This window comes from Phragmites australis, chromosome 15, assembly GCF_958298935.1.
Source record: "Phragmites australis chromosome 15, lpPhrAust1.1, whole genome shotgun sequence".
In the NCBI taxonomy this organism is placed as follows: domain Eukaryota; kingdom Viridiplantae; phylum Streptophyta; class Magnoliopsida; order Poales; family Poaceae; genus Phragmites; species Phragmites australis.
Window position 1 is genome coordinate 27,773,435 of NC_084935.1, and position 59,883 is coordinate 27,833,317.

Here is a 59,883-nt window from a genome sequence, read left to right on the forward strand (position 1 = left end):
GATTCTGTAGGACCAGACTTTTGAGGAGGTTGAGCAATCCGTTGTTGAAGGCAAGTGTCCTTAATCACATTGAACCTATTGTAGAAAAGTGTGTCTTTTACTTTCTAATTGCATGCTTTGTCAATATGAATCCAATGTTTGGGTTTATTAATACTTTCCATGATTATCCTTATCGTCGGTGTTGTAGTTTGGGTGTCAGGGGCAGAAATATTTAGTTGTGTTGTCAAGTCGGGTGGGATAAATGTTAATCTGATTAATGGTCTATGCAACATGAACCAGTTTGGGTAATCGTCTATGCAACATGAACTAGTTTGGGTAATCTTTTGTAGCAACATGGACCATAGAGATCTAGGCATGTTAAGTTGGTTTGGTTGGTATGGCTGTTGTGTGCATATTGGGTGATGTGCAAGTACCTACTTTAGATCCTAAAAACCGATTTGTGGAGCATGTAACTAGGCTAAACAGTGCAACCACGAGGCTTATATGGGTACGACCTGACCAATTAATTAGATGTCCTCCTTATTCTATACGCATCATTTGTCTGTTGAGTGACACAATATGGGGCTCTACAGCGGATGGAATCCCTGTTAGCGGTGAAACCTTAGTGGATGCATATGGATTTAGAGGCGTTTTGTAAAGGTCTTGTAATGAGACCCCGGCTCTACACCTCGAAAGTGTGAAGCAAAACGGGAATCATGACTCGTGAGTAAAGTATGTAACCTCTACAGATTATAAAATTGATCGATCAAACATGCTCATGGTCAAAAGCGGGCTTGGACTTCTTCATGATTAGTGGGGATCTTGGATGGTTGGTTTTGGGTAGTCGGGTGGTGGTACCTCGATGAGTTGGTAGCCAGATATGGAATATCCGATGAGTTTGGTATTCGGATGGAATCCGATGAGCTGTTCCTTTAATGTTGGTGTCGTTACACATAGTAAATAAGATTGCAAAGTCCTTTTTGAGTCCTAGATTAGGATGGCATAGATGCAGTAGACCTGAGTCAAGCCTTTCTTGCCTTAAGCCTTCATATCATATTTTTCCACACTTGCTGAGTACTCTATGTACTCACGCTTGCTTTCTCTTAACCTATTGTTGCTGCTCAGAAGGAGAAGAATTTGAGGATCTCCTGGATGATGGAGCTGAGTTCTAGGTGGATGAAGACTTCAACCCAGAGATGATGTTCTATGCTGACGTTCCCCCGGACAACGTCGTTGGATGAATGGAAGACCCGCTACTGCTGGAAGTTATCTTAGTATTTTCTTTAAGACCTATAGATCATTTGTAATGAATTCTATCGTTATGTAATGACACTGTAATGATTTCACTTATGATATCACCACATGTATGGAAATTGATCCTGGCATACATGTAAAATGCATCTGGTTTGTTCTTTTGAAACCAGGTGTGACAGAAGTGGTATCAGAGCCGTGTTGACCGTAGGACGCAAGCCTAGCTACAAATGGTCATTATTAAGGACATATCTCTATCAAAAACTAATTTCTGAAAATATTTTACTCTATCAGTGTCATTTTTGCCCTCCTTTTCTTTTGTTGTTATTTATAAAATCTTTGTAAAATGGTTACCGACTCCTCTCTCTCTTTCGAAATTTTAGATGGCCCGCACGAAGTAGATGCCCCGCAAGCAGGTTAGAGGCTTCGTTCCTACTAGAGCTCCCGCAGAGTTTCACTCTTTTGGACTTCAGGCGGGGGAGTTTCCTCGTAAGCTTTGGACGATTCTCGAGGGTTTGGGCTACCAGGAGGCCCCGATATACAAAGAAATCAGGACCCCGCTCAGCAACCACGGTTATGCTTCGATGGTGGAGGTGATCATCTTTGAGAAGCACCCGAGCGACAACAGCCACAAGGTGCACAGGATCCACTCGGCCCTTGCCTCGAGAGAGACCTTCGCAACTGGGATCTATGATGCAGCTCGTCAGGAACTTTCAGTTCTCTACGCAGAGTACCGCGACACTATCCAGACTACGTAGTATAGCTTCTACCCGTAGCATAGGAGTAGCAGCTTGGATGTCACATTTGCCACCACCAACAAGGAGGGTGACATCAGACTGGTGGAGCAGGTTCGCCTCACCAACACCTTGACTCGGGAGCTGGACAGAGCCCTTGACGAGCTAGACGACGTGCACATGAGGAATGCAAATAATGTTGGCGCTAACAGGGACAACACTAAAGGCAACAACCCTAATGCTCACCCCCAGGATGACAACCATGACGTGTTTCCCTCATGGAACAGGCGGACCAACCGAACCCAGTGGACGTAATGTAGATGATGACCACATAGACTCAGATTCTGTAGGGACTGATGCAGGTCGTGGCAAGACTTCAACAGGCACCCCCAGCTTATCAGGCACCGCCACCACACATACAACCGCAGAACAATCTAAAGGACATCCTGAGCACCAAGCCACCTACTTTTGCACAGGCAGTCGAACCAATGGATGCTGATGATTAGCTCAAGACAATTGATAGCAAATTGCAGATCTCTCAGTGCACAGGCAGGGAAAGAGTCATCTTCGCTTCTCACCAGTTTGTAGGACCAACTTCAGATTGGTGGGTAGCTTACACTGCAGCCCATGACGAATCCCAAGAGATCACCTGGAGAGAATTCAAGGACAGTTTCTGCAAGCACCACGTGCCAGCAGGGGAAGTGAAATTGAAACGGAAGGAGTTTCTTAGATTAAAATAAGGTCCCATATCAGTGCGTGAATACCTTACCATATTCATGCAGCTATCCCGCTATGCCCCCGGAGATGTGGACACTGATGAGAAAAAACAAGACTATTTCTCAGAAGGGTTGAACTATGGACTTCAGTATTCCCTGTATCCCTGTATCCGTATCGGACCGATACCAATACCCGTATCCGTATCGGTGCTGCATAGAAGTATGCAAGCTTACGAAGAATCCAAACTACTAAACACTAATGTCCTTTTGAATACTGAGCATGTCATAAATCATAATCTCAGATGAAATTGTAAACTAGCTTATCATGCTCTTTTCCTTTTAATTGCATCTGTTAGCATCATGGCATTCTACAGCATGTTCTTTCAACACACTAGGCTAAAAACAGGCTTGTTGTATTGGAAAATCCCAGGCCATCCAAGCTAGACAGCTGAAACAAAACCAATTCAAAAAGAATCCAGAACAGTGTCAGCATTTGAACAGGAGATGTTTTCGCATTCACAGTTATAGCTTGTTAGGAACTTTTGGGAGACAATGTTCTAACTAAAGATTCTGGTAGGGTTCTATTTAAAAGTTCAGTCACCAATGCACAATTTTAGATACTGATTAAAGGTTAATATCTCACAGTTAACTGAAGAGGCCATATCTAAATTAGAGCATCACAATCACCGATTGTAAATTTGCCTCATTACACAGCACTGTAATATCAAAAGCGTAACTCTATAGACATTGCACTACCAATCAAATTTGTCTCATGTACTACCCAGCAACACAATTTTGCAAACAACACACTGAGCCCTGTAATTTTTTAATTTCAATGCAAGAATGAGACAATAATATTCAATGAAAACATCAACATACATTGAATACAGGTAACCTCATCATGATCCGAGATAGCATAAAAATAATTAATATTTGTTCAGTATTTCCAATGCAAGAAGTGAGACAGTAAACCCTACAGTTCCAATGCAAGCACCACATCGAGCCCCGTAATTTCAATGCAAGAAGTATCACATCAGTCCCTATAGTTTCAATGAAAAGAAGTAACATACATCAAGAACATGTAACCTCATCATGCTCAGAGATCACATAAGAGTATCAAAATTTCTTCAGTAAATTGGATACCACGTCCATCAATTACGCGCAGAACAGCCTTATGTCCCCAAAAAGGGAACAAAAAATTAACCTCAGGAAGTATGAACCAAATACCCAGCCCACCAACTGTTACTCAATCTTCTCAGAAAACGCTTCTTCCTTCTTCCCCTCGCCGTCCGCCGCCGCCGGGGAGGAAGCTGCCGCTTTCTCAGAAACGTTTTCTTCTTTCTTCTCCTCACCGGCGTCGTTGGCTGCTGCTGCGGCGGCGGCAGCCTCGGCGCGGTCGGCGACGGCCTGCTCGGCCTGCAGCACGGGCGCGTAGTAGTCAGCGTGCGCGTCCATGCACTTCTTGAGGTTGGCAGTGGCCTGGTAGCAGCGCTCGACCATGTCGGAATCCTCCTTCTGCGCCGCCTCCACGCACTCCTCCCACGCCACGAAGGCGTCCTTGCAGCCCCCGGCCTTCATGAACAGGCAGAACCCGCACTCCCCTTCCTCCTCCTCCGCCTCCGCTCCTGGCGCGGCTGCTTCCGGGACCGGTTCTTGCGGCGCCTCTTCTTGCCCGGCCGCGGCCGCCTCGCTGGATGTGGAGGACTCTTGCGCGAGGTGCGACTGAGCGGCGGGCTCGGCAGACGCCATTACCGTCGGTGCGATCTGCGCCGATAGCGAGGTGTCGGTGGGGTTCGGGAGCTGCGCTTGGCCGCGGCGGTGCTTCTTTTGAGTGAGTAGCGGTGCCGCTTGGGGAGGAAGAAGAAGACGGCGTCCCGCCGCCGCGGAAGGAACACGTCGAGTTGGTGTTGATCCCCGAGAGGGGCTGATTCCTTGTGGGCCGTGGGCTCTAGGCCCAACGGCCCAATAGGCAGCGGATAAGGAGAAATTTATCGGCGGCGAGAGGCTGCCCCACCTCACTCGCCAGCTCCGACGCCTTGCTTCTCCCGCCTCCTCCCCGGCCATGGCCGCCGTCGCCGCCACCTTTCGCTCTCTGCTCCAGCCCGCGGCTAATGGTGTCCCCGTACCGCTTCCTAGCGTCCGCTTCCAGAGCCTGCAGCGCCACCGTGTCGGCCTCCACCTCTTCGCGTCCCCTCGAGGCCGCTCCATTCTGCCTCCACCCTCCGCCGCTGCCGGCGAAGCCTTCTCTTCCGACGGAGAAGATTACGCTAACGAAGACGAGGAGTACTTTGAAGAAGAGGACGATCCGGAAGAGGAGGTCGAGGCCCCGCGCGCGTACTCTTCTCCGAGAAGCCAGCCGCCGCGCGGCCAAGAGCCCGGCCGGCTCTTCGTCGGTAACCTGCCCTACTCCTTTACCTCGGACGAGCTCTCCCAGGCCTTCTCCGAGGCCGGAAGGGTCGACGACGCGCAGGCACGCGCACCAAACCAATCAAAATCCTCTCTTCGTTCACTTACCTGGTCCATCGTCCATGGACCAATTCCTGAACAGCATCATGGCTGATGGCTCCCATCCCTGCAGATAATCTATGACAAGGTCACCAACCGAAGCCGCGGCTTCGCCTTCGTCACCATGGCCACCGCCGAGGAGGCCGCCAAGGGCATCCAGATGTTCGATGGCGCCGTAAGTTCCACACCAATTGGACCAATTCTTCTTCAATTCACAGAATTGGGGTCTTGCTCATGCCCATGAATGTGTATGTGCTGACATGATCTTGGCATGTGTCTCGATGAAGCTGCTGGGAGGGAGGACGGCAAGGGTCAACTACCCGGAGGTGCCGCGGGGCGGGGCGAGCAAATCGGTCACAATGGGTGGCCGCAGGCGTGACGATGGCACGCACAAGATTTACGCCGGCAACTTGGGGTGGGGAGTGCGTGCCGACGTGCTGAGGGCGGTGTTCGAGGGGCAGCCTGGCTTGCTTGACGCCAGGGTCATCTTCGAGCGTGAGACCAGCCGGTCCAGGGGCTTCGGCTTCGTCTCTTTCAGGACTGCAGAGGACGCACAGGCGGCATTGGAGGCTTTGGATGGAGTGGTATGTTCTGTCTTGATCTAGGACAATGTTGTTCAGTGCCCGCTGCATCACCTTATCCGATTAGCAAATGTCAATTCATACAGCTACTTAAAATTGAATTATGAAACGCAGCAACAGGACAACTTAAAATTGAATTTTCATGGTATTTTGCGCACACATGGGAGTCATACTGATGGCATGTGCTAAGTGTTAGCCAATGACTGGTAACATGGAAGTGTTAAGCAATGATTGGACTGGACTGGACTGGACAATGCATATGCTAGATGTACTTGATCCAACTATCGAAGTAGCTTGTAAATTGTGATTTCGTGATCATGTTTAGTTTTACTTGAGAGTACCTTCTAAGTTCACAAATCATGCTCAGATCACCCTGGCAAAGCAGTGGTTAACATGGTTATGGAATGGTAATGCAGGAGCTGGAAGGGAGGCCACTTCGACTTAGCCTGGCGGAACAAAACCCACCAGCTGGTTCTCCGCCTAGTGGGGTGCAGGCACAGCAGGAAGAAACTGCTTCAGACACATCTGATACGGAGACGGAAGCAGCCAACAGTTCAGAATCATCTGAAGCAGATTTGGAAGAGAGCAACTTACAGACAACAGCAGCATCTTAGTGACTTAGAGCCAGGAGTTATATGATGTCCTGTACTGATTCACAAATTCAGCCATTCCAATCCAAGTTGTATCGGTTTGAGTGAAAATTTTGACACAAGTGATGCTAAAGTGAGGATTCAGCTATAGATATTAGAATATGTTACATATCTGGATACTGCAATTATTGTGTAATGTATTCTGCAAAAATATGTTGATCTAAAGTGCAACCGTGTAGCCCTTTGCTTCCTGTAAAATGATTCAGTTCAAATGTTTCGTTCTATTTAGTGTTGGATGAACTCATGCACTGTATCCATTAGACCTTTATTGATATGAGATGTATTAGTTATCTCAATTGTTAAAGAAAAACTGATACCTGTTATGGTTTCAGCTCCTTTTTTATGCAAATTTAGTTCACAAAGAAATACTGTTTGAAAATGATGGCCATAAGCCCAAAAATTGGGATGTGCACGGTGAGAATGTGCCTAACTTGCATGGACATTTGTAAAGACGTGAAGATATGTCACATGGCGATGTGCATGGTGAGAATGTGCCTAACTTGCATGGACATTTGTAAAGACGTGAACATATGTCACATGGCGATTTGGCGATGGTTGAAGAATAACAATTTAACACACCAAAAAGAATTCATACATAGTCACCAAAAAGATTTCATATATGTCACATGGCAAGTTGGAACGTGAAGCCAAATACCAATCACATGAAACATTTCAAAAATTCGTTCCCTCTTTCCATCAGCTATTCTGGACAGCAGTACCACTCTCAAGCTGTGCATCCGCAGAAGCATCAAGATCCTGCGGGAAGAAGATCCTGCAAGGTAGGCAGATCTATTAACCACATCATTTGAGACACCACAGAGCTGGAGATAGTAGTATTAGGAAAATAACCTCTAACATTAAGAAAACCTATCAGCGTAGACGAGTATTTTATGCTCTCGTATACATAACCATAATGGGGCAAGGCTTATTTCTTTTTAGTGACATCCAGTGAGATCATCTCAGCATGAGACACAGTTTACCTGCATGTGTTGTGGTAGATAGTTTTACTTAAACCTTCTATGTCGGTGATTCCTTTACATCCAGCCACTACCTCAAGGACTTGCCTGAAATTGATAATTGTCTAGTTACAAGAATTTTTCAGAGGCAAAAGTGATGTCCATACATAAATATGTATAAAAGACAAGGCTGATGAATTCAACTTGCAGTCCAACGACAGTTGGATAGTCATGACAATGAAATGCTTTGAGAATTATAAGGAAGCAGCAAAAAAAGAAAAAAAAGAAGAAGAATAAATTTGCTTTTGCATCTCGGAGCACGAGGCTAATGAAATAGGTTTCATATCACTGAATTAACAATGCTCAGAAGTCAGAACTTCATTGATCAAGAGAGAATTCCAAATTTCCATTTAAAGGCAAGTTTACTTCTTTAATGTTTTTACAGAGACGAGCATAAGTTTTGGCTGGTCTCTTTAGAAAAAAAAAGGGAATGGGGTACAAGGTGCATGAGTAGCAAATAATCCCTACACGTGTTGAAGTGCATTTCTCAGTTGAAACTCGGGAACCGGTCTAAATACTAACTGAATCAGGAAACTTGGAGTTAATGAAAATCATGCAAAGCTGTCTTGACTTACCTGACTAAACAAGGCTCATTGCGATTTTTTACTGTTGAATCTGGCTCATACTTTTCTTTCTTTTTGGATGGCCAGACCGATTTTACAAACTGGATTCCAGCATGAGTATTTCTGATCTCACAATATGGAGAATCTGTCTCTATCATTAACCTCCCTACAGGAATGCCTCGTAGAACCTCAAGATTTTCAGTAGTCTTCAGAGAGCAGCCATTGATACCTGCAGAGGTGGTCCATATATGTTTATGATTTATCTGACCTTATTCAGAGTAATGAAAGAACAGAATACAAAATGCTGCTGCTGCTTTGGTCATTGTCCAAATTGAAAATTTTCAACATATAACTACTAGTAATAAAGTGTTTAAATAACTCCAGTTGTATAGTTGTCATGTTACATCACATGCAGGTTTGTAATGTTATGAGGAGATGACCTATATGCATCTTCTCGAAAGAAAGGAGCTTGTCACGATCTTCGGCCGTGCCAGTGAAGGAATGTGTAACCCCACCAGGGAATCTGCCATAGAGAAATTCAGCTCTCAGACATATAGGGAATACCTGTGCAAATTACAAGTGAACTAAGAAAGGGGGGCATCTACAACAAACAGTCTACTTTCGGCAGGTTCAGTACAAATTCTGGATCTAACATTTGAGAAGTGTACCCAGCATTGCTTCATATCAAGAAAAGCATTAATCTCTATTGAATTATGGAACACCTGTACATATTCCGTGACATGATTTCACAGAAGTCTTCCCCGGCAGCCCGCATGTGAAGAAACATTGGCAATTTTACTGATTCAGCCAATTCAAATTGTTTCTCAAAGTACCTAAGATGAAACAAATAACTCAGAAAACGTGTAGAATAACTGTTTGTTTGTTTGCTTATGTGAACAAAACGGCATACTTCTTCTGTACATCTGCAGGACAGAAGTGAAGCCTATCATAATCCAAACCACATTCACCAACGGCCACAACCTGCAGAAATTGAATTTGACATATAAGGTTGCAAGCTTCAAGTCCAAAATAACAGCATAGAGTGAAATAACTACTGAATGGCTTGCTAGTTGCTACACAATCACATATTCATATTTATAAACTTAAAGATTTAATCAAACATGTTTGCAGGGAAAAACTGTTGAACTGTGGATTGTTATGCACATCATTCACATTCCATACTTCATAAGCACTGGTCCAGGTAAGGATATTTTTGCACTTGGGTTCATTCATATTTTCGGATGTGAAAAGAAGTACAAATATCTCATATACCAAACATTGGCTAATTAGAATTGCGTCTTCAAAATTGTAACACTCCTAAGGCATATAAGCAACTAAAATATTTTTTCCCGCCAGTTGTCTCTTGCCTGCTCATGAATTCAACAGGCAGTTCAAAAGGTTAACCTATTTGGGAATCTCCAGATCTATGCTTATTTTCAACTCCCCGAAGCATTTCGTCGCTTGCTACGCCCTTCCTCGTCTCTGGGTGCCTAGGTATCCACCGCAAGCCTTTCCTCTTTTGAACCTTGCCATTAACGTTAAGGCTATGCCATCCTAAGGAGCTACTAAATGGAAGGATCTCATCAACATCCATGAATGTGAAATCATAGATCGAACTGCCGAATTGGCAAAATTCGTTGAACAATTAGTGAGAACAGTTATTCATATAGTGTTTTTGTTTAAGTAAGAATCAATGAAAACATTCAGTGGCTCCAATTCCGAGCAGGACAGCGGAATTGTCCCCTACTGAACACTGTTGGTAATCAAAGAAGCAAGTTAATAAAAGGTTGGAAAAAAGTGACAGTCAGAACAGGATTTGCCTGTTATTCTGCTGGGAAACGGTGCCATGCAAACACAAACCTTGCCTTTCTCAATCCCCTCCTTGGCCAGAGCCAGCAGTGCCTGAAAATGCCCTTCCGGGTCTCCACTCTCCTCAAACTCCTAACCATCCAAAAGGCAATAGATCGCAAACAAGAACAACAAATGCACAATTGCACAGACCAATCTCAAACTGCCATTTTCCATAAAAAGAAATCTCAAAATGCCAGCTATGAAACACCGTCCACCATTACCCCACATCTGGTCGGGTGCACGCCCACCGTGCAGAACAGCCTCCCTGCATTGCACAAACATGAGAAAACTTCTCAGCCACGTAACATCGAACACCTCATAGGCACCAACAACCACACCGGTTAATGAACCACATCGTCGCAGCTGAGGTTACCATCGGTCTCGGCGATCTCCAGCGCCTCCCTGGACTCCTTGAGCGACCCTCCTGTAACCTGCAGTCGCAGCAAACCAAGAACACAAGAAATTACCATGAAACCAAGGCAAGAAGGGGACAGCGAAATGGAAGCCGGGGAGGGGGGGGGGGGTATACGATGATACGATCAACGCCGGCTGCCCACGCGCGGGCGAGGACTGCTGGAATGTCGGCGGCGTGGCACTGCTTGCTGTGGTAGATGCCCTTGAACATACCATCTTCACAGCAGTAGCAGCAAACGTCGCGGCACAGGACACACGGAGGATGCAAGAATCAGCCAACCACTTACGCGCTAAGTAGGAAGCGAAACACAAATTTGGAGGATGTGGTGGAAGAATTAGCTACCGGTGAAGTTGACCGCGATGTCTGGTGGGTGGCCGCCGCGACGGAGACGGAGAAGAGAGGAGGACAGCACAAAGACAGAGGGTCAGTCCGGATAAGAGCGACAAGGGGAGGGAGAGTGGAGAAAGGTGCGGAGAGGGAGGGAGCACTTGCCGATGAGCTTGACGGCGGTGGACGCCATCGCCGCGGCGCGCGAGGAAGCTGGTACCTGGAGATGGAGCCTGAGCCTGACCTGAAGGTAGGGCTGTCGACGAGGCTAGAGCTTTTCATTTTATACCCCTGTGAGCCACATGTGTATATATCATACAATTTTAAAGTTACACTATTAAACTTTTGGTTAGACAGTGAGATTAAAAAAATAAATTTGGTTAAAGTGAGTGGACATTGATTATTCGAGTCGTTAGAGTTAGTCAAACTTTTAATGACCTAGTTAAGTTTGAATTTGACAGACTCACAAGCTTATAGCTAAATTTAAATTTGACTGAGTAAGGTTTCAAGCTAAGCTTAAATTAAATCCATAACAAATAGAGTTCCTTTTTTTTAAGGAACAAATAGAGTTCCAGTAGCTCGCTTCCTTGAGCTTTTGCAATTTCGCATGTGAGGCTCCAAGCGAAGGAGTTTTTTTTTTTATATTTTCTAACTTAAAAAATTAAATACATAGCTTTCGGATAAAAAATTTTATAGGAATAGACACCTACCGTCCTCTGAAAGGGCTGCAGCCTTTTGAGAGAGTGGTAAGGATATCACGGTGACAAACACAGACCTTACCGCCCTTTAAAGGACGGTTAGGTACTGTTCCTGTGGCGAACAGTACTCAGCACTCAATTTTCTCTTCCAATCTCCTCTATTTAAAATAGTATTCTTCTGTTACTCCAAAAATTTTAAATTTTTTTTACATGTTCCATAATCCATATGCAACCTATTTTAATTAGGTTCACTTAAAAATCATGTGTATAATTTAAACTAAAATTCTCTAAAAAAGGGTACTTTTATAACTTCTAGAAATTGTTAGGGCATCAAATAAATTCTCAAAAATCTAGAACAATTCACTAATATTCTTCTTATACGATGGATTAATTTCTAAAATTATTTTCAGCCCTAGGTTTTTATATGTTTGAATTCAAATAGAGTTAAAAGAAGAATATCGTATGAAATTATAAAAATACATATAAATAGAGCATTATAGAGGAACTCACTTTTTCACCATATAACCTAGGGCTAAAAATAATTTTAGAAATCAGTACATCATATAAGAAGAATATTAGTGAATTTTTCTAGATTTTTGAGAATTTATTTGATGCCCCTAATAATTTCTAGAAGTTATAAAAGTACCTTTTTTAGAGAATTTTAGTTTAAATTATACACATGATTTTTAAGTGCATCTAATTAAAATGGGTTGCACATGGATTATGAAATATGTATAAATTTTTTTAAATTTTTTGGAGAAACAGAAGACCATTATTTTGAATAGAGGAGATGAAAAAAGAAAATTAAGCGTTGAGTACTGTTCATAGCTGGAACAATATTAACCGCCCTCTCAGGTGGGCTGCAAGAGCTAACTGCCCTTTGAGAGGATGGTAAGACCTGTGCTTATCATTGTGGCATCCTTACCACCCTTTAAAAGTGATGTAGTTCTTTGAGAGGGCGGTAGGCGTTTATTACTGTAATTTTTTTTCATCCGAGAACTATTTATTTAAATTTTTAAGTTAGAAAATATATTAAAAAAAACTCCCAAGCGAAGCATCCACTTGAGCTGCAATGAGCTCAATACGGCCCAACTTGAGCTAGTGGGCCTAATTAGCCTCCAACTAAATCAACTAATGGAAATGGACCGTTGGTTAAAAAAAAGTTATTTAGATTCATGCCATTATAAATATTACAATTTTAAAATATATTATTATAAATCTAGTATTTGAAAAACATGCCATTACAAATCTCTTGAAAATTATATCCATGCTATCACCATTACAAATCAGGCACATTTTGTAATGGCATGAATTAAAATTTTAGGAGGTTCGTAATAACATTGATCCAATTTTTAGGAGATTTGTAATGATATTGATCTAATTTTAAGAGACTTATAATGACGTGTATTCAAATACCGGATTTATAATGACATATTTCAAAACCGTAATTTTTGTAATTACATAAATCTAAATAATTCTTTTTTAAAACTCCAGTACAACACGTAGACTCGAACACACGCACTGACATATACACCACCAACCTTTGAGTTATGAAGCCCCTTCTATCCCCATCACCCCTCCAAATGTGTGTGTATATATATACTTAGAGGGATGTATAATTTCCAAGGGAACTAGACTGTATAGGGTTGGGAGGCATGGGAAGCAGATGTCATGGCGTTCCTGTGAATGTTATTGCAGCGATCCCGACTCTAGCTAGCACCATTCTTTGGGAAGGTAGAAATTTATGTTTCCAATGTGACGTCAGCGCACAAACATGCAATTTGGATCAGTAGCCACAATCCCGAGTAGTCCCCGGGCTGCTGTTCGGTCTTCAAAATCCACAGCTGCAAGATCTTTGATCAGAAAAGAAGAACTTTGATACTAGGTCGATCCTATAGAATATATTCGATCTTGTGCTGATTTGAAAAAATCTCAATTTTAGCTGCCCTCCCTTTGTTTCTTTTTCAGCCTTAGTGCTATGTACCATGCATTTGTTTTTTGCGACTGCACTTTTGAGATTTTACCGACAAACTTCACTTTTCAGATAGAATAAACATTCGGGTTCGATAGTTTTCTTCTAAACGAAAAAGAACTTCTGAATGTGCACAAGTAGTTGCGATTTAACGCCACATGTTTAGCAGACAAGAGGAAAGGCAAGGTCATGACTTGAACGCCTTAACGACCCTTCTCATAATGGAAGCAGCTATATCTCATCATGCTGTCAACTGTAGTTAACATCATAAAAAAGGCATTTCATCTTACTTTTTATCTTCCTCTTGAGCACTATAATAACCTCATTTGGCACAGCTTATTGTTGTCTTTTACTTCTCAAAAGTCATAAGCTGAAACAACATAATTCTGAAAAGTTGGCTTGTAATGAAATGAACTAAAAGCTGGTAAGCTGGATGAGATTGGTTTTTCTGGCTTTTGGTGGGTTGAGAATTAAAAAAATTTCGTAAAACCCAACAACTAAAAGTCAAAAGTGATAAACATCTTTCAGCAAAAACCGTTTTTCAGCCAAAACATATAAGTTTTAGCTGTGCCAAATAAGACCAATGTGTAAAAAGAAACAGTACTATTGCGATGGAGTTTTTTCCTGAAAAGCACCATCACCTTTCTGCCTGTTCTACAGCCTATTCAGTATCTGCAACTTGTGTCCGGTTACAAACAATGATACGGTCGACGCTGGTGACCCACATACACGTGAGGACGGCGAGAATGTTGGCGGGGGTGGCACTGCTTGCATGGCAGATGCTTTAAGTCTTCGAACGTATATTGTATGTATCGATTAATTCATCTAAAAATATAAATTAATAAGAAAAGATATACAATTTATTTATATTTCAATACCATCTTCACAGTAGTAGCAACAAACAACACGTCATAGGTCACATGAAAAAAAGGCAATAACCAACCCATCACTTGTATGCTAAGCAAGTGGCCCGCATGCAACTTATGTCCAATTACAAACAATGATACAGTCGACGCCAGTGGTCCACATGCAGGCGAGGACAGCGGGGATGTTGGTGGGGGTGGCACTGCTTGCGTGGCAAATGCTTTGAGTCTTCGAACATATATTATATATATATATATATATATATATATATTAATTCATCTAAAAGTCTGAACTAATAAGGAAAGATATATAATTTATTTATATTTTAATACCATCTTTGCAGTAGTAGCAACAAATAACATGTCATAGGTCACATGAAAAAAAAGGCAAGAACCAACCGATCACTTGTATGCTAAGCATGAACCGAAACACGGAATGGGAGGATGTTGCAGAAGCATGAGTTACTGGTGAAGTTGACGGTGATATCTGGTGTGTTGGCCGCCGTGCCGGAAACAGAGAAGAAGGTTGGAGGAGGAAGAGGAGGGCAGGGCAAAGACAGAGGTTTAATACGGCTAAGAGAATAGGGGCTAGGGAGGGGAGGATGGAGGAGGTGCGGAGAGGGAGCTAGCTAAGGGCTTGCTGATGAACTTGATGGTGTCAACGTCGTGGCGGGGGAGGAGGCCTGAGATAGTAGGATGCAAATTGGTAAATCTAAGGGTATTTATTGATATTTTTTTAGTTGAACTAATAATATTTTTTAATTGAGCAAAATTTTATAAAATTACTGTAATTGATTGAATTAAGGCTATATTTGTTTCAACTTACAATTGCTTGATTGTGATTCACAATCTGCAAGCTCAAATAATCAGTTTATTTTAGCCTGCAATTGCTAGATTGTGATTCACAATCTGCAAGCTGAAATAATAGATCACGATTCAGCTTGTAACAATATAGCCCCAGATTATAATAATTCAATAATTCAGATTTTATCAGCTTCTGCAGATTGTACAATCTACCTTCTAATAATCTAACTTCTTATAATTCAGAATCTATAAACTATTTTTCATACTTTGCAGCTAAACAAATAGATCTAAAGAGAATCGAGATGGAGATGGAGATAAGTCTTGGAGTTTTCTTGCTTGTGTCTACGTGAGGCTCCGAGCTTCAACTTGGGCTGGACTGAAACCAAGCCCTACCCGGCCCAAGCTCAACAACAAACGTTCTTTAGTTTGTTGGTTTTATTTGGCCAGAATGCTTCTTTTTTTGGATAGGCTAGAATAGTAACCTTACTACCTCCATGGCGAAGAAGCGTTATTTTGGAATGTGTAGTCAAAACATTTCAAATTTTACTATTAATATTTTCTTATTTCTATTTACTATATTTACTAGGGCACCCACAGTTCGACACTATAGTTACTGGAATTTGGAAAGAAATTACTCATTACCGAAGAGATTCTACTGAACGCTAGCTTTTGGTTCAGTAAAATCGCAATGTTTCTTCACCTAGGATGTAAAATAGTGCTACTATTTTATGAATATATAATAGTTCAAGTAAATGGTCATTGTAAGTTTCTTTGATAAGGAGCAAGTGTCGTTTTGGAAGAACAGATGCGAGGAGGTGTGTATGGGTGTGAGTGTGATATATGTGCGTGAGTGCATAATCTTATTTATGCATGCCCTACATCGGTGTGTGTAAGAGCATCTCCAACCGGATCCTTTTCTCATTCCTTACCCTATTATTTAGCAAAAAAACACTCAAATCCTTCTCCAACCGGTCCCTCAACCGAACCCCTATTTTTGAGGACCCCCTTCTTCATATCGTTCGATCCTCAGATGTAGGGGCTCCCTATCCGTCAACGAACGCGTCTTCCCGCCGCCACGGACATCTCCTTCGCGCCACCGCAGGTTCGTTCCCCTCCCCATTGCTCTTCCGTTTTGTTCCCGGATGTGTGAGAGAGAGGGGCGGTAGAGGAGGAGACTATACCGAAGGTCACCGCTGGCCCCGGATCCCACGCTCCCTGGCTGTCCGAGCGCAGCGCCCTCCCGCGTCGCCCGAGCGCAGCGCCCTCCCGCGTCGCCCGAGCGCAGCGCCCTCCCGCGTCGCCCGAGCGCAGCGCCCTCCCGCGTCGCCGGTGCGCTCGCGCTTGCACGGCCGAGCGCCCGCCTACTCGCTTCATCGCTGCCGCCACAAGGAACTCGCGCCCAAATCGACGTAGCCCTTGGCCGAATCGAGCTCTGCCGCCGCTCCAATCAAAGTCGTGCCACCCAAATCGAGCTTTGCCGCCTCCCAAATCGAGCTCTTGCTGCCCAAATTGAGGTCGTCCACCGCCCAAATCAACTCAGCGGTCGATTTCACCCGCCGCCAGCCCAAGTTCGTACGGTGCAGACTCGATTTGGCTTACCACCGGCTTGATTTCGTTGGGGGCGTCACTAGCAGGGGAGGAGGACACATCCAGGCTGCCGTATTGTCTTTCACAGCTCAGCTCACTTGGATCGAGCTTTCTTGGATAGAGCTGAGCTCACTTGGATGAAGCTCCAGGCTGCTGTATTGTCTCTCACAGAAATGAAGGGGGAAGAAGGTAGCTGAGCTAGCAAGCTTTTCTAGCCGTAGAACCAAACACACACGCCCTTTCTTGCCCAGCTAGACAAAGAGATGATCCGGCCGGCCACTGTGATGCTCAATTTAATTGTAGAAATTTTACAATACTAGAAATTAGGTAACTGTATATTTTACAATGCTAGAAATTAGTATCATGGTTCAATTTGTGTTATGCATGTGCAGGTTACAACAATGGATGGTTTTTTGGAATTGATGAGTGAGCAAAATATTGAAGACAATGGACCATATTGGGATGATAGTCAATTTGTAAGCCCACATGAGGAGCAACAACTGTCACATGTAGAAGCTGGTGCATCCCAAAAAGCAAAAAAGGCCAGATCAAAAAATTTCAGTGTAAAAGAAGACAACATGTTGGTGTCGGCATGGCTAGAAGTTAGTTTGGATGCTATACAAGGGAATGAACAATCCCGTGCTACGTATTGGCAAAGAATTACTGATTATTTTCACGAGCACAAGGACTTTGCATCTGATCGGAATTCCAATTCTCTCCAGCACCGTTGGTCTGTCATACTAGAAGGTGTTAACCGGTTTTGTGGATGTTATGTCCAGATTCAAAACAGGAGGCAAAGCGGGGTGACAGAACAAGATAAGGTATAATGTTCTCTTCTTTATTTGATTGTCATTTCATATGGTGGTGCAAGTCTAATAAGGTGTATTTACATGTGTAGGTAATGCATGCATGTGAATTGTATAAGTCAAAAGATCCGAAGGGCAGATCGTTCGGATTGTTGCATTGTTGGAATATCTTGCAGCACGAGCAAAAGTGGAAGGATACGTGTATCCAGAAAAAACAGAAAACATCCACCACTGGAAGTCCGTCGTCCACTCCTGGGACCAACGAGAGTCATCTAGGGGATGATGGGGAGGGTCATACTTCAGAGCCCGTGGTTAGGCCAGGAGGTAGGAAGGCGGAGAAAGAGCGACAGCGGCGAGGTAAAAATCTTGTCTCTCCTGGAGATAATCTTTACATGGAAGCATTGGAAAACATGTGGGCTAAGAAGAAAGAGGCAGAAGCCTTGAAAGAGGTTGCAAAAAAAGAGCGCTATGATGAAAGACTTGCACTTGAGAAGAAAAGGATTGAACTGAAGGAACAAGATATTGAGTTAAGGAGAAGGATTGAAGATGATAAGGTGATGAATATGGATCTTACTGGTATGAGTGAGCGACAACGACAATACTATACGAGCTTGCAGGATGAGATCATCGCTCGGCGGTTTGGCACAGGCTCGGGTTGAGCTACTTTATGTATGGAACTTTAAGTATTTTGTTGGCACTTTAAGTATGTTGTATGAACTTTAAGAATTTTGTTTGCATTTTAAGTATGTTGTATGAACTTTAAGTGTGTTGTACGAAATCTATGTTAGTTGTATGGACTATCTATGTTAGTTGTATGCACTTGTAGTGTTGTTGTGTGATGAAAAAGCTACATACATTACCATACGTTATTACAACTGCATACATAGTTAAAAACGTTACATGATAGGTACTGAGTACATTATTACAAGTGTAGACATAATTAAAATAGTACATGATAGGTATCGACTATATTGGTACAACTACATACACTACACCCCTCCATATTTTTCCCACAGGTGCTCGACTAGATCATCACGAAGCTGTGAGTGAGTTTCCCTGTTAGTAATGGCTTGATGAGTTTGAAGAAACGCTTGCAGTTCAGCCGTAGGACGATGGGAAACTGTCACAACTTCTCCCATCTCATCAAAATGGTGGTCACCTTCTGCATCTCGCTCATCTTCAACGATCATATTATGCATGATGATACAAGCTGTCATGATTTGTCCTAGTGTGTCTTGATCCCAAAATCTTGCTGGCCCACGAACAATGGCAAAACGAGCTTGCAGAACTCCAAATGCTCGTTCCACCTCCTTCCTCATTGCTGCTTGTACTTTCGTAAAATATTTCCTCTTATTCCCTTGTGGAGATGGTATTGGCTTAACAAATGTGGCCCATTGAGGATATATGCCATCTGCAAGGTAATACCCCATTGTATAATTATGACTATTGATGGTGTAGTTCACTTTTGGAGCGTGCCCTTCAGCTAGCTTTGCAAATAGATGAGAACGGTGAAGAACATTAATATCATTGTGAGATCCTGGTAAACCAAAGAAGGCATGCCAAATCCAAAGATCATGTGAAGCAACGGCTTCTAGAATAATGGTGGGTTCGTGCACATGGCCGGTAAACTGACCTTGCCATGCTGCAGGGCAATTCTTCCACTTCCAATGCATGCAATCTATGCTTCCAAGCATACCGGGAAAGCCATTTTGCTCTCCAATTGCAAGTAATCTAGCTGTATCATTATTATTTGGGGATCTCAGGTACTCATCACCGAAGACTTCAATAATAGCTTTCACAAACCTTTTAAGACTCTCTATAGCAGTACTTTCTCCAATCCGAATATAATCATCAATAGCATCTGCTGCTAATCCATAAGTTAGCATCCTAAATGATGCGGTTATCTTCTGCAAAGGAGATAACCCAAGACGTCCGTTTCTATCTCTTTTCTGCACAAAATAATTATCATGTTGTTCCACAGCTTGCAGTATGCGAAGAAAAAGAGAACGGGCCATTCTAAACCTGAAGAAAGTAATAAGAATCAGCCGAACCCAAGAGGATGAACAAAAATGACGAACAAACAAAAATAGACCATTTACAAACCTGCGATGAAAGAAAGTTGGACCGTAGGTAGGATCATCTGAAAAGTAGTCTTCGTATAGCCTCCAATGCCCAGCTTCTCTGTTGCGGTTGATATACTGACGTCCAGGCACGGAACCGCCAGGTCGTGCAGCATTCATAAGCGCATATTGAGTGTGTGCTTGGTGTAGTGTAGCAAGAATGAGTTCGTCGTCATCATCCTCTGACGACGACGATGAATCTAAGAGAAAACGATGACTCATTTCGATCAGAGAAGGAACTACAAGGGAGTGGGACTTGTGAATGGCACCAGGGGACTGGCTGGGTATATGTAGAGTTAGAATTAGCCGTTACAAAAAAAGTAGCCGTTAGAAAAAAAAGCCGTTGGAAAAAAATAGCCGTTGGAAAAATAGCCGTTGAAAAAAAAAAGCGGTTGAAAAAAATAGCCGTTGGAAAACAATCGTTACAAATATAGCCGTTAGAATTAATTTGGTAGTTACAGAATAGTATTAAAATATAGGTGAGTGAAATATAGGAGGTCAAATTTAAGGGACCGGTTGGAGTTCACAGAGAAATAAGGGGTCAGTCTGGATAGGGAGAACCCCTATATGAAGATATAAGGGGTTAAATATAAGGACTCGGTTGGAGATGCTCTAAGTGTGGTACATCTGCGTGAGTGCTTGTGTACGTCCGATCTTGTACCAAAAAAAGTTTGTTTAAGGTTTGAAGAAATTGCTTGTGTCAGAGGGTTGATGATCCAAGCTCCCACTTCGAGCCCAAGCCTGGCCCGGATAGAGCTCAACTTGAGCTAGTGGGCCTAAATAGCCTTCCAAGGACCGAGTGGGTTTTGAAATTTGATTGAACCTGGACTGAATGCCAATTTCTAGTCAGAATCTTTCCATCTCCTCCAATTAGTGCAACCTGGCGAGTACAATGCAATGGACTTGGTTACCTATCCAATCATAAATATATCACCAACCTTCGAGTTACAACATATTTTTATAGGAAAATAGGAGAGACATGGAACCCATTATTCTCAATGGAACTAGACAGACTTATATGCATCAACACGAGTGTATAGGGTTGGGAGGCATGGGAAAGAGATGGTTCATGGTCCCTATGATCACTGGCACATCGATGCTGTTATGTGTGAGGACTCTAAATAGCATTAGTCTTGAGGGAACAAGAAATATACAGTACCAGCACATTTTCAGCACAATGCCACTCTATGCAGCGCCAATTGGCTAGTGTCCTGGCACGTGTCGGGCCGCTAAAACTGTATGTGTTTAGCTAACTGGCCTTGAACTGACCATCTATGCCACATATCTGAGCTTCCATACTCTTGCAAGGTTAGCTTGGCTGGCCGGAATTGGGAGACACGCACTCTAAACGCCCGTGTTGAGATCTAAGGGGCACCACACCACCATCGTAGGCCCTTTGCTGCGATTCCGTGCATCTTCTTGAGAAGTCACAGCAAGCTGGAAGGTATTCAGGCAAGAAAAGCTAGCTTCGAAACAGAACGGTCCTTGGGAATTCTGTTGATGATTTGAACTAGTAGGTGCAGAGACATTGCGATTGGGGACATAGTTGCCAGCATAATTTTTAGTCCTCCTTGGCATTTAGCCTTACTGCTATATGTACCGTGTTGCATTTTTGAGATCTAAATAAAATTTTTCAGGTAGGCTAGTTCTTGCCATTTAAGATCGCGTGTTTAGCAAAGAAGAGGAAGGGAAGGCCATGACTTAAACGCCTTAACGATCCTTCTCCAATGACAAAGCAAGCAGTTCGGTGGTTATATTTTAATGGTATAGTAGTGGCACAGCCTTTATACCCATTCTTTGCACTATTTCCTATCCGATAATTTGTGTTTGGAGAAAAGTTTACTGGAATAAGAAAGATTACTGAGAAAAAGATGCTGATTGCTCATCTAACTGAGGTTCCTTTCCATTAAAAAACTGGTGATCTTGGCCTTTCATTGTTCACCAGTAGCCAACCGGATACAAGCAGTGAGATTTGTTTTCAGTGTTACATGTTTACCCATTTTTCTACTTAATTGTATGCTGCTCAATTGACCACATTTTACTCGTACTTTTTGATCCTCCACTTAACATATCACCTACCCTTATGCACAAGCTATGGGAACCTTTTACTTCTTCAGTTCGTCTTATCCTACTTGGTGGTGGTACATAAGTATCTGGATGTGCAGGTGAAGGGATTGACAAGGGACGATGTACAACTAAAATTTATCAGACCCTGCAGTTATCTCATTTCTTGAGGGAGCTAGCCAGATGTCGATACTTGGGTACTAACTGTTTAGAATGGCTTGATCAAAATGTCTGGCAGCTTTAGAGAAAATCGAAACTCGTATTGCCTTGTGTGTGTTGCAACTCACAATTGCTGAGGTTGGGAGGTCTCAGGAAAAGATTTTCAGACACATGAACGACAATATGATTAGCAGACAGGCTGCAGTCTGAGCAAGCTCTCTTTCATCATCTAGATACAAGTAAACAATGAGAAAAGCACTAACCTAGGCAATTTCGGCAGCCCCTTCAGCTGTAACTGAGGACGACAGGGACAAGTTTTTGAGGAAGCAATTATTTTACTGTTTTATTTGTGCAGAAGAAAAACATAGAAATGTTTGTATGCACTGAAAGGGTGACAGTTAAATTGACCATTACTTGCTTACCCTATAAAATTTGATCATCCAATGCCATTGCTTAACTCTGCCAAGGAAATGGTGTGGCGAATTCGTTAGGAGTCAACAGCAATCTTCGCATGGTGGTTATAGCGAGTTAAGCTTAATTATAAGAGGGGAGCATTGTTGGCATTACATACCAGAGTACTGGTGTACGACATGAGCAGGCACAAATGCCCGGTCCTAACTGATAAGAGGTGCGATGAGTAGATTGAATTTTCTTGCATTTAACAAAGATGCATACAAACATTGTTAATAGCGCCGATGTGTTTCATTCAGATTTTTGAAAGAACCGGGCAAGCTAGAGCTCGAGCCGAGGATATATTATAAAGAAGAAGTTAGAGTTGACCTAGTTTTTAGGGAAAACCAGGCCTGAAACCCTAAACGGGTGCACAGTTTCAGAGAGAAAAACCGGCACAAAGACCCCAAGACGACAAAACAAACTCCGATTGACAGACGACACCAAACTCAAAAAGACACAGCCGGATAGACGACGAAGCCTAACCCAACTCAACTCGCGCACTAACAGCTAATTCAGTCGGCGGAGCTTTGCTCCCACACTGCAACTCAAAACTCTAAAAGGTCGGTGGAGCCCTGCTCTCACGCCGCACCTCCTCACTCGGTCGACGGAGCTCAGTTCTCACATCGCACCTCAACACACGAATTAAGCTGACAGTGCGTCGCTTCGGAGGAGCGCGCATTGGACCAACACTGCTGACGAGAGGCGCCAATCAAGAGGAGTCGACGACAAGCGAAGAACGTAGGGGTCAACCTACAAAAGAAAAGCAAAGGACCCTAGGTAGCCGAAGAGTGCGGAGGGGAGCTTCTAGGCGACGCCTTCAAGAAGAAAGTGATCGCACCGTCGCCCGTCCAGAAGCCCGAGCAGGGTTTTCACCCAAGGAAACGGAGAAGGGGAAGACACCACGAGATCGCCTCCAGGGAGGGAATAGCGCCCGCGAGCGTCACCGACCTCAGCCCCCCCGGCAAGAACCTAAGCAGGGCAAGAACCGACCTCATTCAGATCAATGGTCTTTATTCGAAACTTTAAAAAATAATCAAATTTGGCTTTTATCTTGGCTTTGATCCACGCGAACTCCTTCGACTCCTTATGCTTGTCAGTCCATATTTCTGCGCAGCTGGCATTACAACGATTATGTACCTCACAACGATCATCTTCGATGCTCTTGCAAGGTGATCTATGCCTGAGTTGGGCGTGCCACGACGATCACTCTGAACACCCATGTTAAGGCATGTGCAATTTGGATCTGCAGGGTACTCAGCATCCCTAGTAGTCCCCTAGCTGGTGTATTAAGGTCCATTAACAGGTTCATCTATACGATGGCACGCGTATAGATAAGGCTTTAGATTAAGAATCCATAACGACAACGATATCTGTACTTATTAGTATTGAATAGAAATACAACAGAACATGTCATTGAAAAATGGAATCAACTCATCTTCATTACTGATCACAAATGCGACTCACCTACTCTTCTGTCCAAGCTATCAGTTACCACCCATTTGTGTTTCTCTTCTTGTCCTCCTCTGTGGTTTATAAGAGGCTGAAGATCAGGGATCAGTGACAGGTACATCAAGGGTGCAAACTCAGGCAGCCATCCCTTGAAGGAGCTACCTGGGTCGATGTTGATGATAGTTGTACATAGTCACCTGCTATTCAGGCTTGGTTTTGGTTGGCTTGCAAGTTTTGACTGGACTTGGAAGGAAGTGTTGTGACAACTTTGTGGGATTGGGAAGCATCAGGGAATTAGCTTACAGGTTGGAAGAGAGGCTTGGTTTGGAACTGTGAGCATACATTGACGGATGGAGGTTTGGTGTGCTATTGGGCCACTCTGAGATGAGGAAACATGATTAGCCTTCCTTTTAGAACGAGATGGTTTACAATTTGTTTTTGTTTTTGGGACTCGATTTAGAATATTAGAGATCAAAATGACTCGCTATCTGATCTCCCAATCATAGAAAAAAATGAAATTGCATTTTTTTCCTTTTAGGAAATAAAATGGAATTGTTTACTCTTGTTCTTGACTTCTTATTCCTGACTCCTGAGTTGTCAAAAATAGATAGAACAAGCAAACATATGTGTGATGGCAAGAAGCAGAGCACGTTCACGTTCCACTCGGCCCTCTGGTGTAGACGTGGCCCTCGATGCCATTGAGCTGCCCAGAGCCTTTTTTCCTCTTCTCTTCACATCAAGGCGCCAACCTAACCATAGTAGATCATCTTCAATCATCAAGCGAGCAATTGTCCTTCACATGCTACCATCATTTAGTATTTCTCTCCCCTGTCCTCCCAATATATACAAATGTCACAATGCAGACGAGAGAAGGCATATTGGCCGGAAACTAAGCCATCTGTCTTCAGGGAGACACATGAATATATGCATTGATGCTTGTGGACTAGTGAGATGCTTGCCATTCGAGTTTATCCAATGTAGATATGATAGGTGGCATGTCTACAAATATTTAGGATTGAAAGGTATCAGGGAAAGGGATGTTATTGTTCATAGTTTCAAGACCATCGCGGGCCGGGATTGGACAGACGCTTGTGCATCCAAGTAACCTTTGGAGGTACGGTGGAGCTGTTGATTGAGCATGTTCAGTACTTCAGTTCACTCTAGCCGATTCACACTCTTTTTCTTCTCACCTTGAAATTCGTAACATCCACATACCCCCTTTCTTCTAGAAGTTTAACGAATTCTTGAAAGCCCAATGCATGCTAGATTGACATGGTACTAAAAATAGATATATCCAAAGAAGAACTGTTATTTCTCTCTTCTACATATCACAATTTGCAAGTTGGCATCAGCAGTGATGGCCCATGTTTAAAAGAGTTATCACTCCATTAATTAGACTACTATTGGCTTTGTTGATGTGGCTACCCCAATGTTTCTTTGTAATGGTCATAATTAACATTTTACCAGAGTGATTTTGTCCTTAGTTAAATCTTACATGCATCTCATGACGTGTACCCAGTTTGTAGCATCTTCAAGGAAAAAATATACTCTCTCTAGTCATAAATACTTATCGCTTTTAATTTTTTACGGCTTTTGACGTGCAGCTTTGACTATTATTTTTTATTACAATATAGTTATAATATCTAATAAAATATAATATTATGAAAGTCTCAAATTTACATATGTGATTTTTATGTTTCCAAACTAAAATTTTTTAAAGCTATTAACGGTTAAAGTTTTAAAAGTTTGACTAAATTTTGATCAAAGCAACAAGTATTTATGACCAGAGGGAGTAGAATAATTAGGATGAGAAGTCAAACTAGGTATATTTTCGTTAAGAGTAAATTTCGCAAAACTACACTACGATCATCAAAATTATCACAAAACTACATTTTTTCTCTCCTATTTCACAAAATCATACTTACTTTGCATTATTTTATCATAAAACTATATTTCTTTTTGGTTTAATTATCACAAAACTACACTTTTCCTTCTATTTTACAAAACCATACTTACTTTGTATCACTTTATCATAAAACTACACTTCTGTTACCGTGAACAGATCTGACAAGATGGATTCACACGTCATACTTACAGGCTTTATCCCTCATCGTTTGCTGACGTGACCGACTATGCCATGTTACAATTACTTACCAAATTAGCAGATCCTACGTAGCCTTTGTGCTCCTTCTTTTAGAAGCTACCGGTCTGGCACGAGTTGAATTTCTAAGCGCGAAAAATTAGTGCTAGTGGAGGTTAGTATGACACCATTTAGCTATCCAAATGGTACCATGTTAACCCTCACCAACACCATTTGGACGCCTAAATGGTGCTATGCCAACCCCCACTAGCGCCATTTAGCCGCTCAAATGGTGTCATACCGACCCTCACTAGCGCCATTTGGGTAGCTAAATGGTGTCATGCCAACCCCCATCAACGTCAATTTTTTGTGCTCAGGAATTCAACTCACGCCAGATCGGTAGCTTCTAAGAGAATGAGCCCAAAAGTCATATAGGATCTGCTAACTTGGCAAGCAATTGTGACATAACGTAGTTGGTTACGTCAGCAAACGGTGAGGGCTGAAGCCTGTAAGTATAACGCGTGAGCCCATGTTGTCAGATCTGTTCACAGTAACTGAAGTGTAGTTTTGTGATAAAGTGATACAAAATAAGTGTGCTTTTGTGAAATATGAGAAAATTGTGTAGTTTTGTGATAGTTAAACCCAATGAAGTGTAGTTTTGTGATAAAATGATACAAAGTAAATGTGGTTTTGTGAAATATGAGGAGAAAAATTTAGTTTTATGATAGTATTGACAATTTTAATGTAGTTTTGTGAAATTTACTCTTTAGATGAAGAAGAGGAGGAATTTTGTGGTCCTTCAAATCATTCTAAGCTGTCTGACTTCTAACTCAACGTCGCTTAAAAAAACTTCTAAACCCACCAAATCAGACGACTGCGATAGCTCAGTGCCTACTCCATGTTCACCCTTTATTCTAAAGCTGTCCAAATAGGCGGCCTAACCTGTCACAGCTCGGACACATCTAGGCATGGCCCATCTAGGCATGGCCTAGTTAGACCCGTTAGCTAAGTGGATCATACCGTGCTAGCCCACGTGCTGAGCCTTTGGTCCAAGCACGACCCATTTAAGGCCGAGACGGGCCCCGCCCGTGGTATGATAGGTTCTATGATCTTTTTTTGTTTCGTTAAGCCTGTTAATACGTGAAAAAAAATCAAAAAAACAATTAGAAAAAATTTAACAGGCCGTGCCATACCAGCTCGACATAACGCGACTCCAGCCCAGTCACGATCCAGGCCGTCATGCCGTGCCGGTCCACTCCAATTAAAAACGGGACGTGCCTACAGAGGCGGGTCTTGAGCTAGCCCAATAAACACGACCCGTCTAGATAGCACTATTTTATTCCACACTGCCACTACAATGAGACAGACTTTACACCATACATTCTCTGCAACACATTGTAATGGAACATGTTTACTGTCATGCGTGCTATTGGGCTGAACCTATTTGAAGAATAGGATACGAGAGGACTTACAATTTTGTATTAATTTGGTGGCTATCAAAATTAAGTTTTGAAGTCAAAAGGACTCTCCATCTGATCTCCCCAGTGGTCCAAAATAAAATAAAAAAGGACAGTTGTAGGGTACATATACTGGCAGATGTGTTCTTGAGATGGCAAGAAACAGAGCACGTCCACAGCCTGCTCGCTCTTTTGGTGCCGACGTGGGGACTCCTATGTGTTCAGGCAAATTATTTTAGAGTAGCTTTTATGTATCATTGGAGAGTCTATTGAATGACATCCACCTAACCATACTAACTCGTCTTTAGTCATGAACCCAATAGATGTCCTTCTGCACCAGCTATCATTAACCAATATTTTTTTTTTCATTATTGTCATCCACTGTATATAAAAGTTAGAATATGGAGACAAAAGGAGGCACACAAAATTTGGTATAACGAAGCAGAAACATAGGTTACCCAGATGCTTGTGGACGAGTGAGATGCTTGCCATCTTAGTTTATCCAACATAGGATGTGATGCAAGACATTTGTATAGATGTTTGGGATTAGGAGGCATTATGGGAAGAGATGGTATGAACTAAAGTTTCAAGAGCACCATGCGCCTGTGAATTTCAACCGCGTGGCACAGACCACATCGCACAGAGTGGAATGACAGCGTAGGTTCTCGAGATCTCTTCCTTTGATGGCAGTGATTTTCCTACATTTGTCTTCTTTGGTGACTGTTATCTGTTCATGCAGAGTATTTTAGAGTAGCTGTTATGTATCATTGGAAAAGCCTACGAATGAAGTCAATATAACCTTAGTAACTTGTCTTGAATCATGAACCCAATAGATGTCCTTTTGCACCAACTATAATTAATCACCTTTTTAGCTGTCCTTTTGCACCAGCTATAATTAATCACCTTTTTTAGTTCTTTCCACTTTCATTCCCATTATATAAGTTTTACAATGCAGATGAGAGGAAGCACAGGAAATTTGTTATAACAAAGGAGAACCGCATGTAAGCCAGATGCTTGTTGCCATCTGAGTTTGTCCAACATAGGATGTGATGCAAGACATGCGTATAGATGTTTGGGATTGGGAAGCATCACAGGAATAGATGGTATGATTCAGAGTTTCAAGAGCACATGCCCATTAAATGCGATGGCGGCGCACAGGGGCTGCAGGGCGACTGTCCTTCACGGTCGCTCTTGCAAACTTTCTAATTGGAAATTTTCTTCTCACCTTAACAGTTCATTCCTTCTTAAGTCTATGAACTCAGTCCTGTGTGTTAGATGAACATGGCAAATATGTAGACACAACAACAAATTAAAAAATTTCTGTCTACATGCCACAATACATAAGGGAGCATCAGCAATGATCGTCCAAGATAAAAGTATTCTCAGCGCGGTTCTGTGGCCATACCATTGAGTTATCATATTTTGTGATTTTTATGAAGTTTTTGTTTCCACCCATTTATGAAACCCAATTTTAGGATGCGAGGATTAAGTTTTGGTACATTCTGCAGCATTGAGTGATAATCACTGATTAGTCAATTTTGGCGATGAAAATTGTCCACTCAACTTGCATAACTTAAGAAGATCATCGGCAAAGTGAAATGACAAGATTTTAGGAAGAGGAGGAATGGGGTATTAAGGTTGTCTATTAACTGGTTCATCTATCCAATGGTGTACTTATAGATAAGACTTTAGATTAACCATCCATAATGAGCTTGCAAGTGTTGCGTTGGCATGGAAGAAGCTGTTGTAACAACTTTGCGGGACTGGGAAGCATCAGGGAATGAAAAACGTTCGCCAAGGTCAGACCGCCGTCGTGCCCCTTCGCCGTCGCCGAGCCGCTCCCAAAACGGGATCCCCGCCGCCCAACCATTCCTATTCCACTGCTCGCAGTCACATTCCGACCATCGGAGCCTAACTCCAACGAGTTCCCAAGGCTACACCGTCGTGGAAGCTTGCCATCGCCCGGAGAGGTTAGAAGTCCTTGTACCCCTTCATTCGTGTTGCGTGAGCACATATGTAAACCTAGTCAGCAGCCACTTATGCGTATGTATGTGATGTGGTGCCTACTCAACATAATCTAGCCTTGTCAGCAGCCTTGTCAGCCTAATGACGTCAGCCATGCGCAATAAACCCCTTTTTCAGTAGAAAAATAATTCCTAAGATCCAATAAATTCGAAAATAGGTTTTTCTTAAATAGAAATTTTTTGAAGATTAAGAAAAGGTTTTAAAAATGTATTATCAGTAAAATAAAATTAATTAGAATGTTTAAATTATGTTTTATTATCTTTTAGTAATATAATAATATATAATTTTTAAAAATGATTTAGAAAATCATTATGTTAATGTTTAAATAGGTTTTATTTAATATTTTTAATTTCTAGAAAACTCTAAATAATTAATAAATGGGTTTTTATTTATTAAAATAATTTAGGAAAATCTTTTTAATTCTTTTTAGTGTTTATTTAATTCCTAAAAATTCTTTTTAATTCCAAATAATTTCTCAAAATCCAGAAAAATCCCAGAAGCCTTTAGAAAATTCTAGGAAAATTCCTACACCATACTTTCACCCTTTCAAGCTATATCTCCACCGTTGCAACTCTGACCTAATTGTTTCCTCCGCTAATAATTCACTAAAAATCATAAAAATAATAAATCGAGTTGTTTGTATGTGCTTTTGGCTCTTTCTTAGTTCTTGGTGTTTATTGCCTTCTTTTCTTTTGCGCTTAGACACCAACATCTAAGAGCAGTCTGCAGGTTTCAGGGACCAGAGTTTGAGGAACCCGCTGAGCACCAGGGTGAAGGCAAGTTATCCTTGATGCGTTTTGCTCCTAAGTTTTCAAATGTTTTTGTTTTATAAAGTTGCATGCTTGTAGTTGTCAATGGAAAACCATGATAGGCTATACCCTAGTTTCTCCATATCTTCCTTGTCTCCTCGATTTTGGTGGGATAATGGTATAATTGCTTAGCTTTGCTTGGGAGTTGGATCATAATACTTGGTATAATAATTTTGTTTATGGCACTATGCAATGAGATAAAATTAGTGATAATGCTTTAGCAACATGGAACTTATGGTCTAAGCAAGTTTGGCATGTTGGTTGGCATGTGATGTGTTCTAGAAAAATTATGGGCTTTTGTAGGATATTGGTGATTACCCTATGTTGGATGATGGCGGTCTTGCCCAGACCATATTAAGGATCGGTTCATGGTGCGATTGAACCGAGATTTACAGTACAACCTGTATGAGCCATGCCTGGCTAACTAATTAGTTGTCTCCCAATATAGTGTAGACTAGATGATGGAATGGAGAACGTAGGTAATATATTTCCCGGATCCGTATGGCACAAGTGTTTAGCTGACACGGGTAAAATAGAAAATCATGACTTGTGGGTAAAGTGTACAACCTCTGCAAAGTATAAAACTAATTAATCAACCGTGCTCACGGTCATAAGCGGCGAGGAATGACACACATGATTAGAATACACTGGTAATGGTTTGAGGTGGTTAACTTTGGTTGTGGGAACCATGTTTGAGGTGGTCAACTTCAGTTGAGGTGATTTATGTTAAGAAGATTAATTCTTGAGGGTTTTTACATTTAGTTATTTACTTTCACTTTTATTAACTATTTTGTTAAATTTTGCTTTTATGCAAATAATCTCATGTAAGCTTTATTATTGTGAATGCCTTTATTTCATACATTTACCCCAACTTGCGGAGCATGAGATATCTCACACTTGCCATAACCATATTGCTCAGTTGGGGAAGATTCTAAGGATTTCTCAGAGGATGAGGATTTTTAAGGAGGTGCTCTACATCGATTGCATATGGGAGATGCGGAATAAGAAGACTGCGCTAGCTATAGTTTTATTTTATTTTTTACCCTCAAAGGTTCCGTTGTAATAATGAATTCTTATGCTAAGTTTATGACATTGTGTTATATTATCATCTGTAAAGTCTTTATATATTAAGATTGATTTCTGCTCAATATAAGGCATGGATATTGATCTATCCTTGGATCAGTCCCAACAACATCGCCATAAGCCAATGACGCAATCCACCACACCATAGACCGATGTCTTCCAAACACGTCTCATGATGCGATCCATCTTTACGTGCAACAGTTCTCTAGTCCGAACATCCCACACGACCTCTTAACTGCGGTTCCTCTCTAAACCTAGTTTCGATCCCTATCATCGGCTACATTCACCCTCAAGACACCTGTATATGAACAGAACCAATAACCAATTCTAAGATAAGTCCTCCAAACTTGAATCACGTCAATCCACACGATGTTATCATTATGCTAGACTCTTTGCTTTTGCTAATTTCACAATAAAACCAAATTTTCAGCAATCATAATTGTTCAACAATATTTTGTTCATGCATGTTGGTATGAGCTCATACATTCTACTTAAGAAGCAAGGAGAAGAAAAAAATAAGCAAAGCAACTTCATGCATGGGACATGCACGTACACATGCTAAATAGAGCTAGAGTGCATGCGTGTACATGCCCTCACGAAAGTTTCTCCAAAATACGTACTCGTATGTGTATAGATCGGTGAGAGATGTGGGATGGCACCTGTTCTTCACCCGCAAGTTAGCTGCACGCGGCTGCACGTACGTACAGTACGTGATTGACGAACCTATCAACTCGCCAATATACGGAGCACTCCATGACGCTTCTGCAAGCTCACATATTTGAGGGGTGGACCTCTTCTTATCTAGCCATGCGGTTTTGACAAACCCAAGCCAAGAGTGCATGCAGACACGTCCCTGGTGTGCATGCATGTGGGTGCTGGGCCAAAGCTTGGTGGGTCGGCATTTCAGTGGGCTATACGTGTATGGATTTTGGCTCATGTATGTCGATTGAAATGAATATGTGGCCAGCTCATCAAAGATAAGCACGCTTTAGTTGGAACGACTCTAGGAATCACGCATGTGTAACAGCAGCGGCGGCGGGGGCAGCGGCGTTCTCCTGTGCGCGCCCTACCTTCCTGCTATAAAAGGATCCCTTCTCTCCACGTTCAGGGGGCAGAGAGAGAGAGAGGAGAGGAGATCCCAACACACATCCACACCGAGTCTACTCCATCATGAAGCCGCCACAGCGCCAGAGGCCATCTACGTCCACAGCAAGCCAACGCCTCCTATGTCCATCTACGCCAGCCTGACCAGCACACAGAGCCGCCGTTGGCCGGAGCTTGGAGGTCAATCTGTGAAGGATCGAAAGGAGACGAACCCATCTACAAGAAGCAAGGCGTGAAGCCCAGAAGAAGATGGAGTTCACGACCACCATGGGTGAGCACAACTCATGATTTGCTCTTCCTTTCTCTCTCTCCCACATATCGCATGCATGCATGGGAGCACACGTAGCCCGTCCGTGTGGTGTCATGGATTCTGTAGCCGAGGAAACCAAGTGCGCTGTGGAGGATGCCGTCAAGATTCGAAGCCGCACTGACGTCCAAGAGAACACCCTCCTAGTGAAGAAGTGGAGCAGCTGCCATGATGAAGTTGAAGACCTCACTGAGACCACGTAGGTCGCGAAACTGCCGGCGCCACCAAGGCCATCCATGAACTGTCAAGGACAATGCCGAGGCTACCCCCAACATCACTACACTGACTGTCGGAGGCATCGCGACATGACCTGAAGGACAGCCCGTGTACTTAGATGCACTAGTGCATATGTACATGCAAATACATGTGTATTAGTGTATGAATGCATGCACGTACTGCTACTAGATCACAAAGTCAAGCACTAGACACTACGCTAAGAAACCAACAAAAGTGACATATCATTAATGACGGCTGCTCATTACGCGTCACTAATATCCTATTAGTGACGGGTCCTATGAAGACATGTCACTAATGTGATCTCGGACTAGGACCCGTCACTATTGACAGCTCATTAGTAATGGGTGAGAATGATAGTAATGACCGGTCACTTCATAACTCGTAACTAATGATATAGTCATTAGGGACGGATTAAAGAGAAACCACTCATTAGTGACGGGTGGTAACGACACCCGTCACTAATATCAAAATCATTAGTGACAGGCTTTAAAAACACCAGTCACTAATGTAAATATAGGACTCGAATTTTTCATTCACTCCACTTGGTCCCTCGCGTCTGCTCACATCCCCACCCTAAAATATCTAAGTCCCGGACGCCCCCCCCCCCTCTCTCTCTCTCTCTCTCTCTCTCTCATTCTCCTCTCCCCTTCTCCCACGAGCGCCGGTCACATCATCCACGGCGACCATGACCAAATCCATGGCGGTGGCGGTCGGATCCATGGCAGGTGAGGGTGGATCCATGGGGGGTTGTCACAGTGGCAGCGACCTTTCGAGGACGGTGACCACGACCTCGCAGTGGATCACGATGTCTTACTTCGCTTCTACAAGCGTTGGATGTGCGTGGTGTAGGTGATGAGCTCGAGCCGATGATGCCCTCGACCATGGATCTGCCGCCGAGAGATCTCGACACCGTGCTGCTCGTGCTGCGGAGGCGGGCAGCGGCCGGGTAGAAGGGGCAAAAGGAGGCCGTCACCACAACAGAGGCAGGATTGTAGGCCAAGGCGAGGGGCATTCAGGGCGCTGATGAGGTAGCGGGAAACGGGAGGAATATGGTCTTCTTCAGCTATTCATCACTTGCCAAAAGGATGTGAGTATTCTGTATTTCTGATAGTGCTTTAATGTTGCCTCTCGCCGTTGCTTCGAATGATTGTTGATTTATTTTCCTTGCAGAATGGATGCAAGATTTGGGTCTAGTAAGATCTTGTGATGAGGTGCCTAGAGGAGATGGTTCAGTACTGCACTGAAACAGAAGCAAGTGCAGCGATTCAAGGTCTAGCTGCGCTGAGAATGAGATTGACTAGTACAAGCTTTGGCTGGAGAAGGCGTAGGTAAGCTCGAGGAGGACGAAGGCAGCTTTGTGGTTGGTAGTGTTTTAGTTTCTTTCCTGTTTCTTTTTGCATCTTTATCCAACAATTCAGGTTAGTGTGAGGACGAAGGCGCATGCGCTTGAATTATCTTCGCCTAATTTGTAACTCCTGTGTTGGCTCACTGAAGAATTTGCTAATGGTTCTGTTAGCTGTAGTTTAGCCAAAAACTACTTGTGGACTTAGATTTAATTATTTGCTCTGCTGCATGCATACTTGGTCCATTTTGATCTGGCGTATTCCATTTTTGAGAGGAAGTATGTCTGTATCATGCTTCACAGAAATAGGTCAGCAATCAGTTCCCTTTTTTATTTTTTAAACACCACATTAGTGACAGGTCTGACCCCAACTCGTTACTAATGATTATACATTAGTGACGGGTATGGATCCAACCCGTCACTGATGACTGTACATTAGTGACGGGTTGAATCTATAACCGTCACTGTTGTGTCATTGTGACGGGTCTGGATCCAGACTCGTCATTGTTGTGTTTCATTAGTGATGGGTCCAGACCTGTCACTAATAAGTTTACATTAGTGACACGTTAGGAGTGACGAGTGTGACACCTATCACTAATGAGGGTTATAACCCGTCACTAATGTTGATTTTTGATGTAGTGAGAGTCTATAGGCTTTCCCAAATGGTGTTCCTCGGATGCTCATCTTTACCAATTTTCTCTCTCTATCTTCTCATCCCGATGACATTGCCAAATCATCGAATCGGACAAGCCGAGCGCCACCATGCATGTTCTTCCATCTACTAAACAACTACGTGTCATTCGCGACCGACGAGGCTGGATGACAAGGGCGGGTGCAGCCAATGCATCAGCTGCGCTACCACCAGCTTATGGACCGACGAGGCCATGGATGACACCAACACTCCATCTACACCAACCACATCATCACATGTATAAAAAACGCAAAGCAAAGACCCAAGAAGACGACCATGTACGTAGCTTAATCGAAGGTGTTCTATGAGCTTGACTCATGGATGTAATTAACTAAGAGCCTTTTGAGGCCTAAAAATTAGAGGACTACGTCGTCCAAATCAGATTACTGCAAGCTAGCTATGGAGTGCACACACGCACGAGAACCTATATTTGTATTATATAATATAAATAAAATATGTTCCATTTCTTTTATCTTTCGTCTGTTTATTCTGTGTTACGTACAGTGGTACGCACCCTTACACCCTGGGCTGAGATTTTAGATGAATTTCTCGTGTCCAAACAATAATTGTTTAGTCTGACTCACGTCAATCCCCACGACATCTCATTATAATAGACTCTTTGTTTTTACTAATTTCACAATAGCAATCATGATTTCACAGTTGTTCAGTCTCTGCAACCTCTCTGCAGGGAGATAACATAGGGCGCAAACACTTGGAATAACATAGGGCGCAAACACTTGGAAGGCCCCCAAAAGGGTTATAACCTGCAGAGAGTGGACTTTACAATGGTGCATTAGCAGACTACATTTCCTTTTTCTTGTACATTGTTCTCGGTCCTTTTGAGCACATATGCAATTACCTTATACAACATTACATGCCACCAAAAAAAAAAGAACTTGCTGGGAGGGGCCAAAAACATCACCGGGTGACCAGTCCCTGCAAAAGTCGTGCAACGAAAAAAAATCCAGGACTCAGGGAGGCCGATGGCACAGCCCTGGAGAACAATGGTCAAACTCCCTAAAATTGCAATTGCTGTCGACGCCTTAATGTCCCTTGCTTGCAAGCCTCCTCTGGTACCGCTTGAGCACAGAGGCCAGGTTCTCCTTTCCCTTGGGGAAGGCGACGTCTCCTGCTGTTGTGCCACTCCTGCCCTTGCGGCTTGAGACCGCGGTCTCCACATCCTTGATCATCTCCAGGACCATAGATGCAGTTGTGAAGGTGCCCCGGATCGTTATGGGAACAGGACCTGTTGTTGATAGCCCACTGTGTGGCGGGCTGTTGAGCACTCTGATGCCTTTCTGAAGGCAGGCACATATGGTGAGAGCACTCCGAGGCTTGGAGAATGCAGGATCTAGGATTCCCTTCATTTCATCAAGTGACAAAAGAATCAGAAACATAAGCCTTACAAAGCAGAAACGAGTTATTGCAAGTATTCAAGTAAGTCTTAACCATTAAAGCAAAGCTTACGCACCGAAAATGAGCACAAAGTTAAATTTGTTCGGGACTAAAACAACTCACCTGAAGACGGTTAAGAACATAAGTATACTTGCCCCAAAGTTCTGGCCTGCTTTCCACCAGAGACATGTCTAGCACCCGGTGGATGCACCAGACACCGAAACTAACAACAAGGGAGGCGCGCCAAATGCAGTCCTCTCCACAGTTGGGCAGAGTTCGCATGTACTGGATGTCCACCTGATCAGAAGATGCTTGCTGAAGATTGCCATGCAGTAATTGATTCTCAGTAGCTACTTGCTGTGATAGCCTCTCTGCTGCAGCAACTCGATAAATTAGATCTTCATCACAGCCACCATTTTGCTTGAACAGCCACCCTGATCCCTCTAGCTTCAGGAGCCTCAGAATGCAGAATCTGAGGGACTGAAGAAGCTTCATCTCGGACTCCTTATAAGAGAAATCATCTTTGTCCATGCTGCCGGATCTGCCTGAAAGATTGAAGTCGCCTTTACTGAGCTCTGCACTTGACATGCCAAACAATTGCCCAAATGGTTGCTTAGCCCAAAGGGATCTGGCACATGGGCTCATGCTTGACTGCGCTGAGAAGATATCACTCTGGAGCTTAGGAGGAGAAAGCTCATCGAATGCTAGTGGAGCTTCAGGCCTGGCTATTGAGTTTGCATATCGAGATCTTTCTGATGCCAGCCTGCTAAGGTACGACTGGGGTCCAATGGCACCACCCAACTTAGCTTCATTCAACAGCGCACTCTTGCTTGCAGCAATTAGTGCAGATACGTCAGGTGAGCTGTGGTACTTCTTAGAGTAAGCCGATGAACCGGAACTTTCACTGCCATCAATAGTGGAAGGGTCATAATATGACCTTCCTGCCATCATTGAACCTATGCGGGATGTTGCTGCAATCTGTGAAGGAGTAGCACCCAATGAAGCAAGCAGATTCTGGTTACGAGCATGCATCATGGGATCAACATAGGTTGGCGCAGCAGATGAAGATGATTTTGGAAGCCGCTGCGGGTCAAGTGGCATGCTTGAGTAAGGATTTCGACTGGCATTCAACTGTTTCAAGTAAGACGTGGGCTGATACCCATGAATCGTTGCAGGCTGGTAGAACTGATTGTTGTTTGAGTAAGATGGCGACCTAAAATCCAAATTTAGTCTCGCACTTTGCTCAAGTAGGCCATTGCTTGCGCTCTGCATCTGTGTATTTGGTAACTGCATGCCCTGAGACCAAGTTGACGACCCCATGCTAGTGCCCATGTGAATACCATATGTCATGTCCAAGTTCGAAATCTCATTCTTAGAGGACATCAGGTCCCTTGAGCTTGACATGAAACCTGACCCTCGCATTGTGTCTCTCACCAGTGGGCTTTTGGGGATTTCAGTAGCTTGTTCATCCGTTCTTACAGCTGAGCTAGGTGTTCTAACTTCTAGCCCAAGTAAGATATCAAACTTTTTAGTGCTAGCTTCCTGAGTAAGCTTACCATGGTAATCAAAGAGATGCCCCCAGAACTCATCAAGAATGGTGGCTAGCTGCCTCCTTGCTGCACGGCCCAAACCGGATAACCTCGAGAGACTCCCATTGCCATTGCCTGCATCTGAGCCTTTCCCCCTGCTGGATGTAAGGGATTGTGGGCCATCATCGGACGCAGAAGGAGGGGTGCTACCAACAATTGACTTCTCAGACTCTAAAGGATGTGGATCTTCCTTATGCTTGTCTGTGAAAACATCTGTTTCTACTAAAACTTCCCTTTCAGCCGTGCTTCTAGAGTCCACACTTTCTAGTGTGCTTTCCTCTATCACAGTAGAAGCAGATACCTTCTCCAAAGGCTCTGGCCAGTTGACTGCAACAACTGATTTTGGCTCCTCAGGAGTAAATGATGGGGAGGGGCAGGTTTCAGGAACAGTGGATGCATAAGCAGAAGATTGTTGAGAGTCGTGATCAGATTCAACAGCGGTGTCAGAAGTATCAATATATTCCATGGCTGATTTTGGATGACTGTCAGGCCCCCTGGGAGAAGGGTCGACATCTGATCTCTGGTCTTCCTCATATGCAGCATCGTCCACTTTAGCTTCTTCCCTTCCTTGAGGAGTATTCAAGGGTTCTCGCTGGGAATGCACGGACCATTCCTGGGATTCAGCTTCATAACTTCCTGATTTTAATGGTGTAACAGCCAAGTACAGTGAAAAAACAACAGATCCACAAGCCACTAGAACGAGAACAGTGTATGGGAGCACCACAGGGCTTCCAGTATTCCCTTTCAGATTGTTCATCCAGCCACTGTCACCAAACAACATTTCTGCCACAAATATGATATTTGAAAAAAGTATAAGGAGAAATGCAAGAAAAGCCAATATCTCCAGATGCAAAGACACTCTGTGGGCACCCATTATTAATCTTGACGAAGCAACACGAAAAAGTGGGATGACCGATGATGGAAGAAGTATGGCCTGGATAATCTGGCAGATAATTAGTAATTGGTATATCCCTTCAGGACCTGCGACCTTTGCCCAGTACAGAGTAGGAACTATGGCAAAACCCTTCAGTAAGAGATGATGCCCCGAAACTGAAAATGGAAGGTTTATACCAAACAAATGCTGCGAAATCACTTGGCTACCAATAGCAGATGTCAATGAGATGATATGGCTGGAGAAGAGAAGGACCACTAGAAATATAGTTGGAGCCATAGGATTTACAAATATCTGCAAAATACCCAAGTTACAGTTTTGCATACCGCAGTAAGATTGCTACTGATTTGCAGCAGAAATTAGCACAGGACTTGGTGAAAAGTAGGAAATGGAGGTGCTAACCTGGTTCATTAGCTCTACAACATCTTGAAAGGTGAGGAGAAGAGTATTAGTAGATTCAGCTGCCGCAGAGTTCATTAGAGCATAATTCACAAGAAAGATCCCAGTAAAAATGAACAAGATTGAAAAAAGATGGTCATGAAATAAGGCGCCAAGACCAACTGCAGAGGATCTTTTCTGACCCTGCAAATAAAATATTTTGATTAACAAACAAAAATAGAAAGTGAAGACAATTAAGTGCAAGTAATAACATATGTGTAGTAAATGTTTCAAGTTTCATTTACTGACTCATAAATATTATCCACTGAACACAATGTGAAAAGTTACAAATTCTACCATTTTGTGTCACATAATATACTACCAAACATAAGACAAAATTCATGATCTATCAACATTAGTGTTTCAAAATTAGTATACCGAAGGATCTCACTTGAACTGTATGCAAATAATTGAATTCATTGAATTGATGGAGGAAATAAATATAGTGTCGAAGATTGGTGAACCGCCGATCTAACAAACTTGTTAAAGAAATAGGAGATGCTTTGAGTAGATGAATTGCAGGAGAACACACAGGGGTTTTTAAACAAGTTCAGGCCTCCTTAAGGATAATAATCCTACGTCATGTTTGTCTTGTATTGATCTGAGCTTGTTACAAGGAGGTACGTGGCTAGCCTAGAGCCCTAGATAGATCTAAACCTAATCGGCGACTTCATTGCTCTGCTTTGGGTGTCTTATGGTTTGTTGAAAGATCTAAGCGACTTCTTTGGGCCCTGGTTCGACTCGTTTGGGCCTGTCCTCCGCAGGGCCCCTTGGCATACACACACACTCCTTCCTGTTCTTGGAGATAGAGATATGTCTCGGGAATTGCGAGAAACTCTGAGTGTCCGGATATGATAACTATCCATTATTCTTCATCATATATTTTTCACATTGCATCTAGTACTAAATTGACATGACCAGAAGTAACAGTTGTGATCCCTTGCTCACACTAAAGAGATTAAGAACTGTCCTAAACAACAAACAGAATTTGCGATATATGTCACTGTGGTTTAAACAAATTCTAAGAAGTCATTGTCAAAAAAATTGAAGTTCAAATGCATTAATCAAACAATTTACCTGAACAACTGATGAATGAATATAAAAGTTGTGTGCCATTATGTTTGCACCAATAAGTGCCATCAGAGAGTAAGCACTTTCACCACTCAGCTTGGGGAATATTACGTTCATTGTGAGATGAAATTGTGGTTGGCTGACCAATAAGCCAAGCACATAGCACAGAAGTGCAAATCCTGCTATGCAGGCATTTACTGTCCCTGCCATCTTTTTTCCCTAGAGTAGAAACAAAGATAAGTAACCAACAAACATAAGCCACATCAGCATATCACAATTTTTGTGTAAGTTTCCTTGTTAAAGTAGTAAATTTTACCAGGTGAGATATAGCATATGGTAGCAGATTAGGAACAACTGTTGCAAAGCATATCCCAGTGATGAGATCATCATATTCAAACAGGAGGTTGAATCCAAGTGCTATTCCAAAAATCTGAAAATTCCAGATATAGCCATCAGAATCTAGCATGTCCAAAACTTGAAACTACTTGCTAAATATTTTTGCCAAGGTGGAATACATGTAACATTGCCTAACAGGCCGAGAAATCTCCGATTAAACATCAGAAAAGAGAGGCATCCAAGGAAGTGTGCAAATACCATAGTCAGCTCTGATGTCAACAAGGACAATCCAGCCTGAACACCCAGGAAGATACATGTTGGCTGGCTGTACTCTTGGTGGCAGATCTTTGTTTCATGTGAAAGCATGGAAAAGTTAGGAACTTCAAAGGAATATCATGAACAGGTTACAAAACTCAACAATGTTTAATAAAACAAAGCAAGGAATTTTACAAGGAAAGCTTGAAGTTCTTTCAAAATGTTGCCATTGTTAAAGTGGGAGCTGCAGAAAGAAACCTAATATGCCTTAGAAGTTTACTTTCTATTATTTCTAAAAAGAAATTTTCCTATGTCTAGTATTAAAATTGCATTATAAAAGGGAAAAAAGAAATCTTTTTCAAATCGTAAGTCCATTGACCCATTTTCTTTAGTGACAATCTGCATCTACTGAATATCTTGTAAGTGCTTTTCCTAGTCCCTAGTATTCACAGTTCCTTTAGGTCTAATTCAACGCATGTTTGGTAGAGCTCCCCCTGATCCAAATTCTCTGAGAAAAATGATTATATGGCTAAAAGTGATTGTTAAGGGTAAACTCTATTGAGGAAGTGATTCTGTGAGAAAAGTGAATCAAGCGAAACTAGTTTTTTCAGCTCTCAACATCTAGGGCATATATGGTAGAACTCCCTCTGATACAAATTCTCTGGGAAAAATGATTCTCTAGGAAAAATGATTATTTGGCTGAAAGTGATTCTTTAGAGTAAACTCTATAGAGAAAGTAATTCTATAAGGGAAACAAATCAGGGAAAACTGTTTTTTCAGCTCCCAACATCTAGTTCATTTTAGGAAATCACTTCCACGAAATCACTTTGGAAGCTGAAAAATGCAAACTACCGCTTGGCAGAGCTCCCACTGATTCTACTCTGAGAGCTGGTTGGGAGCTTTGACAAACAAACCCTTAGTTAATTTCAAGGAATCACTTCCACGGAATCACTTTTAGAGCTAAAAACTGTAAACTGCCGTTTGCCAGAGCTCCCACTGATTCTATTCTGGAAGTTGGTCTGTGAGCTCTGCCAAATAAGCCCTCAATATCATATCATCTAAATCACTGTGAAATGGAAACAAATGTTGACTGAGCTACATCTCAAGAGGAGGACAGCATAACCAAGGAACAACTCAGGTAAACCGATACCTCTGCAAGATTCTTCCCTGTGACCGTGCCAATGCAAGCAGCAAGGTACTGGAATACAATGGCCGTGAAGTTGAAAAGGAGAGCCAGCAACACAAGATCAAATCCGAAGCGGGACCCAGCTTCCACTGCTGCCACCCACTTCCCAAGGTCAATGTAACCCATCGAAATCAGGAGTGCTGGTCCAAGGGCATGGAAAAGATTAGGCATACCACCTCTGGCATCCAGAGATCCCACACTCTGCTGAACATCCGTGACATCCATGGCACGGTAAAAAAGAGAATGTCTTCCTACACAGCCACAGATCAGTAGGAAACCGCACCAGTAAACAGAGAAATAGAGGTAAGCAAAATCTGGCCTCTCAAACAATCCTGTTATGGTTCATACACCATCTGATTAAAACATCCAAAGGCTGAAACCACTGATCAAATCATCTGCACGGGAACAATCCACAGCATTCAGGTGCCTTCAGTTCATGCAGCTTCATGGTAAGTGAACAGTCATGATTCTTGGCAAGGGTTGTCACAGAGAAGGACCAAAGTTTCCCGTTTCCTTCTCCGGAAATGGCAGCGTGTACTCCTTCTGACCAGGCAATTTAGGCACTCCCACGAAGGAGTATTCCAAGGAAGAAAACAATAACAGATAAAGATTAGATCTTTACCAAGATAGTTAGTGGATCTTTTTGCCCAAGGAAGCAGTAAAAAACTAGCTTGATCCACCTGCAAATAGATCGAAACAACCCGATAAGCCACAAGAAACCGAAATCCTTCACGCTAAAAAACACAAACTTTAATAGGACCGAATCAAAAGGAAGCAGAAAAGGGAATTCCAGTTGCAGCAGCAACCAGAGCTTAAAAAGGGCAAACCAAGAACGCATTTTTAGCCCTGCACCAATCAAATCCATCAATTACATCTGAAAATGCATCTGTTGTAGTCTGATGAACTAGGAGAAGTCCTCAAAAGCTTCCACCTTTGAGCCAAATCTTTTTTTCAGACCTTCCTCAACTGACAGGAAAATTTAATCCGTTCATATTTCTTTTATAGCCATAGCATTCACGAGTTCATCCCAGTAAATTGACAAAATCCTAAAAAACTCATGAAACCAGCGAAACACAGAACACAGAGAAAACAAGTCCCTTAAAAGCACAAGTCAAAACACCACCAGAAACGCAAGGGATTTGACGAAAAAGCACAGCACAGCTTGCGTACGGATCTGATTAGTGAGATCGCTTATCGAGGACCAGCTTGTTCTTGCTAATCAGCGGCGAACATGACGCAGCCCCGACGGGATCCACTCGGAAATCTCTGTACAATCGAACTGGTACTGCGTATTACTCGTGCTCGGGTGCATCGCTGCGATTCTAACCCAAGGAAACTTGCAAAAGCAGCTCGAAAAGCCAACAAAAGTTGGGGGACGGGGGTATCGAAGAGGAGGAGCAATGCAAGAATAAGCGTACCTCCGGCTGCTGGTAGGCAGCTCAGCGCTCGGATTAATTAAGGAAAAAATTGTGGTTTTTTCCCTGGCCCGGGGCCTCCCTATCTGAGGAAGAAGAGGGGAAGCGGGCTTGAGGCTTTCAGCTTGCTCTCTGCTCTTTTCTTCTCTGCTCTTTTTCTCTCTGCTCTTTTCTTCTCTGCTTTTTTTTCTTAATTTTTTTCTTCTTGGCTTCTTCGGAGTTTTTAATTCATATTTTTTGGAAGATTCTGCGCTTACTGTGCTGTGTTTCCTGCTGGCACGGCTGGACTCGGTCTATGGATTAGCCCTCGTTTGAGAAAATGTGAATTTTTTCCATCGTTTCTTCATTTGACTGTACCAGTTCTTATTTATAAATGTAAAAAGGGGAAATAAAAGTAGAAGACTTAATCAACCTGAACAGGGAATGTTTTGCAACAACAGTTCAAATGTGTTTGCAGAAAATTGTGAGGATAAACAAGTACAAAACAACAAAATTATTACATAGTGCTTGTTGCTTTCACTGTTTGGGATAACATGAAAGTGTCAACGTGGCATCCCTTTAATTGTGTTCGACAGTAATGCTGTTGCCAATGGCTACTTTTGGAGGTTGCTTGGTTTGTGGCTGAACAAAAGTTGGTCTGATATCCGTTGGCATAATGTTTAGTTCATAACCATAATCGTGACATGCTAAAACTATTTTACTATTTGACATGTCTAATAGGCACAGCTTTACGATAAAACTTGCATAATTTTATCGCGGCTGATTTGGTAGCCACCAAATTTAGAACATAAAATGTGTGGCTTATCATTTGATAAAAAAAGTTGGATTTTGTCGATTGCTTTGGTAAATTTTTTGAATAAATTTATTTTTTATATAATATATTGAGCAGATATATAACAAAATATCCAACCTCAACAACAGTAAATATCATCTAAAGAACTATATAGTGTTTTCTTATTCTAATTGAATGAGTACAATGAAGATTTTTTTTTCATTTTAGTTAGATGAGTGGTAAAGGTTTTTCCTTATCAAAATATGATACCCTTACATGAGGTCAGATATTGTGTATTTCAACAAAGAGCTTGATTGAAAACCAACCTTGAAACATTAAATGGAGTGGTTTGGTGTGGTTATCCTACGAAGATAATAGATGATCAATATTGACTAGTAAAAGATATGGTACAGCAAGGGGTGAATTTGGGTGCAAGAGATGTTGTTAGAAGGATGGACAGTAGTGGCAATGTGGCATGGTAGATGAAGAATTGGTGGCACATATGGGGAGGCTAACTAGCAATGGTGCACAAGTGTCAAGGAAAGAAGACGTGAGATTGTCAACATAGCATAGGAGAGGTGGTGGTTTTATGGCACACTTGTTTGGAAGCTAACTATCAGCAATGCGCAAGTGTGAAATGTGAGGATCATTTGTTTTACTCATTGAGTTGGGTCCATATCCTTCTCAATTTCCTTCAACCGTATATGCATTATTTTATTCAGAGATGAAACCAACATCCCACATATTTGAAGTAGATGACAAGTATGTAACACTAGACTGAATATTGCTTTTGGATGCACTTGAGTACTTATGCAAAAGCGGAAGCTCTAGTTCTTCTCATCAAGACAAGGCGGCTTCTCCTATGGACATCGTGTTTCAATTGCTTCCCATTCCCCCTTTATAAATTAGGATTTCCAAGTTGGACATGACCCTATGTCGTGGTAAACCTTTTAGTTGTCAGGACACCACAGTGACATACACCTCCTGCTGCTAGAGGAGGCTATGAGAGTGTGGAAATGGCGAGGTAGTGTGCTATGGCTTTGGTTAGTGTCAAGGTGGGAGGATGAGAGTTGCAACGAAGAAGGGAGAATGAGGATTTGTTGGATCTAGGGGTATTGGTTGGATCTATGTCTAATAGTCTGGAAACGAGTTGAGAGATAACATTAATCAATTGTCGTGTCGACAAACTCATAATTTAAATATGTTGGACCAACCATAACCGTCCAAGCAGTTATAATCTCTAACGGTTAATTATAAGGGAGATGGATGATCGCATAGTACTAGAACTACATTTCTCATGTATTCTCTTGTGGTCAACCATTTCTTATGCAACGAAGCGGTGTGACCTATAGACCCAATATGTACACTTGTAGAGGGGTGTGATGTGACGAGGAGAGGAGGATATCCACATGGCCCGCATGATGGGCTCGTGGGTGCATCCTATCGACATCTAATGGACAGAAGGACACTTCATGCCTCCAGCGGGAGTTGTGCCTGCCTATGCGGCCTCCATGCACTATGCACATGCCCTCCTTCCATCCACAGGGGGCCCAGGTGTCAGAATCTCTGTGGGTTGACTATTGCAAGAGTCTTTGGGTCGGCAAGTGAATGTGTGGACTTGGATGTGTGAGTATTGTGCCGTATCCGGCAACGTTTATATAAAATTGAGAACCAAACTCATTTCTATCTTGTCGATGAAGAAGGAACTCAGACCAGGAATGTCTCTCCCATGGAAATCTTCGATACCTATTCCTCCTCTACCTATCTGCTTCTTCTTCTGATCGAATCCACTCGGATTCGTCACAATATGGTATCAGAGCCACTTCTCACCAGTGCTTCCCTCCACCTCCCCACAACCCCACCTGTTCGACGATTTGCTTCAAGGGATCAATCGCTCTAGTGTCCTCAAACTAGATCGACGACAATTATTATACCAAGCCACACTACTTGCCTCGGCAACAACAACAAATCATGGCGCTGAAGAATCAACTCATGGAGTTCCTTCGTCGATACACAGAAGATCGAGCGGAGCAGCGTCATACTCTGGAAAAGCTACAGGGCACAGTTGAAGCATGGAAGTCACTCGAAGCCAAAGTGGAAGGTCTGCAGCAAATGATCGAAGATCTTCAACAACAAGTCCAACAAATGCAAGTACAACCACCTCGTGCATCCCCATCCCCAACAGTGATCACTCAAGACACGCCAACGACGAATGGTGATTCGGTGCCGGTGTCAATACTGGGAATGCCACTATACCCAGCGCATTCTAGGCATGATGACCACCGCTATGAAGCAAATCACTGGGGCGAGGCACACGGGTCAATCGTGACCTGTATGCCGACCCTAGTCATAGGTATGCTGCCACCCATCACCTTACTCGCCATGGGCGCACATGTCTGTTGGTCATGCATTTCCATCTAGTTCTTCGATTTCTTCTCATTCGATTGCACACATACTTAAATTGGATTTCCCATGCTTTGATGGCGAGACACCTCAATTTTGGAAGCGCAAATGTGAGGATTAGTTTGGTATTTTTGCAATTCCACCGGAACTCAGGGTGCATTTGGCCACCTATCATTTTTTGGGCCAGGCAATGCTCTAGTTGCAGGCTCAGAGAGCATTCTCGTCTTGGACGGACTTATGCACCAAGTTGGTGGGTAGATTTGGACATGAGTAGTATCAAGATATCATCTGTCAGTTGTTTGATCTGAAACAAGTGAGTTCAGTCTCTGAATACATGTCTCTGTTTGAACCATTGATGAATTAAATATTGGCTCACAACCCTTTTTACGATCTTGTCTTCTTCACTACTCGATTTGTGGATGGACTGAGAGAAGATATCAGGGTTATGATCATCTTGCATAGGCCACAAGATTTGGATATCGCCTATTCGTTAGGCACCATTCAGGAGGTTGTCCAGGTCCATTCAAGAGCAAAAGGGGACAAGGTGGATTTTAGTAGCAATTGGAGAGGCAATTGATCATTGACAATACCAAGCTCTATTCTCTCAACTGGACGCATTCATTTTGAAGGTTCAATAGTTGACCATCATAGCTTGGAAGGTGCAAGGGCATCTGATCGACGATCTGCTGAAGATAAGTTAGCTACTCTTCAGGCTTATCGAAGAGCAAGAGGGTTGTGCTGCAAATGTGGTGAAAAGTGGAGTAATGGTCATCATTGTGCCCCAATATTTCATCTCCATATAGTTGAGGAGTTGTTAGACATGCTTCAAGGTTCTGAAGAAATCTTTCAGATGCAGTACCTGAATTATCAGAGACAAACACTCTCATGTCACTTTCTCAAGTAGCTTTGGATAGCATTGAAGGCCCAAGAACCATCAGGTTATGTGGCCTCATTGGTGATTAGGAAGTTCTGATCATATTGGATTCAGGTAGTACACATAGTTTCATTAGTGCTACTACTGTTGCTAAACTCAATAGAACCAGACATTCCATTCCTCCCCTCGCTGTCAGGATTCCTGATGGTGGTCTTCTACATTGCCACCAACAATACCCCAATTGAGTTATGTGGATTTAGGGAAATATCTTTCACATAGATCTTAGGATCTTGAAGCTAGGATGCTATGATGTGGTTTTAGGAATGGACTAGCTAGAATGCTATAGCCATATGGTGCATGAGTGGGATAAGAAGAGAATCTCTTTTGTGCACATTGGCAAGATGATCTCAATTCAAGGAGTAACACCACAATTGGAAACATGTTCTCTTCTTTCTCCAACAGAACAGCATAAACTCTTGGACAACAATGCAGTTCACCATATCATTCATCTGTGTGTTCAGGAGGATCTCCTTCAACAACAACAGGATCACCCTGAAGAAATCAAACATTTGATGTAGGATTTTGCATAATTGTTCATGGAACCTCATACTCTTCCATCTCACAGACCTTGAGACTACAATATACCTCTCATTCTAAGGGCCAACCAGTTTATATAGCGTCTTATAGGCATAATCCTGTTCAAAAGACTGAGATAGAACATCAGGTTAAGGAAATACTTCGACAGGCCTCATCAAACCGAATGTGAGTCCCTTTTCTTCTCCAGTACTACTAGTTAAGAAGAAGGATGGAGGGTGGTGATTTTTTTAGACTATAGGCACTTAAATGCTATTACTTTTTTTAGAGAAAAGGTCTCCCCCATTTTATTCCTTGAATAAAATGCAAAGCCTTCAGTTCAACAGTTCAAAGTATAAGCGTATTCTAGGCGTGCCCACCAAACTCATTCGATATTACAACACCCTCTCCTGGTGCCCTGTTCAAACTCAAACTATCTTCATTACGCTGATTTCCATTCCCTCTGACTGGTGCTACATGGTCTGAGATAGCTCTTTCCTGCTCCTCCTGCCACTTCAGTCTTGGAGTTTCCTGGCTCCATGCCTCCAGTGCACTAGTGCATCGATCCATCAACAATAGCTCACCATCCTTGAAAAGCAGCCTCTATCTCCTTAGTGTTCTCGCCATCATATCCAACCAGATATTCACCTCCATCTAGATTTTCCCCTGAAAACATAACGCGTTCCATAGTTTCCAGATACACCAAAGAGTAGCTGCACATAAGAATTCATCACATTGTATTTCTTATTGCGCACCCACCAACAGGCTATTGACTCATAGTCAGAGCCTAACTGAACATGAAATAAATAGGACAAAAAATGCCAATCAATTTAGCTACACAACATCCAAAGAAAAGATGGTTAACTATTTCTGTTTCTTTGCAAAAAAAAAAAAAGGTAAGATAAATCTTCCACTTTCCTTTTGGCCATATTGTCCCTTGTCAGCAAATGATTATTACAAAACAACCAAGGAAATATATGAATTCTGGGTGGTACCATTAGCTGCCATATTATCGGTACATATGCGGGACGTACTCCTCTGAAGCTGATAACAACATATAGGGACTAGACTAAATATATACATGAAGAATTATATTGCCAAATAATGGCATCACAATCATCAATAAAAAACAATAGCTTCTGCAATACTAAGCAGCACCTTCTTTATACTCATACCAGTGCTTGAAACAATCCTCTAAAGGTAAATTTAAGTTCACAACATCCCAGGCCTCAGCTATACTGATGCCTTTCTCATTCACAATTGAGCATAAATGCCAATATTGAATAGCAAAACTAGATATCCCTATCCAGTTATCTTTCCAAAATCCGATAGTTTTTCCATTCCCCACCTTCCAATAATATCCTAATTGAGCTACTCCAGTGACCCACAAAACACCTTTCCAAAGAGGAGAGGCCCCAACTACAGGCAACAAAAAAGGTTTGGTTCTTTAGCTTTATACTTCTAATCAATACTATTTTTAAAAATAACCTCATCACTCAAGTGATATATGGAGATCCACGATGCTAACAGGCACATATTCAAATTGTGCAAATCAGGAATTCCTAAACCTCCAAATTCCTACATTTTGTGCAATCAATTGCAACTAGCTAAATGGTATTTATGCTTATCCTCCTGGTTATTCCATAAAAAATGTGCCATTTGAGAATTAATGGCTTCAATAGCCCATCTAGGAAACTTTATAATCGACATCAAATAAATTGGAATACTAGCTAAACAAGATTTTAACAGAGTTAGTCTTCCACCTAGGATAGAAGCCTACCCCTCCAACCTGCAACTCTCTTGTTTATTTGAAGCTCCAACCCTATATTCAAACATCCATTGCCGGATGTTCTAATCAGAAACTTCAATTCAAGTATTTCAGTCCATATCCGATTATTGCTAAGATTGGTTCAATCGCATATAAATTACAGTTACCAGCAACCAGTCAAATACACCCGATAGTGCATGTCTCCCTCCTCAAGAAGGCCATTGGTGTTCCCTCAGAGGTACGTTCTGTGGATCCACCCACCATTGCTATGTTGCAGGCTGTCCAGTCTCTAGAACGAGTTTTGGCTCACAAACTCATTCGTCGGGGCAACAAGCTGGTTCCCAGAATGCTTATCAAATGGCAGGGACTCCCACTTCTCATGGCAACTTGGACCAATCAAACTGAGCTGAACCATCTGCTTACAACGGCATCGGCTTGAGGACAAGTCATTTTTCAAGGCATGGGGATTGTCAGGATCTCTGTGGACTGACTATTGCAAGAGTCTTTAGGCCAACGCGTGAGTGTATGGACTCATATGTGTGAGTATTATGCGGTATCTGGCAATGTCTATATAAAATTGAGAATCAAACTCATTTCTGTATTATCAATGAAGAAAGAACTCGGACCGGGAATGTCTCTCTCGTGGAAGTCTCCCCTTACCTATTCTTCCTGTACCTATTTGCTTCTTCTTCTTCTGATCGAATCCACTCGGGTTCGTCACACCAGGTTACATATTCTAATCACCACCTATGCACATTTGTTTATTCTTCCAATGAGATATCACCATATTGGGCATGGGACATGCTGAAATGCAACAATCACTAACAGAATGATATGGTAGGAAGGTACCCTTTTGAAGGTTAGAAGTCTACCGGCAAAAATATGAGTTGATGGTAAATTCTCTCTGGCAGCAAATCTAGTGTAAAAAATATCAGTCAATTTTTTCTTATTAACTCTTTTCGTCACAACAAGATGATATAACCGTCAAAAAGCATGCTCCAGACCTCAGCATAACTAAGATGCACACAGCCAAAAGAGGAAACAAAACTAGACAGAACAACTGACTTTGAAAAGTGAAACATAATAGTGCGGATCTAAGAAATTCAATGTACTATGCATAGTCTAGACAGCCACCTAAAACAAGTAAAGAGCACCCGGGCCACCCGCTCCAAGTGCGCACACGTTGTCGTCACCGAAAGCCATCTCTCATATCGTTGCAGAATAGATCGAGTACGGAGCCACCGTGTACAAGAGAAGATAACATGTAGATGAGAGGAATATTATTTTTTGTTAAAGATAATATCATTTCTGTATAGCCAGATAACCCAACAAAAGGCGGTAGTAGCCACCATTAAATCGGCTTTCTATTGTTTACTTAGACCACATAGTCAATTACCAAACATGTTAGTTGTGGTGTTGTGCTACGTGGTGGGTAAATATTGGAGGCTACTTGGACTATAAACCATGCTAATCGGGCAAAACGACAGTCGAAAAAGAGGTGCTTAATCGTCTCCTTCTTGTGAAAAAAAACTTTTGGCTACCTTGCTATTGTCTTTTAGAAAGGTTATCATTTGTTAGAAGAACTCCTTTGCGCAGGTACCAAAGAAATACTTTAATTTTTAGTGGAACCTTCAATTTTCATAGTTGTCAATTTCTATTTGCCGTATTGTGACGAATTAGAGCACGATACAAGGAATTTACACGAAATTTTCTATCTTGAGAGAGATTCCATTGAAACTCGTCATGCCTTGTTATAAGGAAATAAAGCTCAGACATTGAGTTAGCCCGTTCCAAGTGTGCAGCTTTAGGCCAACAAGACTCCTCGGAAAAGATATTTATGATGGGTTTGAGCATAACACAATAACAACCATGTCCTCCTTATTTTGCGCTATATTAAACAGGCTAGGGTATTGTTCACCGAGCATGGCATTTCATTGCTATTGATCCTCCCAAAATCTGATTTGGGAACCATCTTTGATGATGAAGGAGCCAAGCGGGAATATGATATGCTTAACCTTCATCAGTTCAGCCTAGAAATGAGAGTCACTTGGTTTCCATATAACCCGTGACAAAGGTTTGGATCTAAGTATTTGTTCTGCAGTAATTCTTGTCAATTCCCTTCTCCAGCTTCTAAATTATAAAGCCATTTACAAAGCATGGCCAAGTTATGGGTACCGAGGTCTCTGATCTCTAAACCACCCTGGTTTTTGGGTTGGCACATGACACTCCATTTCGCTAGACAGTACTTTTTCTTATGACTGTGGCCTTGCTAGAAGAATCTAGAATGGTAATAGTCAATATGCTTTAGCACCTCTTGCAGGATAAGGAAGAAGGATATCATATAAGTAGGCAGGCTGCTGAGGACTGAGTTGAGGAGAACAAGACATCCACTTGCGGATAGGTATTTGCTCAACCAACTACTCGGTCTTTTCTTGAGCCGGTCCAGGACACCTGACCAATCCGAGTTCTTTAACTTATGGTAGTGGATAGGAATTCCCAGGTAAAGCAGGGGGAGTTCCCCCAACGCGCACCCAAAAAGATCAATATATTGGGTTACATTTTCCTATGCTTGGCTAAAACAGAATAATTCGTTTTTGTGGAAATTGATCTTCAGACCAGATAGCTGCTCGAAAGCACAGAGTAAAGTTTTCAAGTTCCTAGATTTTTCCAAGTCATGGTCCAAAAACAGAATGATGTCATCTACATATTGTAGGATAGATATGCCATTCTGCAAGAGGTGTGGTACTACGCCGCTAATTTGTCCTTCTCTTTTGGCTCTCCCGATAAGTACTGCCAACATATCTGCCAATAAAAATGTACATAAGGCAGATTGTATATCAAGGCTCAAGCAATACATAGAAATTAGAACACATGTGTTCAATTAACTCATGATCTCATAAAAAAATGCATGCCAATAACTGTGGTATTTTCTTAGAATATGAACGCTATATTATTTCCTTTTTGTTTTTAATGCCGAACGAATCATCTGATTTGATGTATATATGCAGCCAAATGATATGATGGGGTGGCAAAGTAGGTCCATTATGATGACATAAGTTGATTAACAAGAACATGATATTTCAGGTAGCAGCCACGTGAGGCAACCAAATTTGGCATCATGTAACAGTGTGTTTGTTCCCCGGATGCGTAATCCCGAAAAGAAGTATATTTGTTTGTTTGTATCTAATGTTGTAGCCTGGTTCGACGGGTGTAAATATACGACCTCAGCTTTTCCCGGGAGTGAAGTTCGATTCGAGCTTCACTCCGCCGCCTAACCCGACAGATATAGGCTCTGCATCCGCTCAAGCAGGTAGACCTATTTGTCAGTGTAATAAAATCAGCTTCATGCGAGTAACCAATCATAATCTTAACTCTTGCATCCACTCATGTGGTATTAGCTCAAGATATTCAAACAGATACAACCAACCAATCATTCTTCTTTTCAACAAATATGACTCTTCTTAGCCTGTTTGTACGATACAGCTCTATAAAACATTGTCTGAAGAACCAAACACACTCTAAAGTCCCTTACGTACTAGGGGAAGTCACCTGATCAGGAGAAAGCGAAACAAGATGGAGTAAAATTAGTTCTCCTAGAATGGCACCTAAACCTAAATGTTGGGCAACAGATAAAAGCACCCCACCCCCCCCCCCCCAAAAAAAAACCAAAACAAAGAACCAATGATGATGCGCCACTAATTAAAGTGCAATTCGTTACTAGGTTTTTCTTTGTTATATTTTCGTTGATTTTCTTTCATAACAATTGTGAAAAGAAAACAGTTGCATCATTTGGCAACAAAAATTTTAAGACGGATGAAAGTTTAGTGATGAATAAATTGAAGGCTTAAGTAGTTTCCAAAAGAAGTGACACTACCAGAAACCAGAATTTCCCTGACGGCTAAAAACGGCCGGGGAAAGGCTAAAAACCATCGCAGATTATTTCCTGACAGGGAACCGTCACGCATTACCCATCAGGGCTAGCTTCACAGGGATATAAGAATTTGCCTAGCAGTTGTTCATAAAAAATAAAAAATCCCTGGAGGCATATCTGGCGGTGGCAGACAGGGAAATTGGACTTTTCACCTATTTCACTTGATAGTCAGCCGCGAAAGAGTTCCTGAAGTAACCGTACAAAAAATCATGGCCCCTCAAGGAAAAACTGGTTTCTGCAGGTAGTGTGGAAAATTCTAAAAGTAGATAATATATTCGACCGTATTTATCGAAATAGATAATATTATATTGTTTACTATTTTTAACACATGAGGTATCGAATATAATAAATAGTGCCATATTCAGCACCTCAGATGCCGAATACAGCTAGCTCTCCATCAACTCATGTGGCATTAATAGTAGCTACGTTGATTAAATTTCATTTCCAATCTACTTTAAAATGGTGGTTTTCTGTTACTCTAAAACTTTTAAAAAAATTTGTACGTGTTCCATCTATTTTAATTAGTTTCAACCAAAAATTCTTTGTATATTTTAAACTAAAATTCTCCAAAAAAAAGAAGCCAACTTTTATAACTTCTAACAATTGTTAGTACCTCAAATAAATTCTCAAAAGTCCGAGAAAATTTACTAATATTCTTATTATGTGATGGCATAATTTTTAAAATTATTTTCAACCCTAGGTTATATGATGAAAAATGAGTTCATTTGTAATGCTCCATTTATATATATTTTTATCATTTTATGTGATATTCTTCTTTTAATTCAATTTGAATTCAAACAAAATTCAACTATCTCATTATTTTTATCCCGTTGACATGCTAACTTTTTAACTATATTTTTAAAGAACGGTGGGTGAGCTAGCGCGTCTCTTGAACTATCTCATTATTTTTATCCCCTAGTTTGCATCATTCAAGAAACGCGCCAATTCGCCCAACGTTCTAGAGAAATGTAGTTAAAATGTTAGCATGTTAATAGGATACAAATAATGAGATAGTTGAATTTTGTTTAAACTCAAATTGAATTAAAAGAAGAATATCAATTGAAATAATAAAAATGCATATAAATAGAGCATTACAAAGGAACTTACTTTTTCATCATATAACCTAGGGCTGTAAATAATTTTAGAAATTAGTACATCACATAATAAGAATATTAGTGAATTTTCTAAGATTTTTGGGAATTTATTTGAGGCACTAACAATTGTTAGAAGTTATAAAAGTAGCCTTTTTTTGGAGAATTTTAGTTTAAAATATACAAATGATTTTTGGGTGAATCTAATTAAAATAGGTTGCACATAGATTATGGAACATGTAAAAAAAATCTAAATTTTTTGGAGTAATAGAAGACCACCATTTTGACATAGAAACGAAATTTAATTAACGTGGCTACTGTTTATGCCACGGGAGTTGACGGAGAAATAGTATGGTACTGTTTACATATTCTGTAAATATTCGGTAAACGAGATGTCGGATATGTATGCTAAATTTGTAAATATTCGGTAAATAAGATGTTGAATATGTATGCTAAATTTGTAAATACAGCGATATGTTGTCTATTTCAATAAATACGATCGAATATGTTGTCCACTTTTAATTTTTTTCGCAGATAGTTTCGAGCCATGAAGAATCTTCGTGCATGATATCAGGCACAAATATATCTGTAATTCAATCATTGAATCTACCTATAATGATTAATACAATATATGATATTTTGTACTCTAGTATAAGACTTACTAACAGCCCTTTATTATGATTATTTTTCCTTCTCCCACTGTGTTGAATAGTCAAGACACACACATGTCCATGTCATCAAGTTAAATCGCAACAGACAGGTCATAACCCTGTTGCACATTAGATAATATGAAAAAGGAATGGGGCCTGCCAATATGACCACACAAAATTAATTAAACAAAATTAATTAAAGCGATGGAGACAACTTGCCTCCCCATTTATCCTGCTGCATATCTCATGTAAACTATTCAATCATTTGCTCATTGTTTATCCTTGAATACATTCATCCCTATACGAGCTAGAGTAGTTGACCAGTTAGCTAAGACATTGCTTTGTCGATCCCCACACACATCATGATAAAGAAAGGTTATAAAAAATTAATAATATTTTGATTTTGTTTTGTTCTTGCATCACACACAATATATCATACATATATGTAAAGCTCCTACGTACCAAAGCAACATCTACACGTATATTAGTATTAGTACGAGAAACTGTGCCAGACGTTATATTATATAAGTTCATTTTCCTTTTCTTTCCTTTGGAGAAACCCAATCCTCACAACCTTGAAAGCAAAAAAAGAAAAGCATGCGTGGATCTGAAATGTTTTTAAAAAATTACACAATGAAATAGGTGGTTAATTAATAAAACTCCTACATTATATAATTTTTTGGATTATGTAAATTGTATAAACTAAAGCCCCAATTCATTTGAAATGTGGGGATTTTTCTGCCGAATTCCTAAGGGAATTGAAATGCTTCATATGAAATGTCTGCGTTCCAAAAGGGGCCTAAGCCTGTCTTGCGGATGATGTACATAATTTAATTCCATACATAGTCAGCTTTGATGATATAGAATGGTACTTGAAAATTAAGTATGCAGTGAAGTCAAGATCTACGTTTCATTGCATTAACAGATTGAAAAGAGTCTTTATAATAAGTAGGTCAATAGAAATACAGATGCACTAGGGATCGATAGCAACGCCAGTTCAAGGTCTTTCAGGAAAAATATGGGTCTGAGCTTCCTCTCCAGATTTATAATCTATATATTACTGTAGCTAGTCGAGAAGGTGAACATGGATATAGCTAGGTCAGCATACGTCAAGGCAAGACTTTTCCACTCATGTACAGAAATATATGAAGGAAAAGAGAAACCTGAAACCTCAAGTCATGGATAGGTTACTCTACTTTTGTTTACGGATCACAGAGATAGACGGCTGTCACGAGAGAAAATGAAATGAATGCGAAAGAAAACAACATGCCACTTGTTGGAGAAGGAAGCTAGAGAAGAGATGACACCAGGTGGAATTTTTATAATTTGATTTTTTTTAACTTTTTCTATATATGTGTCGATGTAATAGGTAAGGGGTTTCCATATGACAGGTCCTGTGCCATCAAGTGTCAGTCGATAGTAGGTATTGTCAAAACTAAGGCCGCATCGCGTGACCAGTCCCTTGTCACGAAGCAAGATACTACGACCAGTCTTTACTGTGTATGTTCTCATATAATCAGTCAAGTCTCATTTAATGCTATTTACTCGAGTGTTTTTTCTTTCCTCAGGCATTTGCTTTCGGTGAGGTATGGTCATGGGGTGGTATAGAGTTGCAGTGACTCGTCTTATAGCATTTAATGTTGTGGGATGGTCTGACGGGTGCGTGTGATGACGGTGATGGTACAGGGCATGCAGGACGACCAAAGCAGAGCAGGCATACCTATCCGACGTCATGATGGGTTAGGGATAGTTGGCTCCACCAGGTGTAGATCTACCATAGGGTTTGGCACAGTCTATTTGTTTGTGCGTCTTTGCCTCTGGCATATAAATGGGTGAAGACTCTAGTTGTAAAAGGGGATATTTTGTAACAAGTTCACACAATTTATAAGACAATACACAGAACGTATGGCTATTATCCCATAGGAGGCCCGAACTTGGATAATCCTAGTGTTCTTGAGTCTAGTTTGATATACACATATAGGAAACGTAGATCAACGCATCCATCATCCGGTATACCCAGGATCATTGTCAGGGATCATCCCCCGATAGTTGGCGCGCCAAGTAGGGGAACATCTTTTCGTGTTTCTGCAAGTATTGATACCATGGTTAAGCTACCCATGTCCAGATCCCCGACTACCGCAGAGTCACATTTCGAAGACCCCAGTCGTCTCAAGGTCTTCGTCATGGGGTACGGTACAAATGAGCCCGGTGTGCTCTAAGCATGGGACACCAAACCGAAGTCCAAGGACTCTAAGCTCGAACGTGAGGTTTGCATGGTGACCCATGCAGTAGGTGGCAACAACGACGCTCGTGTCGTGGGAAACAGAGGTGAGCCCTAAGCTGTAGACTAAGAGGGAAACCTGCCCAGCACTAGGCATGGGGGAGTTCCAACTTTGCCCTAGCAATAACAACGCCACCCGACGGAGCACCCACGTGAAGAGGAGACCGTGGCGGCTTCCTCTCCATGGCCATCGCATCGCACGAGGAACACGAGCGTAGGGGCTCCCCCTTGCGATGTCTCGCCACTCCGTGGTCAGCAGCTCGACTACAAGGTCATGACCCCCACACGAAACATGCAGACTACGCGGGTACTTCTTAGACACCCGTTGGTGGCGGTATCGGATGGTTCGCCAATAGCGTCATGGCTGCGTGATCTCACCCTCTTTGTAGAGACTGCTCGGCACCAGACTGTGGCAGCGGTCGTCTCTTCCTTCGTAAGGAATGATCGGGATGGTGGCCGGCCAGGTTCATGGTGGACACTGTGGCAGGAGGAAACCCGCACTCCCTTAGCAACAGGGAGTACGAGGAGACCCCATCACACCAGGGCAGTCCACCTGTTGACCTGCGCGACTCGCTCCACCACCACAACCTCTGCCACGTAATCCGGGGCCAGAGGGCCACTCGAAGACAGGAAGAGCGTGCCCAGGGGAAGAAAAAGGGCAAGCAGTCCTGCCACTCACCTTCCCCTCGCTAGGACACGTTGGACTCCTCTGTCCCCTCACCAGGGCTATGAGATCCTCGTGTCTCGCCCTGAGCATGTGCTGCCCAGCATCAAGCGGCTCTCATTTATGGGATTGGGTGCAACACTTTCTCGGCCCAGCTACGAGAGGTGCACTAGCCAAACAAGTTTCGGCCAGTCTTAGCCAAAAAATACGATGGCTCAACCAACCCGAAAGAGATCCTATAGATCTACACCACCATGGTGCAGGTCACAGGAGGTGAAGGAAAGGTCATAGAAAACTATTTCTCAACTACTTTGGTCAGTTCATCGTGGTCCTGGTTGATGAATCACCCCCGTGGGTCAGTTCGGTCCTGGGAAGACTTATGCAATCAGTTCGTCGCCAACTTTCAGGAGACCTATGCCTAGCCAATAATCAAGGATTAATTGTATCATGTCAGACAGCGGCATGGCGAGCCGCTGTGAGACTACATCCGGTGTTTTGCTGAATGCTAAAATACCATTCCAAAGATCACAGGCAAGTCCGAGGTCATAGTGTTCCGTAGGAGGGTCAGAGGCCAGAAGATGGTCGAAAAGCTGGCCACTAAGGAGGTTCAGAGCACCATCGAGCTCTTCAATCTCGCAAATAAATGCACACAAGCTGCTAAGGCTTGAGAGCACTAGATCAGCGTGAAGCCACAACTAACCTCTGACCAGTCCGCTTCTTCCAAAAGAGTCAACTGGAAGGAGAAAAAGAAAAACAAGCATAAGGCTAGGCAGCCTGACGTCATAGCTGTCGAGCAAACCAGCCAACCACGCTAACGCTTCAAGAAGGATGGGAAGAACGGCAGAGGCTACTGCCCAATCCACCGTACCCACGCTCACAACTTGACCGAATGCAAGGTCGTGTGAGGCATCATTGATTAGGAGCTTAGAGAGCACAAGCCCAAGCTCAACGACAATCGAGAGGATGAGGCCAACCTCGACCAGCCAGCTCTAGGATTCCAGTAGCTCGAGCACATGGTTCACCATATCTTTGTGGGAGCCACGACCTACTCCTCGAATAGGGAATACAAGTCTATGGTCTGTGAGGTATGCGCGACCATGCCAGGTCCAAGTCCACGACTGAAGTGATCGGAGGTTCTCCTCACCTTCAGCCAGGACGACCACCCTACATGGGTCAAATGCCCTGGATGAAACCCCATCGTAGTAAATTTCACGGTGCAAAATGTGCAAATAGGACGCGTACTAGTTGATGGAGGGAGTTCCATCAACCTCCTCTTTGTTGACACGCTAGACGCCCTGCATATCCCGAAGAGTGTGTTGAAGCCATCTCCTCCCTTCTTCAAGATCACCATAGGATCTTCGACCAAGCCGTGACGGTATTCGGTGATGGTACAGGGTGTGTAGAACGACCAGAGTATAGCAGACATGACTATCCGACGTCATGATGGTCTAGGGGTAGTTGGCTCCGTCAGAGGTAGGTTTGCCACAGGGTTTGGCACAATCCGATTGTTTGTGCATCTTTGCCTCTGGTATATAAAGGGGTGGAGACTCTGCTTGTAAAAGGGGATATTATGTAGCAGGTTCATCAAATTCATAAAATAA

The 59,883-nt window shown here is 42.3% G+C and overlaps 6 protein-coding genes across 6 annotated transcripts; 2 read left to right on the plus strand and 4 right to left on the minus strand.

Moving 5' to 3' along the window:
• Window positions 1–3,922: 3,922 nt before the first annotated feature.
• On the minus strand, window positions 3,923–4,429 carry LOC133892270 (uncharacterized). Its single transcript, XM_062332956.1, has one exon. The coding sequence runs from the start codon at window positions 4,427–4,429 to the stop codon at window positions 3,923–3,925; it is 507 nt and encodes a 168-aa protein (XP_062188940.1).
• A 22-nt stretch (window positions 4,430–4,451) lies between these two features.
• LOC133892450 (RNA-binding protein CP33, chloroplastic-like) lies at window positions 4,452–6,638 on the plus strand. The gene is made up of 4 exons (XM_062333238.1): window positions 4,452–5,150; window positions 5,259–5,360; window positions 5,473–5,769; window positions 6,183–6,638. Exons 1-4 carry the CDS (start codon window positions 4,743–4,745, stop codon window positions 6,378–6,380), a joined length of 1,005 nt encoding a protein of 334 aa, XP_062189222.1. The 5' UTR covers window positions 4,452–4,742; the 3' UTR covers window positions 6,381–6,638.
• A 374-nt stretch (window positions 6,639–7,012) lies between these two features.
• Window positions 7,013–10,851, minus strand: LOC133892451 (uncharacterized). Its single transcript, XM_062333239.1, has 12 exons — window positions 10,754–10,851; window positions 10,604–10,624; window positions 10,376–10,476; window positions 10,220–10,277; window positions 10,068–10,111; window positions 9,856–9,936; window positions 8,906–8,976; window positions 8,718–8,828; window positions 8,436–8,518; window positions 8,008–8,224; window positions 7,397–7,480; window positions 7,013–7,188 (listed from the first exon to the last, which is right to left on the minus strand). Exons 1-12 carry the CDS (start codon window positions 10,779–10,781, stop codon window positions 7,113–7,115), a joined length of 975 nt encoding a protein of 324 aa, XP_062189223.1. The 5' UTR covers window positions 10,782–10,851; the 3' UTR covers window positions 7,013–7,112.
• A 5,931-nt stretch (window positions 10,852–16,782) lies between these two features.
• On the plus strand, window positions 16,783–18,438 carry LOC133892957 (glutathione S-transferase T3-like). The gene is made up of 2 exons (XM_062333943.1): window positions 16,783–17,333; window positions 17,411–18,438. Exons 1-2 carry the CDS (start codon window positions 16,893–16,895, stop codon window positions 17,975–17,977), a joined length of 1,008 nt encoding a protein of 335 aa, XP_062189927.1. The 5' UTR covers window positions 16,783–16,892; the 3' UTR covers window positions 17,978–18,438.
• On the minus strand, window positions 18,308–19,558 carry LOC133892271 (uncharacterized). The gene has a single exon (XM_062332957.1). It carries the CDS (start codon window positions 19,556–19,558, stop codon window positions 18,308–18,310), a length of 1,251 nt encoding a protein of 416 aa, XP_062188941.1.
• Window positions 19,559–35,416: 15,858 nt separating this feature from the next.
• On the minus strand, window positions 35,417–43,374 carry LOC133893283 (protein ETHYLENE-INSENSITIVE 2-like). The gene is made up of 8 exons (XM_062334272.1): window positions 43,279–43,374; window positions 41,825–42,540; window positions 40,678–40,764; window positions 40,400–40,513; window positions 40,090–40,302; window positions 38,977–39,156; window positions 36,217–38,868; window positions 35,417–36,059 (listed from the first exon to the last, which is right to left on the minus strand). Exons 2-8 carry the CDS (start codon window positions 42,083–42,085, stop codon window positions 35,742–35,744), a joined length of 3,825 nt encoding a protein of 1,274 aa, XP_062190256.1. The 5' UTR covers window positions 42,086–42,540; window positions 43,279–43,374; the 3' UTR covers window positions 35,417–35,741.
• Between the last annotated feature and the right edge of the window lie 16,509 nt (window positions 43,375–59,883).

Coding starts and splice junctions, on each gene's coding strand:
- LOC133892270 (XM_062332956.1), bottom strand. CDS start 4,429: ATGGCGTCTGCCGAGCCCGCCGCTCAGTCGCACCTCGCGCAAGAGTCC.
- LOC133892450 (XM_062333238.1), top strand. CDS start 4,743: ATGGCCGCCGTCGCCGCCACCTTTCGCTCTCTGCTCCAGCCCGCGGCT. Junction 5,361..5,472: donor TCCAGATGTTCGATGGCGCC/GTAAGTTCCACA, acceptor GTCTCGATGAAG/CTGCTGGGAGGGAGGACGGC. Junction 5,770..6,182: donor TGGAGGCTTTGGATGGAGTG/GTATGTTCTGTC, acceptor ATGGTAATGCAG/GAGCTGGAAGGGAGGCCACT.
- LOC133892451 (XM_062333239.1), bottom strand. CDS start 10,781: ATGGCGTCCACCGCCGTCAAGCTCATCG. Junction 8,977..9,855: donor AGGGGATTGAGAAAGGCAAG/GTTTGTGTTTGC, acceptor CAATTTCTGCAG/GTTGTGGCCGTTGGTGAATG. Junction 7,481..8,007: donor AATGAGCCTTGTTTAGTCAG/GTAAGTCAAGAC, acceptor TATCAATTTCAG/GCAAGTCCTTGAGGTAGTGG.
- LOC133892957 (XM_062333943.1), top strand. CDS start 16,893: ATGCATGTGCAGGTTACAACAATGGATGGTTTTTTGGAATTGATGAGT. Junction 17,334..17,410: donor GGGTGACAGAACAAGATAAG/GTATAATGTTCT, acceptor TTACATGTGTAG/GTAATGCATGCATGTGAATT.
- LOC133892271 (XM_062332957.1), bottom strand. CDS start 19,558: ATGAATGCTGCACGACCTGGCGGTTCCGTGCCTGGACGTCAGTATATC.
- LOC133893283 (XM_062334272.1), bottom strand. CDS start 42,085: ATGGATGTCACGGATGTTCAGCAGAGTGTGGGATCTCTGGATGCCAGA. Junction 40,514..40,677: donor TGACATCAGAGCTGACTATG/GTATTTGCACAC, acceptor TGGAATTTTCAG/ATTTTTGGAATAGCACTTGG. Junction 39,157..40,089: donor TTCATTCATCAGTTGTTCAG/GTAAATTGTTTG, acceptor TTTTATTTGCAG/GGTCAGAAAAGATCCTCTGC.